The sequence below is a fragment of the Neltuma alba genome, unplaced genomic scaffold (genome assembly GCF_004799145.2).
Source record: "Neltuma alba isolate B1F8T4 unplaced genomic scaffold, ASM479914v2 tig00002863_pilon, whole genome shotgun sequence".
In the NCBI taxonomy this organism is placed as follows: domain Eukaryota; kingdom Viridiplantae; phylum Streptophyta; class Magnoliopsida; order Fabales; family Fabaceae; genus Neltuma; species Neltuma alba.
Window position 1 is genome coordinate 225,960 of NW_021633048.1, and position 70,399 is coordinate 296,358.

General features: G+C 34.6%; 8 protein-coding genes, 2 non-coding genes and 1 pseudogene across 13 annotated transcripts in view; 6 read left to right on the plus strand and 5 right to left on the minus strand.

Moving 5' to 3' along the window:
* Positions 1-517: 517 nt before the first annotated feature.
* On the minus strand, positions 518-20,994 carry LOC114739630 (exosome complex component RRP42). 4 transcript variants are annotated; one of them, XM_028927712.1, is made up of 9 exons: positions 20,984-20,994; positions 4,093-4,368; positions 2,790-2,969; positions 2,604-2,660; positions 2,385-2,477; positions 2,081-2,159; positions 1,861-1,985; positions 1,322-1,465; positions 518-1,023 (listed from the first exon to the last, which is right to left on the minus strand). In XM_028927712.1, the coding sequence occupies exons 3-9, from the start codon at positions 2,913-2,915 to the stop codon at positions 787-789; spliced, it is 861 nt and encodes a 286-aa protein (XP_028783545.1). In that variant the 5' UTR covers positions 2,916-2,969; positions 4,093-4,368; positions 20,984-20,994; the 3' UTR covers positions 518-786. The 4 variants fall into 4 exon arrangements, with proteins under 4 accessions (XP_028783545.1, XP_028783544.1, XP_028783546.1 ...); XM_028927711.1 differs by lacking the exon at positions 20,984-20,994 and having other exon boundaries at positions 4,093-4,390; XM_028927713.1 differs by lacking the exon at positions 20,984-20,994 and having other exon boundaries at positions 4,059-4,390.
* Positions 9,103-11,227, minus strand: LOC114739585 (uncharacterized; annotated as a pseudogene).
* An 8,238-nt stretch (positions 20,995-29,232) lies between the features above and the next one.
* On the plus strand, positions 29,233-30,352 carry LOC114739635 (universal stress protein PHOS32). Its single transcript, XM_028927719.1, has 4 exons — positions 29,233-29,495; positions 29,632-29,741; positions 29,847-29,965; positions 30,111-30,352. Exons 1-4 carry the CDS (start codon positions 29,321-29,323, stop codon positions 30,199-30,201), a joined length of 495 nt encoding a protein of 164 aa, XP_028783552.1. The 5' UTR covers positions 29,233-29,320; the 3' UTR covers positions 30,202-30,352.
* A 791-nt stretch (positions 30,353-31,143) lies between these two features.
* On the minus strand, positions 31,144-32,636 carry LOC114739653 (probable glutathione S-transferase). The gene is made up of 3 exons (XM_028927736.1): positions 32,595-32,636; positions 32,002-32,333; positions 31,144-31,908 (listed from the first exon to the last, which is right to left on the minus strand). Exons 2-3 carry the CDS (start codon positions 32,317-32,319, stop codon positions 31,555-31,557), a joined length of 672 nt encoding a protein of 223 aa, XP_028783569.1. The 5' UTR covers positions 32,320-32,333; positions 32,595-32,636; the 3' UTR covers positions 31,144-31,554.
* A 5,701-nt stretch (positions 32,637-38,337) lies between these two features.
* LOC114739655 (uncharacterized) lies at positions 38,338-45,187 on the plus strand. The gene is made up of 4 exons (XM_028927738.1): positions 38,338-38,712; positions 38,826-39,170; positions 44,393-44,722; positions 44,818-45,187. Exons 1-4 carry the CDS (start codon positions 38,395-38,397, stop codon positions 45,169-45,171), a joined length of 1,347 nt encoding a protein of 448 aa, XP_028783571.1. The 5' UTR covers positions 38,338-38,394; the 3' UTR covers positions 45,172-45,187.
* Positions 45,188-48,937: 3,750 nt separating this feature from the next.
* Positions 48,938-55,002, plus strand: LOC114739654 (probable glutathione S-transferase). The gene is made up of 5 exons (XM_028927737.1): positions 48,938-49,270; positions 49,366-49,715; positions 51,683-51,693; positions 54,122-54,420; positions 54,515-55,002. The coding sequence occupies exons 1-5, from the start codon at positions 48,953-48,955 to the stop codon at positions 54,866-54,868; spliced, it is 1,332 nt and encodes a 443-aa protein (XP_028783570.1). The 5' UTR covers positions 48,938-48,952; the 3' UTR covers positions 54,869-55,002.
* Positions 55,003-56,658: 1,656 nt separating this feature from the next.
* Positions 56,659-57,832, plus strand: LOC114739652 (probable glutathione S-transferase). The gene is made up of 2 exons (XM_028927735.1): positions 56,659-57,035; positions 57,280-57,832. Exons 1-2 carry the CDS (start codon positions 56,718-56,720, stop codon positions 57,631-57,633), a joined length of 672 nt encoding a protein of 223 aa, XP_028783568.1. The 5' UTR covers positions 56,659-56,717; the 3' UTR covers positions 57,634-57,832.
* Positions 57,833-61,044: 3,212 nt separating this feature from the next.
* Positions 61,045-64,971, plus strand: LOC114739515 (rop guanine nucleotide exchange factor 7-like). Its single transcript, XM_028927576.1, has 7 exons — positions 61,045-61,707; positions 61,802-61,918; positions 62,023-62,177; positions 63,112-63,186; positions 63,274-63,567; positions 63,649-63,996; positions 64,288-64,971. Exons 1-7 carry the CDS (start codon positions 61,428-61,430, stop codon positions 64,807-64,809), a joined length of 1,791 nt encoding a protein of 596 aa, XP_028783409.1. The 5' UTR covers positions 61,045-61,427; the 3' UTR covers positions 64,810-64,971.
* Positions 64,972-65,061: 90 nt separating this feature from the next.
* TRNAP-AGG (transfer RNA proline (anticodon AGG)) lies at positions 65,062-65,133 on the minus strand. The gene has a single exon. It is a non-coding gene; the product is annotated as a tRNA-Pro (tRNA).
* Positions 65,134-65,608: 475 nt separating this feature from the next.
* TRNAD-GUC (transfer RNA aspartic acid (anticodon GUC)) lies at positions 65,609-65,680 on the plus strand. Its single transcript has one exon. It is a non-coding gene; the product is annotated as a tRNA-Asp (tRNA).
* A 2,793-nt stretch (positions 65,681-68,473) lies between these two features.
* LOC114739587 (uncharacterized) overlaps positions 68,474-70,399 on the minus strand; it is a 2,945-nt gene continuing 1,019 nt past the window's right edge. Inside the window, exons 3-7 of the mRNA XM_028927668.1 lie at positions 70,394-70,395; positions 69,658-69,833; positions 69,189-69,249; positions 69,040-69,088; positions 68,474-68,860 (exon numbers count right to left, since the gene is read on the minus strand). Of these exons, the coding sequence (XP_028783501.1) occupies positions 69,072-69,088; positions 69,189-69,249; positions 69,658-69,833; positions 70,394-70,395 (256 nt within the window). The 3' untranslated portion in view covers positions 68,474-68,860; positions 69,040-69,071. The remainder of the gene's footprint in view (positions 68,861-69,039; positions 69,089-69,188; positions 69,250-69,657; positions 69,834-70,393; positions 70,396-70,399) is intronic.

A 70,399-nucleotide genomic window follows, 5' to 3' on the forward strand; every position in this document is an offset into this window, starting at 1 on the left:
AAATAGTATGAAGGTTCAAATAATCGAAACGCATACGTTTCAGCTTGAGCAATTATATTTAAATAACATACATTTGAGGGGCATCGTGTGCAGCTTCATGTGAATCCTCTGATGAGTTCGTCCCATCTGAACCTTCTTGTCTTTTATCTTCCTTCTTGCTTACGCAATTGTTTTATGGTATTATTTTTCTTCATACTTTTATATGTACTACATTGATTTTATAATTATCATGGACATTTTTCACAATTTCAATTTTTTAAATTAAGTTCATATTAAGTAAAAATAATAGATCATCGACTGGGGTTGCAGTAAAGAATAACTAAATCCCCCTCAATGAAATGGGAATTATGAGGCGACGGATCTACGCATTCATTACTTTCACGGTTCTGCACTTTACACCCGTCCTGAGTTGCAAAAAGAGACTTGGAACACAATGCGCCCATACAACATGTTGAATCCAAATCTAGTATACATTTTAACCTTTCGAATGACGGTATTTCAGACATAAACGGGGGGATACATAAACTGAAGTCGATCGCTTAAAGATTAATGCCAGCTATCTAAGTATATAGCTTACACAAGATTGAAGACTCCATGGTATGTAATAACCGGTCTTCAGCTTCTTTAGTTGCTATCTTGTAACTACTAACAACATTGACTTTTTGTTGAGCTATGTAACCAAGAGAAATCTTTTGCTCAGCTATGAAATACACTTAACCTTGTGAATGGCTTAGGCTAAAGGAACGGAGGGAAGTTAATCACTTAAAAATTAATGTTCCAAGGATGTCAGGACTCGTCTTCAGCTTCAGCAGCAGCTATTTCCGAATCCAACTTGTTAATTAGCTGCTCGCTCACATGCTTGGCCACAGATATCATATCAAGAATGATGCTAGGATCCAACCCTGCACCTCCTCGTTTAGTTATACCACAGATGTTCCCTTTCCTATTAACAGAAATGGATACAGCAGAACTCATTTGTGATTCCTCTTCTGAAGTGGCGTCAACAATATAGTGCCTACCTACCTACAATCAAGTGCCAATGTAAGAATTCTTGTCAAAATATACGGTAAATATAGGATGGGAGAGCTATCTAACATGGACATGGTACGGACCACTAACACTGGACCTAACATGATATGTATGTTTACAATGTAATTTTTTTTGTTTTTGGTCAAAAATGTTTACAATGTAATTTAAAGCTTCGTGATATGTCCAATATGAAGGTGAGAATATATATGCAAAAAAAAAAAAAAAACAGACACAAAAAAAAATACTGTAAGTGATCGTACTTCATCCTAGTAGATGAGGAGAAGAATATGACCTTAGTCAGGGTAACTATAACAGGGACTGCAGATGTGTCAAACTGCAGAAACTCTTCATCGCTAATGTCAACTTCTGGTTGCTCATCACTTGATGCACCTGCAGCGACCTGGACTTTTGGGATGCCCGTATTGCTCAAAGCAGCCTGAAAGAATAACAGGAATAAACAGGCATCACGTCCTCCATAAATGCCTCTAGCAATGACAATGTATTCTTTAAACCATAAAAAGGAAAATAAATGTGGAAAAATACAAGTCCAATAACTGTTTTCGGTATTGTATTTGTTTTGGAAACTTCTGAGCATTGCCAGATGCTACTACAAACAAAAGGTTATTACATTCCACAACTTTTCCGCTGTCAAGATACGCGTCCTATCATCAACAGCTCAAAATTGATGCACGGAAAAAATTTGATAATTAACAAGCATCGATTTTATCAGCGTAACGGGACAATAAGAAATACTAATTTGCAGTTGTGTGCCAAAAACTGAACATCGTCGCCTTCCAGGCTCACAATAGCTTGAACAGTAAAGACTGCTACCTTAATGGAAGCTCCTAGAGCATCCAACAAATTTCCATCTGAGCTGACAACGAGCCCGTCAATGTAAAGATCCCAACAAATTTTTCCCTCCACAACCACCAGCGAGGAGAGATCAATTCCAGCACCTAAGAAAATAGCCTAGCAGTTAAGAGCAAGAATTCAAATTTCAATAGAAAGAAATAATACAGGAGGGAAAGCATATGGTAAAATGAATACAGACCTGCTCCACTTTTACCACCCAAGAGACACCGTTGAAGAGCATTTGACAGTTCTGTTGACAATTCCTCACCTCCTCTACCCTATATTGAAGTATAAAGGGATAAACAGGTTACAGGTGTAGCCCCAAAAAAAAAAAAAAAAAAAACAAAGATGCTTATATTAACTGAATAATGACAAATAATGTCCCCTAGTTCGTGCGAACCTGAACCCTACTCCCCTGGTAAATTTTCAGCGATGGTTGCTTTGTTAAAATGCTCATGGGAATTGAAGTTAAATTATATGATTAGCAGAGTTGAATATAAAACCTCAAAAGCTGGTGCTGCAGTGGGGCTGCAATCGATATGTATAGAGACTTTCCCTATGTTAGGTTGCAATGAGCTTGGCTTTCCTAATTCAGCCTGCACTTAGGCCAATACATATCATGGTTTAGTAAAATGGCTAAAAACAAGCTTAAGTGGCTAATACAGTGATACAAAAGGAAGCTGAGTCCTAAAGCAAAAATCTGTCCTAAAACCATAAAATACCTTCACACTGGCAATGACATTGGTGGCACCCATTCTGACTCTTGCTGAACCATTTGCCTGCCATGAAGTCCATCAAATGTAGAAATTAATACAACATAGAGCATGCAAAATCCACATGGTCAGGCAGCCATGAAAAACCCTAGGGTGAAAAAGTCAGATTACTCTTTCAATTCATTCATGCACCACCTGAGGAATAACACCGGTTTCAACATAGATGGGTCGATACGTCAGCCTCTTTCTACCATCAGAGCGGATGTCCTGAGCAATACCACCTTGTATGAATTGCTTTTCTCCAAGGGATAGACCCACCATTCTTGCACATACAAAAGTTGTGCGAAACCTTTGACACTAGTACAGACTGGAAATCTTCACACATCAAGAAACAACAGCTTCCCTTAATATTAGATCATCAGGGTCATATGGGAGGGGTTCAAAATTTCAAATCCCCTACTCATATTCCCACTCAAACTTATTAGAGAACTTGAACCCACATAACTACAAAGAATGTATTTCCATGAAAACACAATAATAATAAACTTAAAATGCCTCGTAATAGAGAAAGTAGAGAAAACATTTACAACGAACCCAAATATTCATTCCCAGTAGTTACGTAACGACTAATTAAAGATTTGTTATGATAAAACCGATATAGGTAGCATCAGCAAAATTGTCATTTATACTACAATAAGATCATCTTATAGTAGTATAAGCCAACAAAAAGGAAGACAATTGCATCAGTATTTGATACAAAAATACGGATACAGAGCACAATTCATAACAGACCAGCTGATACAATTGATGCATAAGAAAATCTGCCTAAGACAAAAAAGAAATTAAAAAAGAAGACACAACAAATCAGCAGCTAGGATTGATTTCATCTATTCACAAGCCAAAAAGGGTCAAAGCAGAATTTTATAGTTACTTTGTTCACTTTATTCATTGTCTGTCTTCCCCAACATATTCAATTTTGAAAATGACTTCTCCATCCGTCCCTTTTTTTTAAAGCCAGACATCCTTAAAGATGACTTCCATATATGTGTATATGCGCGCTAAACAACTTGAACTCAAGCTTCATATATAATATATAAAAGAAATATCAATCAATTAATGTCTTAATGAACCATCAGTTACAATGAAGAGAGTAGTTCCAGCAAACAACAATCTTGATATAAACAATTAAACACGAAAGTTCCTAACTTCGACTCAAAATAGAAAAGTATAGCATCAGTTACGGCGGAGGCCCATAGTATCAGCTGTAATTCACAAGCCTTATTCAACTTATTCATAAGAAAAGTTCCTGGCTTTGACTCAAAACAAAATTTTACGCTCACCCCAACGATTTCTATCCACTAACTTCCCATTTTTACCTCAAGCTTCAAAGCTATTTTATTATTGTCGTCCATATAATTAACTATCAGCATCCACACTTATTAAAAAAATAGAAAGAAATACAACCTGAGATGAAATCGACGAGAGACAGAGAGAGCACCTGAAACGAGTGGCGCGGGGAGACTGAGAAAGAATTAAGGAGGACAGACGGACGAGGTAGACGAGAGTTAGTGTGCACTCGCGTTGATGTGTTCCCGTCTGAGATAGATGACGGACGTGAGACGGAGTGAGCAATCGAAAGCTTGAACTGAAATGAGAGATGGAGATTGCAGAGAGATGGGGAGAGAGGAGGGAGTCGCTGCTATCGCTAGACAGTGGAGACTTCGAGTGAGCGGGCAGAGCGGCGAACAAAAGAACCAGGGACGCGGCTTCTTTTCTTTTCCCTAACCATCCGCTGCCCTCCTCCCTCTACCCTCAAAGTTGCAGCATTTTGAGTGAAAAACAAAAATTCACTATCATAAAATAACATGGCACTTCGAATTCGATACGCGAAAATCTTTCAAAACAATTCGATTATGTATCGAAAGAGTGGTACGAGAAAATGGGTATATCCGATTGAGTATTGTAAATGAATTTTTAATACACTTACTACTTTAAAATATTTTTCTAACAGTACTCAATGTCTAACTCTCTGTGTCTTTTAATAGCCTCCAATATCCTAAAAAATTTTCAGTAATACCCATTATATTAAAGTATTTTTCTAATAACACCTAATATCATAAATTAATATTTAGTGTATCCAACACCTTAAAGTAATTTTTTAATAGCATTTAGTATCTTAAAGTAATTTTTCATAAAATTTAGCTCAAGATACTTAATAGTTAATGCTACTAAAAAAAATACCGCAGTATGTTAGATATTGCATAGAAGATGTTACTAAAAAATATTTTAACCTGCTAAGTGAACCAAAAATTATGTTACAGTACTGAGTGCTACTAAGAAATATCTTAGAATGCTGGGTGTTAAATATTGAGTGCTACCAAAAAAATATTTTACCTTGCTGAGTGTATTAACAACTAATTTAGGATAGGAAATGACACTGAAAAAATATTTTTAAGGTATTAGATTTTTTTTTAAATTAAAAAAAAAGCACCCTCCTCCAAGGAGGGCAGCGGATAGCAAGAGAAAAGGAGTCCACTAACAAGAAGGAGTGGCTAGGGCAAATGGGAAAAATAATAGTTAAAATATATTATATATTTATATATTACGGGCAAAACCAAACAAGCAGGGCTCTATACTGTGCCCACAACCTAGTCCTGCCCATGATATGCCCAGCCCAAAAGTACCTCTTTTGTTTTTGCCGAGTTGGGTGAATTTTTTTCAGTTTCGGGTTGCTTGAACGACCGGGCATCATGAACACCCCTAATAAGATGTGCATGTATTAGTATATAATATATTAATTATAACATAATCTTACACTAGCCCAAAGTGATTAATTGAAAATTCTAACCAGAGTTCAACTCTCAAGTCCCATCCTTCAGCACGCCGGTGACAAAGGAGAAGTTGCAGGGTATGAGACACTTTTATCTTCAGTGTTCTCTAGCAGTCAATGAGCTATGGCATAACACAAGGAATGTTTGTTATTTCATCTACTCCCACACAGGAATTAACACAGGGGATAACATAAATAAAGCAAGTTAACAGCATCTAAATTTACCCGTCAAAAAAAAAATAACAAAGAAAATGAAAAGGGAGGAAACTAGTAAACAGGGGAAGACTTCAAAATAGAAACAAGTTACGAATATGAATGATTACAAAGATTCGGATAATCAAGAAGGTCAAACTTAATTTGAGTAGATTAAAAAAATAAATAAATTAAATTAATTATTTGTAATAAATATGTATTATCTTTTTTAAAATATCATTGATAATCAAGTTTATTACTAGAACTGTCATTATTATAAGGACTATCTAGGGAAAAAAAATAAATATGAAAGATAAAATGGATTAGAATTTTAAAATTATGACCAAAATAAAAATGAAACAAAATTTTATATTAAAGATTGGAGGTAGTAATTAAATAAGGGAGATACAAGCCCTATTTGGTAGAGCGTTAGAAATCACTTATAAACACATTTCACATAAACTATAACAAAACTCTTCTTATATATTTATCTCAGTATTTCGTAAATCATGATTTAAAAAGTTACTTATAAACTAATTTAAATTGGACCTCGGTTTTTGTCAATTTCAGGTCTGCAAATAAGGCGGACGCGCGTCCAAAAAGGAGGAAGAAGATAACCAATCCTTAGCTAGAATATCGGCCACGAAGTTCTGAATTTGCATGTTCACCAGACCGCTCGCCAACCTTCCATCTGACTCCGGGACTACCTTTCTCTAACCTATAATCGCAAGCTAGATGGGGTTTTGCCATTTAAAACGAATATTTTAAACAAAAATGCTGATAAGCTAGCCCGTTTTCAAGCCCATTCTTTAGGGTTTTAAAGCCCAAGCCCAAAGTACAGTTTTTTATAAACCCCTCATTCTTGGAAATCAGGCCGACCCATATTCGCCGCTCCAACTGAAAAGTTCATATATACTACCTCTGGTTCTCATTATAGACTTTTTGTTTATACAAATCCTTCAAACCCTGCACTCGTCTATGGATGAAATTCTGGGAAATTTGCAGCTTTGGCGGCAATGAATCTGTAGGCTTTATCTTTTGGATTAAGTTAATTTGATGAATGATTGGAAGCTTTCATTTAATCAGTAGCTAACTGGAGACTCTACATCGCGAATCTGGTTATATGCCCTCTGTTTTTTTTCCCCCTTTTTACTCATAAATTTATCGCAATTCACCATCTCCGGCAATTATTTCCAGGTTCACGACAAAGCCTGTTTGATGGATTTCGTTATAATTGGATAATGATTATTGGGTTTTTTCCCGTTGCCATGAATTCGGCTTAGTCCAAGGATTGTTTCATGAAAATATTACGTACTACTCCAAAAGATAAAGCCTACAGATGAATGTAGCATGGGGTTTTCGTATGATTTGGTTACTGTTCTTTTCAGAATTTTAGCGCTGACTCCTGTGTCTTTTTTATTCTGAATCAAACGCAAAGCCAGGTTAGTAAACGCAGATTCTCTCTTTCGATTACTAATGGCTGTTTTTGCATCATCTTATCCTTTGTGAAATTAGTTTAATACTAATCCTTAATATAAAATCTCATTTAATTTTTATTTTGTTCTTATATATAAGACTCCAATTTAATTTATCTCTCATATTTATGTATTTTTTTAAGATAGCCCTTCTAATAATGATAATTCTAGTTAATATATTTAATTAGCAAAGATATTTTTTAAAAAAATTTATTTATTATAATAACTAATTTAATTTCTTTTCTTAATCTATTCAAATTAATCAACTAGGACCAGAGGTAATATGCTATAGCAGCGCATCCCTAGAATTTTAAGACATCCAAAAACTCTAGAATATCTAGCTTTTTTTGGACTGACTAGAATATCTAATTTTACTTGATCTTCAATTAATTCGTGTTTGTTGAGGAAAAGAATATCATGAGCCAATCAAACTATAATATTCATGAATTATGAAAAGTCGCGCGGCTTATAAATTGTGGTAAATAGTGCGCTTCATTAAAAACAGAGCTGTAATTATGAAAGTCATTTGTTTTTTTGGCTCAAAGGAAAATTTAGAAGTTAATCAAACCAAAATATAGTTAATCTAATTAAAGTGGTGTTTGGAATAACTTATTGGAAATAATTTACAAGAATTTTGTTTTAATAAAAGACTGCCAAATTCCCTGAGCTGGTCGTTTAGGTTATCTTTTTTTTTTAAAGGGGGTGCCGTCAGCAGTGGACAGAGGAGCCGCCAGCGTGAGAGAGAGGGAGAGAGGTGAGTTTTGGACAGAGATACGATATCTGCTGCCTTTGCAAAATGTGAAGATATGAAAACGACTTATTAGCACACTTTATTTTGTGACACGTGTAAAGCTCCCAATGGTGGCCGAACCCAAGCCCAATTGCAGAGGAGACTTGCCTCACAAGTAAAGTCTGCCCCAGACACTTCTTCCCTCAGGAAATCTATCCTTCCCATGAGCCTTCCCCCCTCTTTCCTTTTCCTACCCCTTTCATTTAATGGGTTCTTCGATCAATAAGAGTGGTACTCATTTCATTATAAAAATATAGAGATGTCGTTTAGCCAAAAAAAAAAGCCAAAAAAAAAGGCAAACCATAAATACTGCGTACAGTTAAAGGGAGGCTCATAATTGAAGCCCTAACCCTAAGGGGTTCAGTCAGTTGAGTAGACATTACACCAGATATCAGTCTGAGTAGACATTACACCAGATATCCAGCTGCCACCGTCTTGGGCGGAGCAAAAGGGCCATATTTTAATGCCCATTTTTTAAAAATAACAGAGGGCTCCTTCTCCCCCAAGTTATTTTTTGGCCTTTTGAGTTGTTCCTTGTTCATTGCTCGCATAATCACTGAGAATTACACCAGCACCTCCAGTGGGCAGTGGGAAAACACTTTTAACAGTTTAAAAGATGAAATTAAATCAAACATTTTTAATCCATTCAAATCTTAAGATTCTCGTTGGGAAAAGGAAGAGACAGAGACAAAAACTCACCCGATGACCCAGTGAGAAATGAATCAAAAGGAAATTGGAGGACCGAAAATTGATAAAATTCCATATATTATTAATATAACTAATGGGTGAAACAGGAACGAAATCAGAAATTGGTGACATAATTTTTGTGCCACCGATTCCATTGTGACGCAACAATAGAAAAGGGAGCGTATTTTGATGAGACAAATAAATCTCCCTGTCACAAAATGCTGAAGCTTTCCCTTAATCCTAACTGGCTTATCTTCAGATCAAAAAAAAAAAAAACTGGCTTTATCTGCTTCGTTAGCTTGGCTTGCCAGTTGCTTATTATCCGCACAACAAAACAAGGCAGAAGTCATATTATACCATCCACTGCTTTTGTCCTCGCCTTTGACTACCCCGAGCCCATAAAAAAGAACAAAAGTTACTGCTATCACTGCAGCTACTGCTGTGCTCTTCAGCTTTAACCAGACACCCTTCTGAACCCTTTATTTTATGCTATTTCTTCTTCTTCTCTATAACACTATCTGTTCTCTAAACACCTAATTCCTAATGACGCTTTCCTAACCCAAAATTAATTAGTTCCTACAGCAAACCACTAAAGCCAGTTCAGTTCAGATTAGTAAGACCATTCTGGGGGAAGTCGGATCTCGTTGCTCGCTGACCGCTGCTGTGGCCGAAGGTAGCCACTCTGTTGAGGAAGGTTATGGTTATTACGAACCTTCGGGACATGCGCATCTGCAAAAGGCACAGATATTTCAATCCCAACAACCAACTAATCGTTGGAAAAAAAACAAAAAAACAATTAGGGTACATCAATTTTGAGTTTAGGAAAAGAATGCCAAGATCTGATTACCACTGTCCATGGGGGAACAACCATTAAAACGAGCTTGATATGGAGGCTGGCCTCCAATCACCTCGTCGAACTTCAGATTCAGGGCCTGCATAACTCTAGCCGGACAAGCACAGTCGAACAAGCTGCAGAGAGAAAAAAACACACTCAATGAATACAAAACACAACTAGAATTCATACTAACAATCATTACCATCAAAGAAAATTAAATGCCCACCACCCATGCGACAGAGATTAACGACAAACAAAGCCATAAAACAGGGCTTCAATGCGACCAATTGCAAGAACTTTGATGATATTCATTGAAGCTAGTTGAGAAAGCAAAACTTCCCTGGCTTCCTTCGTGATTCCGCAGGATTGTCAACACGACGAGGCAAGAAGACACCGGTTCCAGCACTTTCCCTTTTACCGGCAGGGTTCTCAAGAAAAACGGCTCTCATTCCAGACCCAATCTGCTGCTGCTTCGCCGGCAGCAGCGAAGGCCATACCGATGAAGACAAACCAACAGGCCGACCGGTGTTTCTGCCGCCACCAACAACCTCGCTACTCCTCACTTCTCTGTTTGAGAACGCTTGCTTACTCTGCCTCTGTTGGTTAAGCACACTTTCAGAAGCCACTTTTGCCATCTGTTGCTGCCTCAGCATCTGAAACTGTGACAGGTAAAACACAAATTAGGCACACGCATAAGCAAAAAATGCGAAACAAGGCTATTAACTCATAGAACTACGGCTGTTCGTACTTGAGCTATCTGCAATTGCTGGTGAGAAAGCCCTGTTTGGTTGTAAAATCCAACATCAGGATTGGAGTTCTTCACAGGTAAGTTCACGGGAGAGGGCTTTCTGGAAGGAGGTCCCAAGAGCCCTCTTTGATGGTTAAAATCATAGCCAGCTTCATTCATCTTCATCTTCTCCACTTCCCCAACGGCTGCGCGTAGTAGATCCCACGTTGCCCCTGGAGACGATACCTGATAAGCACTAGTGGGGCTACCATGGCTAGAAGAACCTTTTCGGCATCCGCTCTCACTCCCGAATGTGCACAGAGTGGATTTAGGCGAACCAGATACAAACATACCCTAAAGCAAAGAAAAACTTATTAGCGCGCAATATATAGCGAAAGGCAATCAAATAGAGACTAATAAACTGCTTCATACCTTGGATTTGTCAAGACCGGGGCCGAACTCCGACTCCAAATCGAGGGTGGAATAAGCCATACGCCGAGTTAACGCCACCATATGTTCTTCCTCATCGCTCTCCGTTTCGCTTGAGCCTACCACAGACTCCACCGGAGAACTGAAGTTAGAAGGAACTCCACGGGACACATATCCGTACGGGAACTCGGAAGGGAACAGAGTCTGAAAAGGTTCGGCGTCGTTGTTCTTTGGCTTGCCGAAACAGCCATGCTTCTCCATAACTAAGTCATCGTCGGCGAGGATCTGCGGGGGCAGCCAGAACTCACCGTCGTCCAATTCTCGGCCATGATCAAACAGTAGAGGATTAGCAGGAATCAGAATACTCGAAGCGACTAGAGAGAGGAAGACAGTTTGAGAAAAGAGAAAAATCAAGGAGGAAATTTCGAGCGCGCAAATGGAACGCGGAAAATGATGAAGGAGGATTGCTGCTTGGTGAAGATTTAATAATAACAAGGAGCAGAGGCCTGGCATGCAGGATATGCAGAGTCACAGGGCCCCATCACAGCCAAAAAGCAAAAGACGCAGAGAAGAGAGAGGGAGGGATGGATCCGAGAGGGGATCTGAAACTTTTCAACGAAACAGAGCCTCTTTTCAACACAGCACAAAACGGTGAAACCGTTTTCCATATTGAAAAAAAATAAAGAAAAAGAAAACTAAATAAAACAGAGTGAGAGAGTGACTGTGTGAGCGACTGAGCGTTGAGCCGTAAACTGTAGAGGGTATTTGCAGAGAGAGAAAGGACAGTGATATGAAAACGACGCTCTTGTATGAACGTGTCTACCACGCTCCACCATGCAAGGAGGGGGGAAGAAAAAGAGCAACGGTTTTTTAAATGAGAACAAATAAAATTTTAATTATTTACAATTTTTAAATATGTTTTCGTTGTGTTGTTGTGTGAGAAAATATATATAACAGGGAAAAATTATAAGTATCTTTTACTTCTATAACTTAAATGATGATGATTGTATTCTTATTTGAAATAATTTATAAATAGATTTTTAATTATAATTTATAGAACATGACACAAGTATGTGAGAAAAATTTTCCTTTCAGTTTATTCACACGCTTATAAGCACTTTTTGACGTAATTTCAAATATGCTTATTTTTCTACGAGTAGTCTTAACGATTTATAATACATTCGTCTAACATAAAAAGAATAAAATTTAAAAATTATTAGATAATTTTAATTTAAACTTTTGCAATTAGAGTGTGTGTTTATTAGATTTTTACTAGAATACAATAAAGTTATTTTAGAAATTTTACGACATGATATAAGAATTACCTTCAAATTAGTACTAGTATTTCACAAAATTGGTATTGGTGATAGTAGAAAACCAAAAGTCATGAAAATAAAAATTTAAGAAAAAACTATTTCAGTTTCTTAAATTTATTTGAGTCTCAAATCGGATCTGAGAAAAAAACATCTTTTGGAGTGGGCTAAGCCACGAACCCCAAAACAAAAATAATAGGATTAGAAAAAATATCAGGTACTGGATGATGATTTTATATATATATATATATATATATACACACACACAAACACACAAAGCTCTCACAGGTAACTACAAATGACATTCCCTTGCATCCCTATTCAGAGGATGACAAGAATTGCGGAATGCAAGAAATCACAGTAGAGTGGAGAATATGCCCATATTTTCTGCAATGCATCAATTTACTTGTATTATTTGCTTCTGATAAATAGTACTAATTCCAGTTCACTAATTTGAGTAAATTAAAAAAATTAGTTAAATTAATTATTTGTAATAAATAAATATTATCTTTTCTAAAAAATATTATTACTTTCCGGTTCTTAATATATGACATATTTAACTAAATTAATTAGATTAAAGAAGTTAGGTAACTTAGTTAACTATAAGAAATATGACATGTTTTTTCCTAAAACACTATAATTATCTTTCTTAATATCCTCCCTCCGTCACTTATTTAATTATGATTGAAGAAATATCTATAAGGGTAGTATAAAAAATAGGTTTATATTTAGGACCAAAATTAACTTAACAGTTAGGTCCTATATTAAGGACAGGAAAAGTATTACAAAGACTATCTTGAAAAAAAATACAAGAGACACAAAATAGATTAGAATCTTATATTTAAAATCAAAAAAAAGTCAAATGAGATCTTATAATTAAGACAGAAGATAGTAAAAAAAATAGTGGTGGCAAAAAAAAAACTAATTTTTGTTTTATTTACAAATTTAATATTGTCAAAAAGCCACTAAAATGTTGTTACTAGACTTTGTTCAGGATTTAGTAATTTAAAGATTTTTTTTTAAGAATCTCCTGTATAAAATCTAGCTTATAATTCAAATTAAAAGAAAAGCTCCATATGATACTGAGAGCCGGGGCAGCAATAATTTTTTACGCATTCAGCAATAGTTTCCCCCAACTTTGTACCTGGGAGCCGTGTTCTACTTGAATGACACTCTTAGGCATCTAAATGGGGAGCATCTATTGAAAATTAGCCCCAAAAAGTATTATTGTAGATGTAGATTACTTTATATATGCACGCAATTAAATTAAAATTTAATTAAAGTCATTCGCGTCTTCAGATATGGCCACGAAAAATCAATTGTGATTTTGTTGTGGTCGTATAATTGAATGGGGTTTAAATAGAAATATAATAATTCGTATTATCCTTGTTTGTTTGCCTTAATTAGATTGCATATTCCCAGCAGGGCATGAAGTCTAAAATAAATGTCATTCAAAGTTTATATATAATGAGTGTGACTTCTAATAAATTTCTGTACATGATATATGCCTTATTGATTTTTTATGTAAAACAAGTTTACCTGTGGAATAAAGAGAACATCTAACCTACAACATACTATTCCAGTTGTTAATATAAAAATAATTAAAATTTTGATTAGAAATAATTAGATTGCATATTCCCAGCAGGGCATGAAGTCTAAAATAAATGTCATTAAAAGTTATATATAATGAGTGTGACTTCTAATAAATTTCTGTACATGATATATGCCTTATTGATTTTTTATGTAAAACAAGTTTACCTGTGGAACTAAAGAGAACATCTAACCTACAACATACTATTCCAGTTGTTAATATAAAAATTAATTAAAATTTTGATTAGAAATTATACGTTAGAAAAATCAACTCGTATTTATGATAAATAATTAATTTAATTAATTTTTTAATCTATTTTAATTATTTAATTAGTTTTTATTTTAAGATTTGAACAAAATACTAATATGAAATTGACATTTTTTCTGGGCCTGAAATTGAGATTAATTATAATGATGATGTGGGAGGGAAAAAAAAAAAAAGAGTCAGGGGGAAGGATGCATGTGAGCGGGAGGCGGTGGCGTTCCCTTTTCGGGAGGTGCCATGCTGATTGCCGTCACTGTTCTCCACGACGTGGGAGTCGCGCTGCTTTGTCCCTATTTTTTTAATGCTTTTATTAAAATATCTGAGAATAAAATTAATAACATTCCCGAATTTTCTCGTTGACGAATTTTGGATCGTGATTTGCCCGCTTCTCTTCCCTCTCCACTGTCTCCACTTGGCACTGTGCCCTTAATCCCTTGCTCCCAAATTTTGTCCCTCCATTTCCTTAATAATAATATTATTATTATTTTTGGCCTTTTGTGATGCAGTATGCTTTTTTTAAAGTATCCTGTTAGAGATTATTCTATTTGAAACACTATCAAATACTAAATATAAATATATTTCTCAGTAAGAATTCAAATTTTAATTCGTCATGTTGTAAGAGACTAACTCTTTTATTAGACCTAACTCTTATTAATAACACAGTATGCTTTTTCTTCCTCAACCTTTCGATATTTTGGAATTTTCTTTCATCTTTTGGCCCATCACCGGGCATCCTTTGCTTCCAAGTTCTCTCTCACACATCTGGCCAAAAAAATTAAAAAAAAAGTCCTCTCACACACCCACACACATGACCTTATTAATTTGCGGCGTAAATACGTGCTTGGAGGGATTGGATAGTCTGATTATCAGACGATGAAAAGGAGCGCAAAAGGCTTATAAGTTTTTTTTTTTTTTGGGTAAATGTAAAATGGAAGGTGGTGGGTTTAATTTTATTTATAGTTTTAAATTATTGACGTTTGCCTTTTAATTTTTTTTTTTTAAAAAAGAATGATGAAAAAGAGGTTTGGGTGGTGTGAGGGGAGGGAGTGAGGCGCCACTCACGCGGGGATCTACTGACTGTTGCTTCCGTGTGAAGGTTTTTGGAGGGAAGAGGCCGGTGGGAATGGCGCCAATTATCTCAGTGATGACGTGGCCTGCTCATCCGACGCTGTCGTTTTCGGCCTGCTCCCATGTACTCCGCCTCTGGTTGGACCGTTTCCTACTTTATTCTTTTCCTTCTGCCAAAATTATTTTTATTCACATTAACTATTGACTCCCCACGTCAAAACATCATAATTCTATTTTAACCCCTTCATATACTAATTTGGACAGCAATTTTAAATTGAATCTGTATTATTTTTCAACAGCCTTGTTTATATATACATAAATTACGCCCGCCGCTTATTTAAATTTAGCATTATTAATTAAAAAAAATGCAATTCGACCCCAGTAATCCTTGTGTTGGTGGGGGAGCATGTGTATCAAAATAACTAGAAGACAAAAAGAATATGATGATTTTTTTTTTATACACTAGTTTAGGTGAGTTGGTTCCGGAACTCACCAAGACCAGGACATGTCTTCTGATTCAAAGAGCGTTTAAGAGATACTTATAAATCACTTACCAACAATATCCTCATATCAGTAGCGAATTCAAACTTATGGGTTGTGAGCCGACTCCTTACTAACTAACCAATCTTATTGGTAAAAGAATATGATTATTGAAAACCATAAAATGTAGTCATATATTTATATTTCATTTTTTTAATTATAAAACAGATGTGGATTGACGAATAGCGAAACAAGAAACTGACAAAGAAGCTACGCCAAAACAAAGCGCCTAGAAAAGTTGCAAGGCGGAAGATATAATTAGAATCATCATTTAAACTTGTAAAAGTAATGAAAGATCAAACATTGCTTCATAATCGAGTGTCAGATCATATTTGAAACTTGGGCACCGAAAGAATGGCATCCTTCTCATTCTCGTTTTGACCCTTGCACCTCCCATTTGTTCTTATATGTGGTGCTTCCCACCAATTTCACTAAAATTAATTTTTTAATCAAGAGGAGCCTGTACTAATAACATGAGGCTCTCAGCGTTACGAAACCCGCAACTTTCTATTCACAAGAGAGTTTTCATCCCGCTAAATAAATTACTCATTCTATTTTTAATATAAGACCTATTTAACAAATTTAATTATATTAAAAAATTAGATAAGTTGGTTAATTATAAGAAATCTGACATATTTTTCTTAAAGGCTAGCTAAAATATACTTTTGGTTCTTTAATTTTATATAAAGTTTTTTTTGATCCCTTAACTTTAAAAAGTGAACGTTTACTCCTCTAACTCCAGAACCGTTAACAAAAATGATGACATTGAGCTTTTAAATGTTGATAAAACATTACTAAATACTGTAATATTAAATTTAATTTTCAAAATAATCATGATTATTATAAAAAGTTATCATTTAAGACTAATAATTTTAGGATTAAATGATTAAAAATTTTTTTTAAATTTAGGAACCAAACTGAAACCTTACATAAAGTTAAAAGACCAAATATTTACTTTAGCATTTCTTAAAACATCACAATCATCTTTCTTAATATCTTCATAGGGATAATTTAAATTTTTTTAATAATATGATAAATAGGTCTTATATTTAGAAACTAAATAACTCAATAATTAGGTTATATATTAATGACCGGAAGAGTATAAGAATAGCAGCATTTCATTAGAAGTAATTGATATCATTGTTCTCGCCATTATACTCCACATTTTGAACAGGATGCTCCGTCATCTATATGGTACGATGTTTTAAAGGGTCAAAGTGTGTCTGTGATTCCATAATTCTCAGATATTCATAAAGAATCAGGTAGTATTACTTTAAAATAGTCTCGTAAAATTGCAGATTCATGTTCAAAATAGTTTCGAAACGTTCAACCAATTCGGGCAGATTGTTATGGCAGTGCCAAAAGTCGAGTCTTCAAATCTGTCTCTTTCTCCTTCCTGAGAACCAAAGCATACGAAAAAGGAGTCAAATCTTCAAACCCAAGCATGGTCATGTTATATTTGTCCGGCCATTTTATAAAAGTGAGGGGGAAAAACAAACAGCCCATGGATGTACGTATCATATGAAACCAATTCTGGCATACTTTGAGTGATTTTAAACAAATATTTTTATATAATGAGTTGTTTTATTTGATAATATTCCTCCGATTCTAAATATAAACTTATTTTATAGTGTATGTCTTATATTTAGGATGAGAGATACTATTAGATTAGATCACAAACCTTACACGACGCCGTGGGAAAAAAGTAAGGGGTGTGGAAATACTTTTCATAAATAGACAACTTCTTATATATTTACTTTGTACACCTAAAAATATTTTTAAAACATGATTTTGATTCTATTAAACCAATTTTGTTCTAAAACAAAAAAAAGTGACATCACATGGGGGAAAGATAGGATTAAAGGCCTTTTTTTTTTGATGTCCCCGAACGGGCTAAAGATTGAATTTAAAATCCAGAAAACAGGGAAAAAAAAAAAATGGTGAGATTAAATAAGAGTACGCATGGGGTTTTTTTTTTTGATAACTTGTAAGTGAAATCTAGCACGCTTGTTGAAATTAAAAAAGAAGGAATCAATTTGCTCAAAATAAACAATAGAAGGAAACGTGCGGTTGAAGGAGAAATTGTGCGGCGCGTGACATATGAACCCTAGTTATGTATTTGTTTGCCACTTCTCACACGTTATCACATACAATTCATCATTCATTAGCATCAAAATATGTCTTCCCCCTTGTGCTATCCCAGCTTGATGTATATGGTAAAAGTTCCAGTTTCTTTTTTCTCATGTTGAAGTTTATTGAACTTTGAAATTTCAGCCAATTTGTATGTATGAATTCTGGCAAAACTCACGTGTGTTGAATAAAAAAGATCATGCATTAATAGAAGTTTTTGTCTGTAGTATAAAGAGTTAGTTCTCACATAGTGATAAATCAATGTTCGAATCCCTGATAAGAGAAAGTGTTCATATTTAGTATCGGACACTGCTTGAAATATGATTGTCTATAATAGAAAGATACTTATAAGTAGTTAAAGAAAAAAAAACGAACAAAGTCATCAGTCTGAAAGAAGTTAAATTGGTCTGAGTACCAGTTAAACCAGGTAGCTAGTATCATAAAACGAATATTAATTAACCACTATAGTCATTCATACCAATAATCATTTGCTAAAAAGGATTTTTATTATTTTGGTCATCCATACTATAATATGATTAAACGGCTAGTGCTGTGAAGATATATGAGAAGGGGCATGTGAGGGGGAAGACGGTAACATGGAGGCATGCAGGTGGGGCACTGAGGATGGGGCCCAGGTGAGGCCGACCAACAGACCAAGTGGCCCAATCACTGTCTTCATGTTCCATCTTCCTTAACATTCCCCTATCCAATGCCGCCTGCTTTCCCCTCTTCCTTTCATTCCCTCTTTGCATTTAGCCTAGTAAAAACATATTCCAATAGGAGATAAATATATAAGAAAAATTTTATCTTGATTTAGATGCTCATAAGTATTTAAATAAGTCAATTCAAATGAGCAACAATTAGCTAGCTTCCTTTATGAGGAATGTGGAAGGGTTATATTCTCATTTCTCACACGACTAGTTTGACATCTTTTTTAATTTAAAAGGAGAAGAATCAGTTTGTAGTTTCCCCCTTGAAAAGCATGTTAAGAGTTTTAATTAGATACATGAATGATTAGATTTTGATTTTTTCAGAATTAATTATGATTTTTCAAAAGCGATATACATTAAAATTAAGATGGTTGCTAAAGATGTTTAGAATTGGAGTGGTGAAAATGTAGCGATGGAGTGGAGGGTTGTGGAGTGGTGATTGAAGGCGTGAGTAGTGGGATTGGAATCTAGTTGGGTTTGTTGAAGTGGCTGTTCACCCGACCCGTCAACCTGCTCCCCGCCCCTTCTTTCAAACCCGCCACGTATGTATTATTAATATCGCTTAGCTAACCAACAGGAGTTAGGTCTAGTGGAAGGGACTAGTTCCTCATAGCATGGCGAATCAAGATTCGAATTCCTACTGAGAGAGGTACCCACATTTAATACCTAACAGTGCCTGAAATAAGATTGCCTCTAATAAGATACCTATACTTTAGGGAAAAAAATATATCACTCAGCTTTGTTTTTTTTTTTAATAAAAATAACGGGTTTGAAAATTAGAATAATCATACGATATCATTCCACGTATTTACTATGTGTCTAACCCAAAATACCACAACATATTTATGCCTTCGCATGTGTTTTCTGCAGAAGAATAAGAATATGTTGTCTCTCCTTTGTCTATCTAAATACATCAGGAATATCTTTCTTTTTAGTCACAATCTCCTTGAAACTAGATACAAAATTTTTATGCATCAAATCAGAGTCTCAAACCTTTGTCGTGATTACGAAGTAATCGGTCAATAACGTTGTGACTTTGAAAAAACAAACAGTTGAATGAATGGCATGCTCTTCTTATTTGATTGGGGGGTAATTAATCCGTCAAGATAGGGAGTGATTATGAAGCCTGCTCCAATTATACTATTAGGATAGCTTTTATTTGGGAGATCATACTATGATAACTCTTTGATCTGTTTAGATTTGGTAATTAATTAACCTTGCTTTGTTAGGGCTTTGGGTGAAGACGGCATAATCTGATGATAGGGTTTAGCATTAAGATTGTTGGATCGGGGACATCATGATTGGGTTGTGTTGGAATCGGTTATGATAACACTCTAAACTCATCATATCTAGATTGTCTATATCTCATTTGAATGGTCTGAATTTTATTTTTATTTTTATCTGTTCAAAACAGTTATTTTAATATGTATATATAGAATTTAAAATAAAGTTTATTTTTCAAAATATTCTTGTTAATCAAGTATATTGGTTGAAACTACTATTATTACAAGGACTATTTAAAAATATATATAAATATAAGAAATAAAATGGATTGAGATTTTATATTTAAGACTAAAATAAAAATCAAATAAACTCCTATATTAAAAATCAGATATACGATATCTAATTATATTGAGTAAATGAATGTGAAGTACTTATAATGGAACAGAATGCATAACTTACTTGGGTTATCAGCCGTATTAATTAATTAGAATATTACTCCCTGCTGTCAACACTTGTTCGCGGCTGAGGAAATGCACTGTGACACGTGATTTGATAACGCATAGCCAGCTGGCATAGATATACAGCTTGGAAGTTCCATACACACGGAGAATAGTAAGGTGAGATGAAAGACATTTAAGACCGGCGTGTTTGGGTACATATTAAAGTTGATAAAATAAAACAGATTTCTCTATATATTTATTTTATATATTATAAAAATACTTTTAAAATTATAGTTTAGTTTTTATTCAAGCACTCTCTAGTAGATCTTAAGGGACGAAAGTGGGAACTGCACATGTATGACAGAGAAGAATGGAGAGAAATAAAATGAAAAATTTATGATAAAATCTCAAGAAATAGATATTAGTGGAAGGACATGGAACTTGGTATTGTATAACAACTTGGAACCGTTTTGATACTCATCATCAACCATAAATTTATCAGATCTGGATCGTCTATATTTGATTTGAATGATTTAAATTTAAAATATTTAATTAATTATTTTTAAATAAAAAATTATTTTTTGAAAGAATAATAATTGAAAGATTGTTAACTAATAACTAACTTAACTAATTTTTTTAATATACTCAACTTAGTTAATTATTTTTTATGTTAAAGAACGGAGGTAATAGTAAATGCAACCCTAGCTAGTAAACACAATATAACTAGATAAACTAAATACAGTATAACACTGACGCTTTAATGGAACACAAAATACATATATAGGCACTCACATGTAAGATGTACCTCTACATGAGCAAAATTCCAAAACATCAGTGATATTTATAGGTTTTAGTTTTGAACAATAACGAAGAACTTGAATGTGAGATACACATGTCCCATGCTACATAAATAATGACTACTATTTCCAATTCTTAATATAAAAACTAGATATCTAATTTACAGATATTAAAAAAGTAAATTAAATTAGTTATTTGTTATGAATATAATTAATGTTACTCCTCCGGTCCTTAATATAAGACTCATTTAACTAATTTGATTAGATTAAAGAAGTTAGGTAAATTAGTTAATTATAAGAAAAGTGACACATTTTTCCTAAAATACCATAATCATCTTTTTTAATACCCCATCTCCCTCTTCTATTTGATTATGGTTGAGAGAGTATCTATAGGGATAATTTAGAGAAAATTAATAAATATGAGAAATTGGTCTTATATTTAGAACCAAAACCAACTTAAGAATCGGATTCTCTATTAAGGACCGGAGGAGTATCTTTATAAAATACTCTTGTCAATTATATATATTAAAATCACCTTTTAACATGTACAATTATTATCGAGATTAATTACTTGGAGGCAAATTTGATAAATATTGGAAACAAAGTGATTGGGATGTTATATTTAGAATCAAATTGAATCTCTAACTAACTTTTATGCTGGAGATAGATCTGAGCTAGTATTAATTATTATGTGCAATTAACAACAATTAATACTATATTATTAAATGAGGATGGGGATGAGAAATGTCTGAAGAATTATGAATTGAATGATGCGTGCCACAAAAAAGATTAGTGTGAGTATGACTGATTGGTGAGGGTATGGAGGATGAGGCAACATTATTATTGTGGATCAAATTAAATCATAAAGCAAAATGGCCAATAATCATTAGGGCGTGGCCAGCAAGCTTATTTTTCTTTCCGCAACAAAAAAGAAGGGTTTTGATAATTAGCGTAATAATAATAATATGTGCACCGTCACGACCATACTCATTATAAAGATGCTTCACTGTTGGGATCGGAATCTTTTATCATTAAAAAAATCAAACCGGCATTCCATGCAGTACCCCACTCCCTCCATGTTCTTTTGGGTTCGTTTTCTTTGGGGAAAAAAGTTGATGAAGAAGAGAACAGAAAATTGGCATATAAATGTGAGAACTGAGTTAAAGTATTGGGAGAGAGCGATGAGCATAAAAATGGCAACTTTAGTTAGTACTACCTGCAATCGTTAATATTAGATCTCATTTGATTTTTATTTTGATCATAAATATAAGATTCTAATTCACTTTGTCTCTCATATTTGTCTTTTTTTTTAAGATAGTCATTCAAATAATAGTAATTCTAACCAATAAACTTAATTAGTAAGGATATCTTATGAAAGACATACTCATCCGGTCCTAAATATAATACCCCTTTCGTGGTGTAATTACACTACAAAATGAGTCATATATTTAGGACTGGAGGAATACATATTTATAACTAATTTCACTTTTTTTTATCTACTTAAATTAGTTAACTGGCTCTTATATTTAAGATCGGAAGTAGTATAATATAGGTAGGTAAGGAAGGATCTATATATGAAGAAGGAGACGAAGGAGCATGTGACCTTGATTAGCGGTGAAGTATGGGGTTTGGTGGCATGGAGGCTTTTGTCGTTTGCAGCGTTTAGATTCTAATTTTATGCGCTTATTACTGACAACCTGGCTGTCCATGGAACACTCTCTAACTCAAAAACAAGAAGATTCTTCTTTTCCTTTTAATTTATGGGACAACATTTCTTTGACTATATGTTCCCAATGCCATGTTATGCACCTAGTACCAACTTCAATATATTTAACCCTCTTCCTTTGACCAACATACCACCTTTCAATCTGGGTCACACTTACCTTTTTACCCCCATTATAATATGTCTTTAGTTTGTTTTCAAATCTATCTATCAGCTATATATATTATCCATGACTAATAAACAATATAATCTTTTTTATAAATTTTGATATATGCATATATATATATGTATCAGTTTTAAAAACTTTTTTTTTCATATGATTGAAGATGCATAGTTTGATTTAAAATAAAAAGATGTGATAAGTAAATGCAACTTTAAAATTTTAAGAAATTATAAACAGAACAGATCAATAGGAGTTATATGTATTTAGCGAAAGCAACTAATTTTTTTCCACAATATGATAAATCAAGGCTTAAACTCTATTTAAAGACGTGGTTATATTTAGTGTCAAATCATGTTTCAAATAAAATTATTATCATAAATATAAAACTCATTTTATAATGTAATTTACACTACAAAATGGTTCTTATATTTAGGACCAGAGGAAGTACTCTCAATTAAAAAAACACTTGTGAGCAATAAAAAGCAAATCTGATAACAGAGATACATGAGTAAATTTACGGTTGAAGAGGGTCATAGGTTACTTTTACTTTAATAATTATGGACAAAATAAAGATGAATGCGGTGGGATTGTCTTATTTTGTTTTTTTAATGAATAATATAATAATTAGAAAGTGATGGGGTATGTATGGTGGAAGACAGACGATAACAGATGTAAAATAATGGTTTTTCTTCTTCTTCTTACACTTCTTTGGAGAAAAGGCAAGGCCTGAACCCTTGTTGTGTTGGCATTAGGGTTAGATGTGTAGGTGGGTCATTCATGGGATTAAATTAAATATAAAGGGCAAAAAGTGGATTAACAATGCCCAGGCGGGAGGCAATATCCTTTGTGTAGGTACCCGACGTGGGGACTCCGTATCCCAGTTCGTTACCAAACCATAGTCCCCTCATTATTGCTTTATGTAACCCACTTTTGATTCTTCATCACTAATGTCTACACCTAAATTACATCAATCTCCCTTCAACCCATACTAAATTACACTTGATTTTTTTTCGTTTTAATTTGTATTTATTTTCTTTGACACCCTGCTAATACGTTTCTTTTTTTGGTGTACCCTACGTATTCTGAGACTATGTACCCTATTTAGTAAAAGAAATTCTTATTATCCAGACTAATTCAGATTACAAAGATAGTATATTTTTAGATGGCAAGCTCTTCCATTAAATATTTAATGTGATTGTATTTTTAAGATCCAAGCTCTACATTTCTAGTGAAACTAATACAACCCTTTTAATTATTAATGAACCAAACACTATTTAGGATGTTTAAAGTCGGCCCATCTGGCTGGCCCGTCCCAGTCCTGGTTGTCATATTGGGACGAGACTAGTTCATCTTGAAAGTTTTCGGGATGAGACAAACCGATAGAACCGAATGCGGGATAGGGTCATCCCATCTTGGTAGTAATATTTTTTTTTTTTTTTATCATATTATAATTATTAAATGTTTAAAATATGTGTAATACAAAATATTTATATTTGTCGCTTTTAACATATATGTAGTTGACTGGTTATTATTTATTTAGAGCTTTTATAGTTGATGATTTTTGGAATAGTAAAAATAAATTTTAGAGTTATTATGTTATTGATTATTATTTATTTGAGTTTTTGTTTAAGAGGGCTAAGCCTAGAGAACTAAAAAATAAAATAAAATAAAAAACAAAACCCATTATAATAATCCCACTCACAATGCCAAAAAACAAACTTTTTTTTTTTAAAAAAAAAGGGGACGTGCCAGTTCTGTCCCAGTCCCATCTCATCTTGACCGGCACCAGGATGGCACCCGGATGGGATAGGGCACAAGAGAGAATTCCTGTCTCATTTTTGGTCATCGAGACTAGATCGGGACGGTCTCGTCTCATCTCGTGAACAGCCCTAACTCTACGAATACTGCAATACATGTAATCCAGTTATTTAATACTCTTTTGATCCTAGGTATACGACCTGTTTTGTAGCATAATTTACATTACGAAATGAGTTTTAGTTTTAGGACCAGAGGAGTACTATACACATAGTACAAATCTCCATTCTTGATTCTTATCTATATATCTTAAGCACAATTCATTATATGCTTCTTCATAAGCTTCTCAGAGGTATAATTCTTAGCATGTTAGTCACTTGTTTAAATTACGTCAAAAGTAAGCTGTGACAAAATCTGAAATGATTGGGAGAATTTTCTTTATAGTTATCTTTGTTGAGATTTGATTCATATTCCTCAACGTCCAAACTGCCTTTTAGTTGAAGCTGGAAGCATGTATTCATATTGATCTTAAGTTGACAGTTGTAATATTAAAAAAGATAATACATTAATTAACAGTCCTATATCAAAATCTAATCTCCTCACAGATTCATTCAAGTTGTTCCGATGCGTGAAGGGTTCTGAAGAATATTATGCCATTCATTAAGAATTAATATATGTCCAATCAACCCAAATCACGGGACCGAATGCTAAATTCACTGAACAACGAACATTCCGTTTTCTTAATTAGTGTTTTAAAACAATGTCCGGCCAAATTTTTTTTTTTTTAACAATGAGTGGGTCCTTTTTTATATTTATGGAAGAAATTTCTCTAAAAATTTGTTTGTGTGCGTATATAGCTAGACTGTAAAAATCCATGCGCTTCTTTGTATTCTCTTCACTGTTTTTTTAATAGCATTGCTTCATATGAATTTTACAAATAAATATTTACTTAGAGCATATTATTACTCAAGAAATGCCACACATAAGGAGAAATTAAATTCTAATCATATATATATGTATAGAATATAAACAATATGTGATTGCCATATACGGTGTACTCCTCCAGTCATAAACTAAAGGTTTTATATTTAAGACCAGACGAGTATTATCTTAAGATTGCGAGGAATGAAGAATGATATGGGATTGTTAGTTGTTAGATGTTTTATGCTTCAAATTCACCCATAATTCAACTGTTATCTTAAAATGGAACTGGAATTTCAACTGTTAAAACACGCACGTAACAAAAGAGAACTCTACATATTACGATTATTTCACGGGAAAAATGTATAACTTGAGTAAAAATTTAATAACTTTGGCCATTATGATTTTCAACAAAACCGAGACAAACAGGCAATATTTTTTTAAGATAACAAATGCGGCAAAATTGAGTGAAATAGTTCATGTACAGTAATTACGAATTTATTTTAGGTCTGTGATCATAAATCCACCCATAATTCTTTTTTAATAATTATTAGTCTGCTCCAATGGATAACTAAACTTGGGTTGTCAAAAACAACCACACCTCAAAGTTAAAAAGGAGAATCACAATTAAGTCAATTATTAAAAAGTCCTAATAATAATTTGAACAATCTGTAATGATAAATTCTAAAACAAAAAATAACAACTTTTAAGACTTTTTTTTTTTTTTAAATATCTTACTTTAGTGGGGCATGTGAGACAAACATGGAAATAACTTTAGAATGGAATGGAGGTTCGTAGGCCAAATTCAAAAGGGATGAAGGTGGGCGGCCCAAAGAAGATTGAAGAATATCATTCAAATGTCCCAGAATCGTGTCCTAATCACAGCCTCATAAATTATAAAGTGCATATTAATTTAATAATAATGATGTTTGTGACAACTTGCTCCAACCTTAATCTTTCTCTTCTGGTCTCAAAAAAAAAAACTTAATATTTCTCTCTCTCTCTAGCCTGGACATGTCATCTGAGCAGCGAATAAAAGGGACCAAAGTAGATTGCATCAGAATGTGAGAATAAATTCCAGCTGACCAATTAATGGTAATCCCCCAGATCTTATTAATTGAGGTGACGTCTTACTGACCCCATATGCCCCATCTCTCATTGGATCTTCTTTTTATCCCTTAATTAAAGCTCCATAACTATCCCAATATCCTCTCTCTCATTCTTTCATTCATTTGTGTTCTATTCATGCCCACTTCCCTTCTCGGTTAATAGATTTTTGGATGAAAGTATAAGATGCCATTTGGCCATCTAATCAAACTTACAGATAGAATTAAAAGCATGATTTTAAAAGTATTTTTACAGCGTATGAAGTAAATATGTAAAAGAATTTGTTTTGTTTTACAAAAAAATCCTTCTAAGAAGCATTTTTGGGCGCTTCCAAACACCTCCTAAGTGCAGGTTTATTTCATCTTTTTCCCTTTAAAGGATGTACTCCCATATCCTGCTCAAGACATTATAAAACACTAAACATAAGAATCTCTTGAAGTGAGATTCAAATTTTAGTTTATCATATTTTGAAAAACTAACTCGTTTTGTTAGACCCAACTTTTGTTTATGGTTGATGAGTGATTTGTATAAACATTTTTTTTTCTTAACAACTAGAAAGGAACAAGCCCATTTAATGTGAAGGCCCATGGCGGAAGGTGCGGGTTCAAAAGGCCTTCATCTTCATAGCAAAGTTGAGAGATCAACCTTGGGCCAACTTTGAATGTTCGGGTCAACAATGGGACCATGACCACATTTATCACTAGAGCTGCTATTTTCTTCAGCCCAAGGAAGCTCAGTTAAAGAAGTTGAACAAGTGAACATAATGGAGATAGATCCATCATTGCAGTTGTATATTGGATGATAATCTCTATGGCTAATGTTTCATAAAACCAAAGATATCAGGGCCGCTATGAGCAGGCAAGGAAACTTCACAGCACCTTCCTGAGATATTTCTCAGTAAACATCTGACTTTAGCAAATAATTTTAATTCCACCACAAAAATGAGCTAGCGTGCGAGGAAACTTCTCAGCAACTTCCTCCACCCCCGCACGCATCGTCTTAGAATAATACATGTTAATATATAAATAAAGTCTTATAATTAAGATCGAAAATAATATTAAATGTTAAATCTACGTCATGAGGAGTAACGCGAGGGGTCATGGATCCACTGGATTTTCAATTTTGACCAACCAAACCGCGGTTGATTATTGAATCCATATGTGGATAGGGGTAAGGATGTCAGTTTACGATATCGGTATTAATCAGGTGTGGCGTTTCTTTTTCCTTCTTAACAAAAATAAAAGTATTATATCCTATTCTTAATATAAAATCCTATTTAATTTTTATTTTGGTTCTCAATATAAGACTCAAATATATTTCTCTCTTATATTCATCCATTTTCTTTTAAAACAATCCTTTTAATAATGGTAGTTTTAACCAATAAACTTAATTAGTAAGAATATTTTAGAAAAGACAATACTTATTTATTACAAATAACTGATTTAACTTATTTCTTTAATCTATTCAAATTAATTAATTACCTCTTATATTTAAGACCAGTTTAAGACGAAAGAGGTCAAAGAAATATTTGCATGGGAAGCCAACATGTTCTCTCTAAAATTGATATTTCCAATCAGGTCATGTGTCGTGCTTGTTTCCATTGAATTTATATGATAAAATCTTGAGTTAGCTGTAAACTAGTCAAAGAAATTTCTGATAATTAATTGTCCCAAATCAATCAAATAAGCAAGTCATTATTTAAGAAAATATATTCTATAACAGTATAAATCAATTTTATTCAGATTTATTTTTCCCACTGTTAATTCAAATTATATCAATGGCGGCCCCATAGACGCATGCGGATACAGAAAAAGGCTCGCGCAATCAAAGAGGTTATGGCCATTCAAACACCAGAACGTGAGTTTAATCTTGCATAAATTTAATTAAAAAATATTCTTGAAAAGGTTATTCTCAATGAGATTTCTCGATTTACATCCAGATTAGTTTTTTTTTTAATAATTGCCAGCTTAAATCTTAAGTTGGAATTTAATATCATTTTCTTTTTAAAAGAAAGGCAATCGGAGGAGACAGGGCACATGGAGCGGCATCAGCGGCGTACTATGCTTATACCCATACGGACAAAGCCAGACGAGTAGCCAGCAAAGCTCCCTTCTTTTCACCGTAAAAAAGGACAAAGCTCCCTTCTACCCGTGTGGGGCCCACAGTCACAATGGCTTTCCCCACATTTTTTTTTTATTTTAACAAAAAAATTTGGTCAGTTTGATCCTGACTTAACAGATCAGGACATGCCTTATGATTTTAAAAAATGTTTATAAATGTACTATCAACAAAATTCTAGTATTGGTAGCAAAAATTACTGAATAATCTACCATTTGTCAGGCTCTTTGATTCAGAAGCGGTGGGAAAGTCAAAGCACTTGACAATGGTTAACCATATCCGATTGCGTATGAAAAAGGTTGTTTCCCTTATTTGTGAAAAGTAAAAAGCACCCCATCCTAAGAACCAATTTCGTGCTAATTTATCACTTTGCACCACACAAATGTGATTTTGATAATACAGGTTTAATTTTCTTATTTTTATTTTTTTAGAAATAATTATTTTAATAGATATATAATCTAAAATAAAGGTAATTTCTTAACCATCATGTTTTTAAAAAATAAATTTTTGTTTAAAATAAAAAAATAAATCTAGTCCATTCAAATTCGATTTGTATAGTCTAGATATGATTTTGATAAGCATCAAAACTCGTTTCTCTGTTCTAATATCTTCGCCGTTTATTGTCATTAATAAAGCTTAATAAATAGTATTTTTATGATTATAAATATAAGATTTATTTTATAATATAATTTATATTATAAAATAAGTCTTCCACAGACAATTTCATTTTACTTGTCACGTGGCCAATGATGCATAACCTGATCTGAGATAGCGTCCAAGCTAAATCCAAATCCCGCGTTTGCTTTTTTCTTTAATCATCTCTGCTTCTTCTTATAACAAACACAGAGAAGCACATCCAGACGAGTGTGTGTTTACTGAGATAGAGAGAGAGAAACGATGGTTAAGGATCGGAAAGTTGGTGTGGCGATGGACTTCTCAAACAGCAGCAAGAATGCTCTGAAATGGTCCCTTGAAAATTTGGCTGATAAAGGCGACACTTTTTACATCATCCATGTCACCCACAACTCCCTTGACGACTCTCACAAACATCTCTACGCCAAATCTGGTGCTCGTAAGTTTTCTTTTCTGTTGCTTTATATTTTGGATATCTGTGAAACGCAATCTGATTTCCCTTTTCAAGTCTTCCTGCTTCATGCTCTGTTTTTTTCGCGCTCGATCTGATTCGTTTTGGTTCCATCTTTTTTCAGCTCTGATCCCATTGGCACAGTTCAGAGAGCCGGAGATCATGAAGAAGTACGATGTTCCAATTGATACCCAAGTTCTTGATTTGCTTGATACTGCTTCCAGACAGAAAGAGGTTCTTCTTTTCTTTCGTTCATTTCCACAAAGATAAGTTCACTCTCTGTTTTCCGTTTGATTTCTGAAAGAACAATTTCAAGCCGTGAGAGAAATGATGGTGCAGGTGAACATTGTGGCGAAATTGTACTGGGGTGATGCGAGGGAGAAACTTCTGGATGCGATTGAAGATCTGAAGCTGGACTCTCTGGTTATGGGAAGCAGAGGTCTTAGCACAATCCAAAGGTCAGAAATTTCTCCAATCCCCTGTTTTCACTCTTTTGATCATGTTATAATTTATGTTTGATTCCTTAGAGCTGTTACCAGAATTTTCTTATAACGTATGGGTCAAATGCATTTTTATCTTTATTTTTCTTATTTGGGAGAACAGGATCCTACTGGGAAGCGTGAGCAACTTTGTGACGACACATGCGTCTTGCCCTGTGACTGTTGTGAAGGATTTGGCGAGCAGCAGCAAGTAGCAGAGACATCATTGTTCATTAAATTAGGACTTGGCTGCCACTTTGAATGTTCCTTTTTGTTGTATTTGATCTCATCTCTTTGTTGGTCATATCCTGAGATTATTCTATGTATAACGTTGCAAGTTTCCACCCTTTGAAATTTTCCTGTTTTTCCTTCTTTCAATGAAGAATGCAGCTGAAACTCCTCCATCTTATAAGCTGGCCAGATTGAAACTAAATGTGCTAGATTTTTTATTTTATTTATTTTCACATTACTAATTATTTTTTATTTTGGTAGATCCAAATTCTAAAATAAATATCTCAAATGCTCAAAACATAAAGAAACTAGTGGAAATGACCCCAGATGGTAAGAGTTGCTTATGTCTTAAATGAAACAAACGCACGATCGAGATTTTATTGCAAAAGAAAGTTACATATTTTTATTTTTGCATGAAATTACAACATGCGATAATTAACCCAAAGATGAATCCATTTATCTATTTGGAAGCAGAGGTCTGAGCACAATCCAAAGGTGCTGCAAATTTCCACCTTTTGAAGTTGTCCTGTTTGCCCTTCTTTTCAAAGAATAATGCAACTGGAGCTCCATCATCAGATAAGCTGTCCAAATGCATTAGAAAATAATCGCAACTTGTTCATGAGGCCCAACCGCCCAAAGAAAAACAAACAGCGTATGAACACTAATGGTGCGTATGAAAGGAAAGGGATAGGAGAAAAAAATTTAATAAATTTGATTTAAAAAATTGAAGAAGTTGGTTTAAAGGTTTTTAATTAAATTTTCTTCCTCTTTTATCTTGTAAATTTTTTTATCAAAATTTCAAAATCCCATTTCTTCAGATTTTCAAATCAAGCTTATTAAAATTTTCTTTCCCCTTATTTTCACTCCAATTTCCTCATATCAAACATAGAATAAATCGTATGAAAATATAAAACAAGCAACAAAACTGAACCAAGGCGAAAATGATTGCTGGAGAAGAGGATAGCCAGAAGCTACATTTGCACTACAAATGGTGGGTACGAGGCAAAGACTATCAAGAGGAAACACTAGGGACTCAGAATATCCCATAAATACACTGAAAAGGCAATTAAAAAAAAAGAAGATTGCACAAAAAAAAAGCACAAGAAGAAGATTCAAAAGCAAAAAGTCTAACTTAAGAGCTGCTAAAAGATTCCAATAACGAACTTTTATCAGACAACGTCCTAAAGGGAGTTGTAAAGAGGCAGAAAATAACAACCCGACCAAAACAAAAAAACCAAACACATGATCGAGATTTTGTTGCAAAAGAAAGTTGCATATTTTTATTTTGGCATGAAATCACAACATGCGGTAATGAACACAAAGATGAATCCATTTATCTATTTGGAAGCAGCAATGCTCTGAAAGCGGGTTTTGTAGTAGCCAATGAGAACATCCTTTGGAGGCAAAGCTTCTTTCACAATGGGATGTTTCAGAATTTCGTGACTCCATTTCTTAAGCTTTGGAAATTTCTCACCACTGAACAACTCAAGCGCACCAGCTTCTTCAATTAAAGGCAGCCAAAAAGCCAAGAACAATGCAGTAATATCCACATATCCCATTGAATCTCCATTAAAGAACTTTCCTTTCAGCTCATTCTCCAGAGTCTTGAGAGCCTCCGAGGATTCTTCACCACCTTTCTCTCTCTCCCTCGCATCAGGATTCCAAGCTGCTTTAGATATAGCAGGCAAGACCTAAACTCAAAGCAATGAAAAACCTGTTCAGTAACTCATCATATCTGGGGCAAAAAAAATACAAAATACTAGAAAGCCTTGTTTATGTATTACCTTGTCGTCGATGAACTTGGACCAGAAACGAGCCAAGGCTCTGTGGTGAGGATCAGAAGGCAAGATGGGATAACCTGTAAAAGTCTCGTCGACATATTCAACAATGACAAGCGACTCACAGATTGGCTTGTCGTTGTGAAGAAGCACAGGGACCATCTTGTGAACGGGATTGTACCTGAGAAGAAGATCACTTTTGTCGGTCAATGATTCATGAACATATTCATATTCCGCTCCCTTGAGCTTCAGAGCAATCTCTGCTCTCGTCACAAATGGGCTTCCTACAATTCCAAAAAGCTTCACTTGTTGATTTGAAGCCATGACAATTTAATATACTCCTCCGGTCCTTATTATAAGACCCCATTTGACTTTTTATTTGGTCCTAATTATAAGACCCCAATCCATTTTGTCTCTTATATTTATGCATTTTTTTTCAAGATAATCCTTCTAATAATGGTAGTTTTAGCCAATATACTTAATTAGCAAGGATATTTTAGGAATGACAACACTTATTTATTATAAATAACTAACTTAACTTACTTCCTTAATCTCCTCAAATAAATCAATTGGGTCTTATAATTAGGACCGGAGGAGTATATGCTTTTTCTGGGGACTTATATCGGAGACCTGCGCTTGAGGGTTGTATGGTGTCTGGGTTTGCGATTCCCTTTCTTATATAGCTATGGGTAGGGATGGGTCGGTCAACAAAGTTGGATTTCTGGAAGAGAAAGTCAAATTTGCTTCTGAAGGCAAGGAGGGATGTAAGAGATTACATCACCAATGAAATGCTTCGTTGACGACACTGTTTCACGCGTCGAGGACGTGGCAATCCTGTTCTTTTATTTCAGTCGCACACGGGTCAATGACTTGGGATTTTTTTTTTAAAATTAGACACATGTATTTTTTATTGGAAGCAATTTTATTGGGGATTTTGTCAAACACTACTTTTAACAAGAATTCAAATCTTAATTGGTCACACCCACATTGTGAGGAAAAATCTCATTTATCTTTTCACACATGTAGGCCCATTTGTTTTGACAAGAAGGAGAATAAAATTAAAATGCATATGTATGTTCAGTCATAAAGCATAAATTAATGTATATGGAATGAAAGCCTTGGAGGATAAATATTCTAGACACAGTTTTATCAGGAGTAAGTTAATAATCATAATTAATTATATCAGTTGGACTGTAAAAGTTGCTTGCTCAAAATAAGCTCTTGTATATCACAATTTAAGGTGCACTTACTCCAAATAAACAGAGTAGCCCACTTATCGTTTTATCAATTTACCGCTCTATTTTTAATTATAAATCATTTGTACCTTATTCTGGCATATAAAAATGCATTAAATTAATAATTTTTTTGCCCTTTTCCCATCAAAATAAGCATATTGATAAAGAAAAAAATATGTTGTTTATTCTCTTTCACCTATTTTTTGTTATATTCAGTAAGGATAAAATTAGGAGAGAATACTACGATGTATCCTATGAAGGCAGACCTTCGAGGCCTCCTCAATAGCTGCATTCTCTCTTTTGTCATGGAGTTACTCTATGAAACTTAAAATAAGAACTAATTAGTTTATTTAAATAAATTAAAAATATTAATTAAATTAGTTAATATGATATATTTTTTTAATATACTCTCAGCATCTTCTTTAATTCCCATCTTTTTTCTCGTACTTGATTATTGTTAGAAAAATATTAATAGGGTTAATTTAAAAAAAATTTGATAAATATGTGAAATAGGTCTTGTATATATAACTAATATTAATTTCTTCATTAGCTCCTATATTAGAGATCAGAAGAGTATTAAAATCCTTACTCCTTTTCCCCCCAAATATTTCAGTTCTCATTGGATCGCTTACCATGGCTCACGTTGTTTTAAAATATATCATTTTCTTTGCTCTAATAATTTAACTATAACAATTTTTGCTAATCTCAGTATATAACATAAGCCATAGTAAGCGATTCAAATATACATGCCAAAACAGATTACAACCCCAAAAACACAGCTATATCATAAGTTACTAAATATTCTTATACATGCCAAAATCAATTATAAATTAAAGAAAATGATTTTCTCACAAGCTATACTATTATTTAGCTTTTCAATTTTATAATTGGCTTCAGTATGCATAGGAGTATTTGACAACTCTTATGAAATGATCATGATTTTGGGTTCATAATTGATTTTGGCATATATGAATATGTTTGGTTTTAGGTTTGTATAATTAATTAATTTTGGTATATATGTGCTTGCATACTTTTCAAGAAAACCTTATTCTTATAATTAATTATGATCTTGATTCAAACAGGGCCTATAAATTAGTGCTGAAGTGCATTTCTCACAAAAGAAAAGCACTGAAATAAACTATTTGGACTATTTTCCTTTATGCAAAGCCTGGTAAGAAATCAGTAATAATTCCTCAATTAAATTTATTTAGGGTCGACTTGAATCAATGGTGGATGAAGCTGATATGGTATAAAATTGATTTATAAAAACGATAATGAATAAAAGCTTGTATGAATAATTTATAATAAAACCATGATTTTAATTAATGTCTAGAGGAAGCAAATGGATTTAGAAGACTTCTATTGTGCGATTAGTTGATCATCATTTTGACAATATTTTTCCAACATGAAGGGGAAAAATTGAATAGTTGGAAAGGATAACATATAAAATGCATTATTATTAAATATAGATCCTCAAATATATCAGTATGGACCAGGAGTTCATCGAACATTACATCCATGAAATGCTACAAAATATCTTACTCACCTAAATAAAATTTTTTAAATATCTTATTCCAGTTGAAAATACTCTAATCAGTATAAATAAAAATGAAACAAGCCGGAAGCATGAGAGGTTAATTGGTTTCAATATAAATATATTGAATAAGGAGGAGCATATAATTTAAAAGTTATATTGAGGAGGCATATACTTTAAAGCATGTCAAGAGATAACTAATTATAAAACCTCATAAGATGTTCATGTATTTGAAAAGTAAGAAAGAAATCTCAATAAATTATGTCACAAAAAAAAAACCGAAAATATAAAGTTATCGACAACAATTTTGATAATAATATCACGTGATAAAAAGAGGATTTTACATGTAAATATGTCGATAAAATAGATAGAAAATTGGCTAAAAATTAAAAAGAAAAAAACGCAATAAAAATATTATTTCAATTTGTCAAAACTATAGACCAACAATCTTAACACATGGAATATAAAACTCTTATGGAATATATGGACGTTTATGCGGAAATAAATATTTTTACAAAAGTCTGATGATGATTATGATGAGACATATTATTTTGTAGTGGATATAATTTTGCATATTTGAATAGTCTGACAATTATGAAATGCATTTGTTAGATATTATTATAACCCATGCATGAGGATCATTAATTTACATGATAATTTTTGAAAGATCCAAAATAAGCCAGGAGCATATATAAAGAAAATCACTATATATGAAATGTTATGAAGATTAAAATAACAGGAGTACTACCATCTATTTTGTAGTTCTAGATCAAAATACATGAAATTCTCTGAAAGATTTAAGTTGTCAGAAGCATACAATTCAAGTTTTCAAGAACAATACTTATTTAAGTTGAATAAGTCTTTATAAGAATTGAAGCAATCGGGACGTGTGTGGTATAACCGACCAAGTAAATATTAGTTGAAGGAGTAATATAAAAATGATTCAGTTCGCCCATGTATTTTTACGAAACAACATGAAAATGAGTTTGACATAAATGTAGTTTTTGTTGATGATATAAATATCATTAGAACTCTTGAAGAGCTTATAAAAACTATAAATTGCTTACAAGAAAAAATTTGAAATAAAAGACTTAAAAAGAACAAAGTTTTGTCTCGGATTGCTAATTAAATACTTAAGAAATGACATTTCTCTAAAGGTCTTAAAATGTTTTTTTATAGATAAATCACATCTATTATGTACTTTGATAGCTGTGAGATTCGTTAAGGTGAATAAAGAACTTGTTAGATTCCAAGAAGGTGATGAAGAACTACGTGGTCCAAAAGTATCGTATCATATCTTGTCAGTCATGTATGACTTGGCATATCATTTACTGTTAACTTACTATTAAGATATAGTTCTTTGCCAACACAAAAATATTGGAATAGAATTCTAGATTATTTTATAATCCACATGCTAGTAATTCCAGATAGAATATTTGTCTCATAATATTCAAAAGATGGTAAAATTTATGTCTAATAAGTCACTTCCTGCTACAATATTTAACAAGCTTGTTCATGATATTAGGTATTACGAGCTCAAGGATATCAATTGATGTTATCAAGAGGGAGAGTTAATACATGTTGTACTCTTTTTTTCCTTATTTATGATTTTTTTTATTGGATTTTCCTAACAAGGTTTTTAATGACACAACATCAAGTAGTGTATCAGTGAATGTGTACTCTTTTTCTTGCACTTGGTTTTTGTCCCACAGGGCTTTTTCTAGTTGATGTCCATCTCCTCTTTCTCTTTAACTTCATCAACTTTCACTAGATATTAATCTTTCATTACTCCACTACTCCTTTATCATGTCTTTAATCTTATAACTCACCCTCCACTCATATTCATATGGTTTATTACCCACTATCTATCATTTAAGTCGAAGTGTAATATATATGTGAGATTATCGTTATAAATAGAATATATCATTGTGTTGTAATGCAAATGAAAGAAAGTGTAGTGAAGGAATACAATATAATTTGCTTATTTTGTTGTCTCCATTTCTCATCTTCTCTATTTTTTTTATTGGTTGATTTCATAACAAAAAATAAATGGAGAATTAGTGAATTACAATTAAATCCCATAAAAGAGAAATAATTATTAAAAAATTTCAATAACAACCTGAACAACCTATAATGACAAGTCCTACAGTAGAAATGATAACTTTTGATACTTGTTTTTCAATTGTTTTCCTTGTTTCAGATCTCATTACAATTTTCCCAAAAATAAATCTTGATAATGACAAGGGACATCATGATTATCTAAAAGAAAAACAAAGGTCCTGGGGGTAATAATTATATTAAAATCATTCCAAACCGTCAGTTTGTTTCGATTTCAGCCGTGGATTTCAGAATGCTTGAGACCGATGGAGAGATACAGGCGGTGCATGCTGTTTTCGATGAAAAGACGAAAATCATCGGGTTATATTGTCAAGATTCCTTTCCTTTTTATTTATTTATTATTTTGTGTGGGCCTCATGGCGTTTCCCAAGACCTCCCTGGAGAGAAATATAGGATAAGAGGTAACGGGGAGTCAGATTTTGTAAAAGATATTACTCGCTTGCAGTCAATTAAGGTTTAAATTCTGATAGAAGACGATACTCATTTAACAGTACCTTAGACAAGATGTCATCTAATAGAACTCTAATATATTTTACAAGATTACGGTATGAATTTACATCATTTTATATGTGGATTTGTTTATCTATGAAAGTAAACAAATATGTAACTTTTAATAGTTTTATACTCATATTCCTTAATTTTTAACTTTAATAATGTAATTGGCAATTAATAATGTAATAACTTCATGAAACATCAAAAACTAAACTAATAAAAATAAAATTTTAGAAACTAAAACGATAAGTGAACTAAGCATGCAAGAGATAAACATTCCATGATCAAGATCCTGCCCATGGAGGAGGCCAATGCCGGGAAACTTCTTTTGTTTGTGTTTTAATTACTTTGTTTTTTTGTTGGAACTACTTTTGGTTTTATGCTGTTCAAGTTCTTTTATGTTTCTTGATACTCTGTAGTAACTTCGTTGACTCTGTTTCTGATTTCTTGCTTTTTTTTGGCCCTCTTCTTGCTTTTATATATATATATATATATAGATTATTAATTTTCTTAATATTCTCAGATTAATTATCTTGTGAAGCTAGTATTGCGCATTCATCTTAGTTCTTTACATTTCATGAAATTATCGTATTATGAATCCAGAGCATCAGGTTGTCGACATTTTGAAGAACTTGTCAACAGTTTCGACAGTTTCAGTTTTTCACGTTAATAACCGAGCAGCTGATTCCGGAAAATTTGTCAATGTCACTCAAAAGAAGTAAAGTGATAATAACTTCATGAAACCTAAATGATTAAATTGAGAATAAAATGAAAATTTGAACGATCAAATCAAATCAACAAGATTGATTAAAACTTTCATCATTACATTCATGCATTAATCTTATTACATTCGTGATGCAATCGCTTGCATCACATCCCATTAACACCTGGAGCGACTCATCTACTGTATTCCACCCTTGGACTATATAAGACACTGATCCACAATGTCAGGGACCATAAAACCCATCATCCCCTGATCAAATCCTCAATTCTAAAACAGAAACAAAAGTAAATACAGCCATGGCTTCAAATCAACAAGTGAAGCTTTTCGGATTCTTGGGAAGCCCATTTGTGGCGAGAGCAGAGCTTGCTCTGAAACTCAAGGGAGTGGAATATGAGTACATTCAGGAACCGTTGCCGAACAAAAGTGATCTTCTTCTCAAGTACAACCCAGTTCACAAGAAGGTCCCTGTGCTTCTTCACAACGAGAAACCAATCTGTGAGTCGCTTTTGATTGTTGAATACGTCGATGAGGCCTGGACTGGCTCCCCCATCTTGCCTTCTGATCCTTATGACAGGGCCATGTCTCGTTTCTGGTCTAGGTTCATCGATGACAAGGTGATCATATCATCAAACACTTGCGTGCTTTGTCTTCGTTTTGTTTTCTCAGTATATGAACTTTGAATTGAACGATCAGTGACTGAACAAGTGCTTTTGTTGGTTGATTTCAGTTGTTACCTGCAGCATTCAAAGCAGCCTGGGATTCAGACGTGAAGGAGAGGGAAAAAGGTGCTGAAGAATCGAGAGAGGCTCTGAATGTTCTGGACAAGGAGCTGAAAGTGAAAGGGAAGTTCTTCACTGGAGATTCATTTGGGTATTTGGAAATCGCTGCTCTGATCATCACTTACTGGCTGCCCATAATCCAAGAAGCTAGTGAGGTCGACCTGTACAGTGCTGAGAGATATCCAAATTTAGAGAAATGGGGTCAAGAGATTTTGAAAGAGCCCGCTGTGCAAGCAGTTTTGCCTCCCAGGGATGTTCTGCTTACCTTCTTCAAGAATCGCTATCAGAGCATCGTTGCTCCTTCAAAATAGAGATGATCACAAGGATGACCGATAATATCCATCCTTGAGATGGCGAACGATCCAGTGGTGTGACTGTGTGAGGACGATCGAGTGGAAATAAGATATGTATAATAGTAATAATAATTATGCAGTGCTGTGATTGAGAGTGGGAATAAAATAATGTACAGGTGGTGTGTTTTCTCTTGCATGGGAGCCTGACGATCCGCTTGATTTGGATCATTATATCATAAATAAAGTTTCACTGTTTGTGGTCTTTTCTTATATCTTATTTTTGTCGTTTTATTTTGTTGCTTGTGTGGCTTATAATTTATTAAAGCAAAAGGTCTCTTGGTAGTTGAAAAATGTGGGTAGTGTCCGGGTCAATTGCCTATATAATTTTATCTTTTCGCATGCGTAGACTCCTTTTAACAAAAAGACAAACAAAGTTAAATGGGATATGCGCAAAGTGCAATCACATGTTTTCATTGGACACAAAAATGTTCGTTGTCAGATTATTTTTATTTTGAATTATGTATTTATTAAAAATCATTTAAAATATAAAGACTATTTAAATTATTAACTACTATACTGAACTTGTTAACAGCATTACAAAAGTTATTAACTGTTTTACTGAAACTATAAAAATTTTCAAAAAAATTGTTGTCAGAGCTGGCTTCGGAGCTCTGGCAGCCATTGCCAGTGCTGAAACTCTGACGACCGGCTGTTTAGTGGGGGGTTTTTGGTTTTTTAAAAAATAATAAATAAAATAAAGGGTAATATGGTTATTTCAGTAAATTTAAAAATCCCAAATTAGTCACTTATGTCTAAATTAGTATTCTGTAAATTCAAGTGACTATTTTAATATGTCTAAGTTGAAATATCATTTGTTTATGTGTCGTTTTTCCCAAGTTGTTCACCGAGAGAAAGTCATATTTAGGAACCAAAACGTTAAATTAATTCAATACTTTGATCCAATCCTCTCTCTTTTTTGTTTTTTGTTTTTTTTGCTAGCTTGACCCCATCATCTCATCCATCCTGCATTCATACCTTTCCATGCTATATGCGCACGTCAAACTCATCTTTCCTTTTGGTTCCTCCCAGCAATCCGTTTTATTGAATACAATTATTTCTTTTTTTTTTAATAGTTGAGTATGATTAATTCTGTCACAGGGGAAATTCTAAAAATGAAATATTCAAAATACTATTTCTAGTTCTAATTATAAAATCTAATTACAAACTATACCTTATAATTGGGGCTGGAGGTAATATAAATTACTTCATAAAATTAAAACCACATCAAATCACTTTTAACAACATTTTTCCTCTTCATAATATTCGACAGTTAAAATAAACATACAATTCAATGAAAATAATCTTATATATTTTTATTATTTTATAAAAAAATAAAATTCCAATTAAAGCCAACAACTTTTGTTTTTTTCCCTTAGATAAATCAATTAAAAATGACCTCCGCATATATGTAACACCCAGTGTTTCTTAAGGGTGTTTGGATAGAAACCAAACAATGGTTTCAGAAGTACTTTTAAAGTTTATAAAGTAAATATAAAGGAGTTTGTCTCGTTTTGCGGAAAAATATTTCTGAAACCATAGTTTGGAGGTTGCCAAACACCCCCTTAATTTTTAACTTTGACACAATCTCCTCTTTCATTTTGCATTTATAACTTTCCCCACTGTAGAATTCAGATTCATCATTCCTTTTGGTTCCTCCCTCCAATCCGTTTTATTGAATACAATTACTCTTTTTTTTTTTGGACTGAGAATACAATTACTCTCCTAGTTTTATTTATAAAGTGCTTCTGATGTATTTTATACAGATTAAGAAAAATCTTAAATTTTATTAATTTTCAGCTTCACTCTCCTCAGTAGCCACATGAACCATACACCTCTCTTATGAATTCTCATTGAGTTGAAGCATCCCCTGACTTATTTTTATTGCCCACAATACATAACATGATGGGAAGATGAAACCACGGCACGTGGGAGACTCCACAGTACATCCGTTTGATTTGGATCATCATATCATAACTAAAGTTTTATTATTTGTCGTTTCTCAGATCTTACTTTTGTCGTTTTAGTCTGCGAGATTTTTCTTATTTTATTTATGTGGCTTATGAAAGTAGGAGGGTGTCTTTGTATTATTAGTCTTCGGCTTGCTGGTTAAAAAAAAAAAAGGCCTTTTTCTTTTCATTTTTTGGGTATATCTTATGTATTATTAATTATGTTGGTAAAAAACATATTATTAATAATTTTATTCCTCAAATTAAAATATATCATAAAATCTATTTTTTAGTAATTTTATATATAAAAAGTGCTTCTGATAACAACTATCCAAACACTCTCACTTCTCAGAATCACTTTTTACAAAATCTATTCTTCACAGAATCTATTTTCCCCAGAATCTATTCTCCAGAATCACTTTTCCAAACCACGGTTTGGTTTCATCCAAACACACCCTTAGTCTGCTGCTAGATTTTTCTTATTTTATTTATGTGCTTATGAAAGTAGGAGGGTGTCTTTGTATTATTAGTCTTCGGCTTGCTGGTTTTAAAAAAAAAAACAGTCTTTTTCTTTTCATTTTTTGGGTACCCAGGTTAATCAACTATGTAACTTTTATGTTTTCCCATATGGAGACGCCTCTTAACAAAACAAGAAGGCACGTGTTCAATAATAAAACATGAAGATGAAAATATACGTTTGGTTTTCTGAATTTATATCAAATTTTAGTTAAATTTTCTGATTTAACATTTTTGTAAATCAATGGTTACAATTAAAAACTAAAAATATAGCATTTCATAACAATCCGTTGGATATTATAAATGAAAGTGCACTTATTCCAAATAATTAGAGTATCCCCAGACAAGAAAAATTCTTGCAAATAAAAGTGGTACAAAAGCCGAAGGAGGCTTAGGCCCAATAACAAAAAAATGATATCACGCTCAAGCAGAAAGGGTGGCCTTAGCGCCCATTATTTTAAAATAATTTTTTTAATAGATTTAGAAATATTTTTTTTAAGTATTTAACATCTCAGTTTGAAAATTTTTTTTAAGTATTTAATAGTTTAGCTTTGAAATATTTAAATAAATTGCACAAAATTTACTTGATATGCTAAATGTAACATGACCAAAAAGATTACTAGTATTTCTTTTGATATTCTTTCATCTGTACATTTCATCCCAAACAAGTATTTCATTTTTCACTGGAGTGTTACTACGACTTACCTGGTCTTAGTTATGCGGTCAACTTGGATTTTTTTTTTTTAATATAATCATCATTTTGTCTTTTAAATTTGATCGTCGTGTTGAATAAACTACCTGTCACTCCCCGCATAAAAACTCCCCAAAAGAGGGAACCTGACATGATGCCACTGCCACTTTAAAATTACTGCTCCGGACCTAAATATAAGACCGGAGGAGTATTATAATAAATGTACAATTCTTACTCTTGTTTTTGGTAAGGCCATGCCATTCGGGCGTACGATAGGTCTTTTGAGCACCTTAAATTATTAATTCACTATAAATACGTACACATTTAAACTTGAATAAAATCACATAGATCTTTCATCAATTATTTTAAAGAAAATATCCTCCCTACTTTTTTGAAATATACTCTCATTCTCTCTGTTCTGATATTTTGGGCAAACAAAAAAGCGACATGTGTCGTTTATCAGATCATATGAAGATCAGATGCCGGTAATACGGATCTGTTAAAATGATCTGGCAAAAACTTGTTTATGGTGCTAGATCTTAGTACTGAAATTCATTTCTCACAAAGAACAATGCTGGAAACAGATTATTTGGATGCTTCCATTAAATAAAATCGTGATTTTGAATTAAAAATAGGTTTTTTTTACATAAAGGGTGTTTGGATTATTTGAAGTTAAAAAAGATTAATATTTTGCCAGAAATTTTAAATCAATGAAACCAGTCCCTTATTTTTAAATTGGAAAAATTACAAATAAAGACTCTTAAATATGTAAAATTATAATTGGGACCTAAATTTGAAATAGTAAATAAGGACCCAATATCACTTTTGTAAATATGAATGTAAGTGAAATGTCTGAAATACCCCTCAGCCAAATGACAAGTTGATTATAAGAAATACAAGTTCACTTTAACGAATGACAATTTCAGTAGATCAAATCACAACTTGACTGAGGGTATGTTAAAGGACAAGTTGCTATGGGAAATGACAAGTTTACTCTAGTTAAACCAAATCACAATTTGATCGAGAAATATTTCAAATATTTCACCCATATTTCATATTTGTAAATTGAGACCGGGGTCTTTCTTTGCTATTTTCAAATATAGAGTTTCAAAGCATAATTACATATTAAGGGGTCTTTATTTGTAAATTTTTTCTTTTAATTTCTAATGGAAGAGTTGAGAACAGTCTAGAAGGGAGAGTAGAGATGGGCGGCGCAGATGCTATGAGCTGAAAGACAAAAATCATCGCACTATCACTATGCATTTATATTTATTTTTTGCGCTAAAGTTGTTCACCAAGAAGCCGAGAACCGCCAGAGCAGGTAGGAGTAGGGTCGGAGTGTCAGATACAGAACCCCCCAAAAAAAAAAAGGACCATAACGTAATCAAATGATTTTTTTTATTAATACATATAGTTTTTTTGTTGGAAGAAATTTTCTTTAAAATATTGCAGTGACTAAATACAGCCCACAGGAATCAAATGAATTTGAATACTTTCCTTTTTCTTAATTCATAGCTTTGACCCAATCTTGTCATTCATTTTGCATTTACACCTTTCCATACAATAAATTTCAAATTCATCTTTCCTTTTGCTCTCCCTCCAATCCGTTTACTGAATTCAATTATTTCTTTTTTTTAAAAAGGTCGAATATGATTAATCCTATTATAAGGCACATTCTTTGGCCAAAAAAAAACATAAGGCACATTATATTCTAAAAATTAAATATTTAAAATATAAGTTACTTTATAAAATTAATTAAAAAATGACCGACACATATGTAACAACCATTTTCTCAGCGTTCGCATTGGTGATGTAATCTCTTGCATCACTACTTCTTGCCCATCAAGCTATAGACTTTAAAATCACCGTTTACTTCAAAAAAACCTCCTTCGTGACCGACTCACCTCCAGTCTCCCGCCCTTTCGCTATATAAGAAACCGATCCGCTATCTCAGGGTGCTATAAACCCATCCATTCCCCCCAGATCGGATCCTCAATTCTCAAACAAAGCCAAGTCCAGCCATGGCTTCAAATCAACAAGTGAAGCTTTTCGGAATCGTGGGAAGCCCATTTGTGACGAGAGCAGAGATTGCTCTGAAACTCAAGGGAGTGGAATATGAGTACATTCATGAATCCTTAACGAACAAAAGCGATCTTCTTCTCAAGTACAACCCAGTTCACAAGAAGGTCCCTGTGCTTCTTCACAACGAGAAGCCCGTCTGTGAGTCTCTTGTGGTCGTTGAATACGTCGATGAGGCTTGGACTGGCTACCCCATCCTGCCTTCTGATCCTTATCAAAGAGCCCTGGCTCGTTTCTGGTCTAAGTTCATCGATGACAAGGTGATTAAACACTTATGCTTCGTCTTCTCTTTGTTTTCTTGTTAGGATTTGAATGATCGGTCACTAAAAACAAGTGTTTTCTTGCTTGGTTTTAGTTGTTGCCCGCGGTATTTAAAGCAGCGTGGAACCCAGATGTGAAGGAGAGGGAAACGGGAGCAGAAGAAGCAAGAGAGGCTCTGAAAATTCTGGACAACGAGCTGAAAGGAAAGTTCTTTAATGGAGATTCAATTGGGTTTCTGGACATCGCTGCTCTGTTCATCGCTTTCTGGATGCAGCTAATTCAAGAAGCCGGGGGGCTTGATCTGTACAGTGCTGAGAGATATCCAAAGCTAGAGAAGTGGGGTCAAGAGATTTTGAACCACCCAGTTGTGAAAGGAGTTTTGCCTCCCAGAGAACATCTCCTCGCCTTCTTCAAAACTCGCTTTCAGAGCATCGCTGCTTCAAAGTAGATGATCACATAATTACCCATAGTCCATCTTCGATTTACTTAATCATCCGTGTGTGTGATTGAGACAGGGAAAAAATACGTGTAACTAGGCTCTTCTCTTGCAAGGGAACCCGACTGTTCTTCGCTTTGGTTATCATGTCATAAATCAAACTTTATTGCTTGTTGTCCTTTCTTAAATCTCATTTTTGTCGTTTTGGTCTGCTAGATTTTTCTTACCTTGTGTGTTTCATGAAAGCACGAGGATCTCTTTTCTATTTGATGCGACTATCACTATCCCGTGTTGCCTTAAAATTGCTGAATATGTCGCGATTGAGAAGGTTCTTAAAATAGACAAGTGAGAAAAAGATATTAGGGCCTGTTTAGGTATCCCCAACCGTGGTTTCAGAAGCACTTTTTCGCAAACGAGATAATCTCCTCCACATATTTACTTCGTAATCCGTAAAAGCACTTCTGAAACCATGGTTTGGTTTCTATCCAAACACACCCTTAGATGCTTTGAAAACTTGAGCAGAGTGAATGAAACTAGAACATGCCCTACATAACTGACCAAAGAGAGTAGATCAGAAACCGAACCTCAAACCGAGAAACCATAAAACTATCAAACACAGATATTAGAATCTCCGGCAAAAAGCAATGCCATGGCTTCAAATCCACAAACGAGGCTTTGCTCTCCGAAACTGAAGTGGGAGATACGGACATATGTTTATGAATGGCTGAAGAGTAAAATTGATCTTCTGATCCAAACTCCAATACAAATCCAATTCATGGGGAGATTTCTGTGCTTCTTCACAATGAGAAACCAATATGCGAGTCGCTTCTGTTCATGAACTGCCACTCAGTTGAACTTGCTAGACTTCAGAAACTCGGTGCCAAAGAGGACTATTTTTTTTGCCCTAGAGGCAATCCTATTCAATATACTGTCGGGCACTTTTCTTAACAGAAATTTGAACATTAATTTGTCACGTTGTGAGAGACTAGTATTTTTCGTTAGACTTAATTTGTTTTGGTCAAAGAGGATTATTAGTCAAGAAGATTGGGATTCCTCTTGCTATTGGGCTTGGTCTTTCACGCCCTTAAGATGAGGGCTGTACAGGGGCGCTGTTTTCAGCATATGCAGTACAGGCCCGGTCATTGCCACTGCCCAACTTAGTTTCCATTCTCTCTATTATGATATCTGTACGACAAATTTAGTCTCAAATTTCCCACCTGTGATGTAAGGAAAAAGATAGTTCGAATTTATAAAATTTTGTTTTTATCTGATCAGATGCATATTCAATGCTTATTAGTTTACGTAAATGATAATAAAAACATTTTAGTAAAAATGAACATAGTTATAGTTCATAATTTTAAAAGGACAGCGTGATTTAATCATCTCTTAGAAAATGACAGTAATATACAATTACGAAAAATTGATATCTAATTGCATGTACTTATAATGAGATTATGTAAGGTAAACATGTGGTTTTTGAATGATTCAACCACCAGGTCAAGTAAATTTTTTCATATATTTAATTTTGATATTTTAAAGTCATTTTTAAAAATATGGTTCATCTCAGATAATTTAAAAGCTTATGAGTTTGTTTGGAATGACTTATAAGTAACTTTTCAAACGTAATTTATAAAATACAAAATAAGTATTTAATGAGAGTTTTATTTTGACTCACGTGAACTTATTTAAAAGTATTTTCTGAACGGACCTCCAAACCAGTCCTGCATTGCACCAAGCCATCAAGCTGGCCGGTCCCACAAACTCTAGCAGGGCGTCTTCACCCTTCGGTTTCTCTCTTCTCCTCCAACTCCCCTAACTTTCGACTTCTCTCTCCTCAGTAACCACATGAACTGTACAGCTTTCTTATGAATTCTCATTGAGTTGAAGCATACCCTGAATTATTTTTATTGCCCTACGTAACATGACGGGAAGATGAAACCACGGCATGTGGGGGACTCTACAGTACATCCGTTTAATTTGGATCATCATATCATAAACAAAGTTTTATCGTTTGTTGTCGTTTCTCAAATCTCACTTTTGTCGTTTTAGTCTGCTAGATTTTTCTTATTTTAATTGCGTGGTTTATGAAAGTACGAGGGTGTCTTTGTATTATTAGCCTTCGGCTTCCTGGTAAAAAGGAAAAAAAGTCTTCGGCTTTACATGCCTGAAGAGGTGGGGCGTGTGATGTCTTATTATTTTCTTGTTTTGAGTGCCCAGGTTAATTACCTATGTAACTTTTATATTTTCAAATAAGAAGGCGCGTGTTCAATAATAAAACAGGAAGATAAAAATATACGTTTGGTTTTCTGGATTTTTTTTTTTTACAATAAAATCATCTTTTTATCTTTTAAGTTTGATCGTCGTGTTGAAAAAAGAAGTAAACTTGTCACTCCCACTCATAAAAACACTCCAAAAGAGGGAACCTCACATAATAGCCACTGCCACTTTAAAATTATTATCATAAATGTATAATTCTTAGTCTTGATTTTTGTAAGGCCATGCCATTCGTGCAGTATGATAGTTCCTCTTGAGCACCTTAATATTAATTAATTCACTATAAATACGTACACATTTTAAACTCAATAAAATGACATAGATCTTGCATCCATTATTTTAAAGAAAACATCCTCCCTATTTTTTAAAACATACTCTCATTCTCTCTGTTCTAATATTTTGGGCAAACAAAAAGCTGACACGTGTCATAGGAACAAGTTTTAGTGCTCGTCATCTTGATGAACACTATAAACTCATTATAGTTAGACTGCTTATATCTGATTTAAATAGTTTAGATTTAAAATCTTTAATTAATTATTTTTAGTAGAAAAGTATTTTTTAAAAGAATGATGATTAAGAGATTATCTCTATTTTAAATTCTATACATACTAAAATAATTATTTTAAATAAATAAAAATACAAAAAATTAAATACAGACCATCTAAATGAGATATGAATATTTCAGATCTGATGAGTTTAGAATATACTGGTCATGTGTGGTTTATGAGATGCCGGTAATAACGATCTGTTAAAATTATTCTGGAAACTTGTTCATGGTGCTAGGTCTTAGCATTGAAATCGTGATTTTGAATTAAAAAAATAGTTTTTTTTAACATAAAGGGTGTTTGGATTATTTTGAAGTTAAAAAAAGATTAATATTTTGCCAGAAATTTTAAAATCAATAAAGGGCCTGTTTATAGAACAATTTATAAGCAACTGTTCAATCGCCAATTATAAGGAATTTTCATTACTATCCCAAACAGTCTGAAACCAGTCCCTTGTTTGCAATTTCAGCGGCAGAGCTGAGAACAGTCTAGGAGGATGTAGAGAGACAGGCGGCGCAAGATGCTACGAGCTGAAAGGCAAAAATCATCGGACTGTCACTATGCATTTATATTTATTCTGCATGCGCCTCAAGTTGTCCACTAAGAAGCCGAGAACCGCCAGAGTAGGTAGGATCGGAGCGTAATGGAGGACCAAAACATTTGACCTTGTTAACGTAATCAAGTGATTTTTTTATTAATACATATAATTTTTTATTGGAAGAAAATTTCTTTGAAATATTGCAGTGACTACAGCTCACAGTAATCAAATGAATTTGAAGACTTTCCTGTTTTCTTAAGTAATAGCTTTGACCCAATCTTCTCGTTCATTTTGCCTTTACACCTTTCCATACAATAAATTTCAAATTCATCTTTCCTTTCGCTACATAAGAAGCCGATCCGCAGGCCCAGGGACCATAAACCCATCCATGCTCCCCAGATCAGATCCTCGATTCTCAAACAAACCAAGTCCAGCCATGGCTTCGAATCAACAAGTGAAGCTTTTCGGAATCGTAGGAAGCCCAGTTGTGACGAGAGCAGAGATTGCTCTGAAACTCAAGGGAGTGCAATATGAGTACGTTCATGAATCCTTGACTAACAAGAGCGATCTTCTTCTCAAGTACAACCCAGTTCACAAGAAGGTCCCTGTGCTTCTTCACAACGAGAAGCCCGTCTGTGAGTCTCTTGTGGTCGTTGAATACGTCGATGAGGCTTGGACTGGCTACCCCATCTTGCCTTCTGATCCTTATCAAAGAGCCCTGGCTCGTTTCTGGTCGAAGTTCATCGATGACAAGGTGATTAAACACTTACTGCTTCGTCTTCTCTTTGTTTTCTTATTAGGAATTTGAATGATCGGTCACTAAACAGGTGTTATGTTGCTTGGTTTTAGTTGTTGCCCGCGGTATTTAAAGCAGCGTTCAACCCAGACGTGAAGGAGAGGGAAAAGGGAGCTGAAGAAGCAAGAGAGGCTCTGAAAATTCTGGACAACGAGCTGAAAGGGAAGTTCTTTAATGGAGATTCAATTGGGTTTCTGGACATCGCTGCTCTGTTCATCGCTTTCTGGATGCCGATAATTCAAGAAGCTGGTGGGCTTGATCTGTCCAGTGCTGAGAGATATCCAAAGCTAGAGAAGTGGGGTCAAGAGATTTTGAATCACCCAGTTGTGAAAGGAGCTTTGCCTCCCAGAGAACATCTCCTCGCCTCCTTCAAAACTCGCTTTCAGAGCATCGCTGCTTCAAAGTAGATGATCACATAAATTACCCATGGTCCATCTTCGACTTACTTAATCATCCAGTGTTGTGATTGAGACTGGGAATAAAATGTGTAACTAGGCTTCGCTCTTGCAAGGGAAACTGACTGTTCTTCGGTTTGGGCTATCATGTCATAAGTCAAGCCTTATTGTTTGTTGTCCTTTCTTAAATCTCATTTTTGTCGTTTTAGTCTGCTAGAGTTTTCTTTAACTTTTGTGTTTCCATGAAAGGACGAGGATCTCTTTTCTATTTGGTGCCAAAACTTCGAAATTCAATCATTTGTTTAATTTTGATGCGACTATCATTATCCCCTCTTGCCTTAAAATTGCTGAATGTGTCGCGATTGAGAAGGTTCTTAAAATCAGGTAAGTTTCTTATTCTGAGAAGAAAAAAATATTAAATGCTTTCAAAACTTGAGCAGAGTGAATGACACTCTATCATATGCCCTCGATAAATGACTAAAGAAAGTAGATCAGAACAGAAACTGAACCTCAGACCGAGAAGCCATAAAACTGCTAAACACAGATATTAGAATCTCCAGGAAAAGCAATGCCATGGCTTCAAATCCACAAACGAGGCTTTACTCTCTGAAACTGAAGTGGAACATGAGGAGGATGTATATTTTTTTAAAGGGGGGCTGAAGAACAAAATTGATCTTCTGATCCATACTCCAATACAAATCCAATTCATGGGGAGATTTCTGTTTTTCTTCACAATGAGAAACCTATATGCGAGCCACTTCTGTTCATGAACTGCTAAACCACTAATTATACTACCTTGATAGTAATTATAAGGCCTCATTTGTAGTTTACAAATGAGGTCGTATACTGGAGGTTGTACAAAGATATTGGGACAGTTCCAGTCAGTTGAACTTGCTAGACTACAGAAACTCGGTGCCCAAGAGGATTATTAGTCAAGAGGATTTGGATCCCTCTTAGTATTGGGCTTGGTCTTTCACGCCCTTAAGATGAGGGCTGTACAAGGGCGCTTCTTTTACAATGTGCAATACAGGCCCGGTCATTCCCGCTGCCCAACTTAGTATCTATTCTCTCTATTTGGGCATCTGTACAATAAATTTAGTCTCAATTTTCCCACGTGTGATTTTGGGGGGGGGGGATAGTTCGAATTTATAAAATTTTGTTTTTTTCTGGTCAGATGCATATTCAATGCTTATTAATTTACATAAATGATAATAAAAACATTTTAGTAAAAATGAACATAATTGTAGTTCAGAATTTTAAAAGGACAGTGTGATTTGATAATCTCCTGGAAAATGACAGTCGTGTGCAACTGCAAAAATTAATACCTAATTGCATGTACTTATAATGAGATTATGTAAGGTAAACACGTGGTTTTTGAATGATTCAACCACCAAGTCAAGTAAATTATCAGCCTTCTGTTTTTTTTTTTTTTTTGAGTCACCAAAGGAAATATCACACGCAAAATCACACGGACAAAGCAGCATGCCCATGAGTGTGTTCCAGGAGATGAGCTTTCCTATAAAAATGTGTCGCTTTTCCACCTGTCAGTTTCCACTGAAGAGTCTTTTTTAGCAGCATTAACGTTGCCTGTCTAGCTAATCTCGGATCGGATCGGGTCCTCCTAAACTAATCTTCTTCAACTACTCATCTCATAGATGTATCTACTACTACATCACACTGATGAATCGGCTGTATTCACCCTTAGCGCATCTTTACCCTCCTCGCGGCTATATAAGAAACTACCGAAGGACCCATCACATGCAGATCAGATCTTGAATGTCAAGCTCTGCGGCAAAAGAATAAGAAGCAGCAAACAGGCATATGGCTGAAAAGCAAGAGGTGAGGCTTTTCGGAATCGTGGGAAGCCCAGAGACGACGAGGGTAGAGATTGCCCTGAAGCTTAAGGGAGTGGCATATGAGTACGTTCACGAGTCTCCCACGAACAAAAGTGATCTTCTTCTCAAGTATAACCCAGTTTACAAGAAGGTTCCTGTGCTTGCCCACCACGGAAAGCCAGTATATGTGACTCTCTTGTGATTCTTGAATACGTTGATGAGACGTGGAAAGCTTGTCCCATCTTGCCTTCTGATCCTTACCACGGAGCCTTGGCTCGTTTCTGGTCCAAGTACATCGACGACAAGGTTAGAAAACTCAAGTTGTATTTTTTCTCTGTTTTCTAATTAGTAGGAATTTGGGCTGAGTTCTGAAATGCAAAATCATTAAACCTCTCTTAACATTTTCTATGATCATTTAGCTTATAAACAAGCTTTCTGCTTAGGGAAAAAAGTTTGTCTCTCTCCCTGAAATATTTGTTCAAAACAGGATTTTTTGTGCTAAATTGGATCGTCGTGCTTAAAAAAGAAGTAAACTTGTCTCTCCCACGCATAAAAACTCCCCAAAAGAGGGAACCTGACATAATAGCCACTACCACTTTAAAATTATTATCATAAATGTCTAATTCTTGTTCTTGTTTTTTGCAAGGCCATGCCATTCGTGCAACATGATAGTTCCTTTTGAGCACCTTAAAATTAATTAATTCACCGTAAATACGTACACGTTTTAAACTTCAATTAAAAGGAAAATTTTTTTTGAAGGAATGATGGTTAAAAGATTATCTCTATTTTAGATTATATATATATTAAAATAATTATTTTAAATAAATAAAAAAAGTCAAATAATGACCATTTAAATGAGATATAGATGTTTCAGATATGCTGAATTTAAGTGCACTGGTTCCATGCCCTTTATTAAGTCATATGAAGATCAGATGCGGGTAATAACAGATTTGTTAAAACTAATCCGGCAAAAACTTGTTTATGGTGCAGATCTTAGGGTGTGTTTGGATGAAACCAAACTATGGTTTGGAGAATAGCTTTTGGAGAATAGATTCTAAAAAAAATAGATTTTGGGAAGAATAGATTTTGTGAAAAAGTGATTTTGAGAAGTGTGAGTATTTGGATAGTTGTTATTAAAAGTACTTTTTATATATACAAATTGGCATAAATTAATATGATAATTATAGAAAAAATATATTTATATGATATTTTTAATTTGAAGGAATAAAATTGTTAATAATATATTTTTTATTAACATATATTAATAAGATATAAGATAATATAATTAATAAATAATTAATATGTATATATATTTATAAGATATAAGATTAAATATATTTATAAAAAATATGTTTATAAAAAAAACAACAAGATACATATCCTATAGGCTCTCACACTCTTCCTTTTTCCTCCAAAAATAAAAAATTTCTGCTTTTCTCAAAACCATGGTTTTGAACCCAAATCATGGTTTTGATTTTTTTAAGGTTGTTTGGCTAACATTTTTCTCAAATCATGGTTTGGGTCTTAAAATCATGATTTGGAGTGCTTGCCAAATACACCGTGCTGAAATTCATTTCTCACAGGAGAACAATGCTGGCATAAATTATTTGGACGATTCCATTACAATAAAATTGTGATTTTGAATTAAAAAAATAGTTTTTTTTGTTGAAGTTAAAAAAGATTAATATCTTGCCAGGAATTTTAAAATCAATGAAAACAGTCCCTTATTTTCAATTTCAGCGGTAGGGTGGAGAATAGTCTAGAAGGATGTAGAGAGATAGGCGGCGCAAGATGCCGTGAGCTGAAAGGCAAAAATCATCGAACTGTCACTATCCATTTATATTGGGCTCGTTTGGTTGTCACCTGAACAATATCAATTTTGAGTTAATAATTTGAAATCATGGTTTTAGAGTCTAAAATCATAATTTTAAGAGAAGTGAATATATTTTGCTTCTAATTCAAATTAAAGAGTATAATTGTATCTGTTAGAGTAGTTCTCAACAATAATATGACTTTAACATCCCTCAATTATTTTTTTATAAACATATTTAATCTTATATCTTACAAATATATATACACATATTAATTATTTATTAATTATATTATCTTATGTATTATTAATTATATTGGTAAAAAAATATATTATTAACAATTTTATTCTTTCAAATTAAAATATATCATAAAATCTATCTTTTACGTAGAAAATGTATTAACAACTATCCAAACATTTGGCGGCTAATACATATAATTTAACGTAATCAAGTGATTTTTTTATTAATACATATAATTTTTTATTGGAAGAAAATTTCTTTGAAATATTGCATTGACTAAAGACAGCTCACAGTAATCAAATCAATTTGAAGACTTTCCTGTTTTCTTCAAGTTATAGCTTTGACCCAATCGTCTCATTCATTTTTCCTTCACACCTTTCCATGCAATAAATTTCAAATTCATCTTTCCTTTTGCCATATAAGAAACCGATCCGCAGGCCCAGGGACCATAAATCCATCCGTTCCCCCCAGATCAGATCCTCGATTCTCAAACAAAACCAAGTGCAGGCATGGCTTCAAATCAACAAGTGAAGCTTTTCGGAACCGTAGGAAGCCTATTTGTGACGAGAGCAGAGATTGCTCTGAAACTCAAGGGAGTGGAATATGAGTACATTCATGAGTCCTTGACCAACAAAAGCGATCTTCTTCTCAAGTACAACCCAGTTCACAAGAAGGTCCCTGTGCTTCTTCACAACGAGAAGCCCATCTGTGAGTCTCTTGTGGTCGTTGAATACGTCGATGAGGCTTGGACTGGCTACCCTATCCTGCCTTCTGATCCTTATCAAAGAGCCCTGGCTCGTTTCTGGTCTAGGTTCATCGATGACAAGGTGATTAAACACTTGGAGCTTTGTCTTCTCTTTGTTTCTTATTACGAATTTGAATGATCGGTCACTCAACAAGTGTTTTCTTGCTTGGTTTTAGTTGTTGCCCGCGGGATTTAAAGCAGCGTGGAACCCGGACGTGAAGGAGAGGGAAAAGGGAGCTGAAGAAGCAACAGAGGCTCTGAAAATTCTGGAAAACGAGCTGAAAGGGAAGTTCTTTAATGGGGATTCAATTGGGTTAGTGGATATCGCCGCTCTGTTCATCGCTTTCTGGATGCCGATAATTCAAGAAGCTGGTGGGCTTGATCTGTACCGTGCTGAGACATATCCCAAGCTAGAGAAGTGGGGTCAAGAGATTTTGAATCACCCAGTGGTGAAAGGAGTTTTGCCTCCCAGAGAACATCTCCTCGCCTTCTTCAAAACTCGCTTTCAGAGCATCGCTGCTTCAAAGTAGATGATCCCAAAAATTACCCATAATCCAGCTTCGATTTACTTAATCATCCGGTGTAGTGATTGAGACTTGGAATAAAACACGTGTAACTAGGCTTTTCTCTTGCAAGGGAACCTGACTGTTCTTCGGTTTGGGTTATCACGTCATAAATCAAGCCTTATTGGCTGTCGTCCTTTCTTAAATCTCATTTTTGTCGTTTTGGTCTGCTAGATTTTTCTTTAACTTGTGTGTTTCATGAAAGCACGAGGATCTCTTTTCTATTTGGTGCCAAAACTTCGAAGTTCAATCATTTGTTTAATTTTGATGCGACTATCACTATCCCGTGTTGCCTTAAAATTGCTGAATGTGTCGCGATTGAGAAGGTTCTTAAAATTAGATAAGTTTTAGTCTGAGTAAAAATATTAGATGCTTTGAAGACTTGAGCAGAGTGAATGACGCTACAATGTGCCCTCCATAACTGACCAAAGAGAGTAGATCAGAAACCGAACCTCAAACCGAGAAACACGGATATTAGAATCTCCGGCAAAAGCAATGCCATGGCTTCAAATCCCCAAACGAGGCTTTACTCTTCGAAACTGAAGTGGGAGATAGGGACATATATTTATGAATGGCTGAAGAGTAAAATTGATCTTCTGGTCCAAACTCCAATACAAATCCAATTCATGGGGAGATTTTCGTGCTTCTTCACAATGAGAAACCAATATGCGAGTCGCTTCTGTTCATGAACTGCTAAGCCAATAATTATACAAAATATTGGGACATTCAGCTGAACTTGCTAGACTGCAGAAACTAGGTGCCGAAGAGATTTTTTTTTTTGGCCTGAAAGGTAATTCTATTCAAGATACTGTCGGGTTCTAATATGGGCTCCTCTTTCGGGTGTGTTTCGAACTTTGATTTGCTATGTTATGAGGGATTAGCCCCTTCTGCTAAACTCAACCGTCTATTGGTCAAAGAGGATTATTGGTGAAGAAGATTTGGATTCCTCTTGCTACTGGGCTTGGTCTTTCACGCCCTTAAGATGAGGGCTGTACAGGGGCTCTGTTTTCAGAATATGCAATACAGGCCCAGTCATTGCCACTGCCCAACTTAGTATCTATTCTCTCTATTATGACGTCTGTACAATAAATTTAGTCTCAATTTTCCTCCCTGTGATTTAAGGGGAAAAAGGTAGTTCGAATTTTTAAAATTTTGTTTTTATCTGATCAGATGAATATTCAATGCTTATTAATTTACATAAATGATAATAAAAACATTTTAGTCAAAATGAACATGGTTGTAGTTCATAAGGTTAAAAGGACCGCGTGATTTGGTTATCTCTTGGAAAATGATAGTAATATGCAATTGAGAAAAATTGATATCTAATTGCATGTATTTTATAATGAGACGATGTAAGGTAAACATGTGGTTTTTGAATGACTCAACCACCAAGTCATGTAAATTATCAACCTCCCGTTTTTTCTTTTCTTTTGTTTTTTTTTTTGGGGGTCGCAAAAGGAGATATCACACACAGAAAGCAGCATGCCCATGAGTGTGCTTCAGGAGATGAGCTTTCCTATAAAAATGTGTCGCTTTTCCACCTGTCAGTCTCCACTGAAGAGTCTTTTTGAGCAGCACTAACGTTGCGCGTCTAGCTAACCTCGGATTAGATCCTCCTAAACTAATTTTCTTCAACAACTCTTCTCATAAATGTACCTACCACCATATCACATTGATGAATCAATTTTATTCACCCTTAGCGTGTCTTTACCCTCCTCATGGCTATATAAGAAACCACCGAAGGACCCATCACATGCAGATCAGATCTTGAATGTCAAGTTCTGCAGCAAAAGAATAAGAAGCAGCAAAGAGGCATATGGCTGAAAAGCAAGAGGTGAGGCTTTTTGGAATCGTGGGAAGCCCAGAGACGACGAGAGTAGAGATTGCCCTGAAGCTTAAGGGAGTGGCATATGAGTACGTTCATGAGTCTCCCACCAACAAAAGCGATCTTCTTCTCAAGTATAACCCAGTTTACAAGAAGGTTCCTGTGCTTGCCCACCACGAAAAGCCAGTATGTGACTCTCTTGTGATTCTTGAATACGTTGATGAGACGTGGAAAGCTTGTCCCATCTTGCCTTCTGATCCTTACCAGAGAGCCTTGGCTCGTTTCTGGTCCAAGTTCATCGACGACAAGGTTAGAGAACTCAAGTTGCATCTTTTCTCTGTTTTATAATTAGCAGGAATTTGGGCTGAGTTCTGAAATGCAAGGTCATTAAACCTCTATTAACCTTTTCTATGATCATTTAGCTTATAAACAACCTTTCTGCTTAGGAACAAAATTTTGTCTCTCTCCCTGAAATATTTTTTCAAAAAAGGATTTTTTGTGTTGAAGTTTTTATTATGGAGCATAGGCGATTAATTAGCTGAGCATTGTGCAGGTGATACCAGCAATATTCAAAGCATCCCTGAACCCAAACGAGAAGGAGAGAGAAAAAGGGAAGGAAGAAGTATCGGAGGCTCTGCAAATAATGGAAAATGAGCTGAGAGGGAAGTTCTTCCATGGAGATTCAATTGGGATTGTGGACATTGCTGCCGTGTACGTTGCTTTCTGGCTTCCAATAATTCAAGAAGCCGGCGGCCTTCAACTCTTTACTGCTGACAAATTCCCAAAGCTTGAGAAATGGACTCATGAATTTCTGAATCTCCCTTATGTGAAGCCAACTTTACCTCCAAGAGAAAAGCCCCTTGCCTACTACAAAAATCTCTTTCACAGCCTTGCTTCTTCCAAGTAGACGAACCAAGCATGTGCTATTATCAGTGGTGCATCTTTCATGAGTTTTGTAGTTTCATGTCAAAATAAAATATAAACATCTCAGGTTGACTCAGATGCTATTAAAAAAAAATGCAGTGGATCGTAGGGATTTATCTTGATGGTTATGTGCTTGGATTAATGTGTCATGTGCAAAATTTATGATATGATGCCGTTCATTACACCGTCTTTGGTTCTTATTAGGTATGGGGCTCCAATACTGAAGGGTGGGCTTGCAAAAACTCAAACCCACTCTTCCAAACTACAAATGACAACATTATGGGAAATGGGCTCCATTGTTTTACCTTTCAATTCCGAAGGGTAGCCCAACTTGTAGTCCATATTCCATTACCCTTTTACTTTTTAGTCTGTACCCAAAAAAAAAAAACCTTTTTAGTTTGATGTATCAAATGTACCAAAAGAAAAACCAACAGGGTTCGGTCTAGAAGGGCTTAGTCTTCCACAACGTGGTGAATCAAGGTTTGAATCCTTGCTGGGAGAGATATCCGCATTTAGTGTCCGACAGTGCATCGAATATGATTGCTTCCAATAAAAGGGTATCCATGCTTTAGCAAAAAAAATCTAATTAAGCATCAGGTCTAATAAACCGATTTGTGGGAACAAGTTAAAAACTTGGGATTAGCTTGGTTAAATATTTCTTCTTTGTTTTTTTTTCTTTTAATGTTGTCATTGAGTATATTTCGTGTGTCGTTCATCAGATAAATTAAATTATCCTTTTTGTGCGTGTTCTCCCCTTTCCTCCCTTCTGCTTTGCACGCGCACAGATGAGTAAAATTGATATATATATATATATAAGTGTATATATCTCTGTATTTAAACTTTATAGCATTTTTATTATGTTTATGACTAGGTGATTCAATTAAAATAGAACAAACATTAAGTTTAACAATTTAATTCAAACAAGGAATGCGCTTGAATATTTATAGCTCTTGGACAAAATGTGAAAGGAGAGGAGAGTTAGACAGAACAGATGCAAAAGCAGCTTTGGATTAAATGAAAGTAGAAATTATATATATATATATATATATATATCTCTCTCTCTCTCTCCCCACAAGTCATTATGTGAAAAGGCAAAGGAGAAGTGGAGACCAACTTTAGTTGTTAGGAGTTATAGCCGTTGGTAGAATGAGCCTTTCACATAACTCTTTCTTTTTTTGTTGTTTTCATCTGCAAATTCTGTTGGAACAACTTTCTTCATCATTGTCATTGCTATGATCAAATAGAAAGTGTGTGTTAGTTTTGGTTTGGAGTAGGCTAAGCCTTGTAAGGAAAGTTATTAACTAACTTCTCATCACCCCACTAATCATATTTCTGCTTAACACAAGCCCCCCCTTATTTTTTGTAGGCTCATTTTCATTAAAGTTAAACACATTAAAGGGCACCTAAAAAGGATAGAAATGTAATTATGAACACAGTCTACCTTTTCGTTAATTATCTTTGTTGTATATATTGTTACTGGTACTTAGGCTTGGTTGTATATATAAAGACTTAGTTGTTGATAGAAGACAATGACATCGTGCGATTCATATTAGCTGACCTTACCTAATGGGATAAGACTTGTTTTGTTGTATTATATTATAATATTGTTGCTGGTCCTTAGGATACCCTTCATGGGGTGCTTCATCCAAAAATATCCTGACAATAAAATCGTCTAAACACCTTATGTGGGTTTGTTAATAAACTAAATTAGAAAAGGAATGTAAGTACATGGAATGAAATTTGGATGAGATAAATTTAGATGTAACTTGCTAGTTTTTTTTTTTTTAAAAAGATGCAACTTTTAAATAGTTAGTTGTTATTTTTCTTTTTCACACATGAAAATTTATATAAATTAGGTTCTAATAACTTATCAAGATTAGGATATACCTCAAGACTTGAGGAACATTTACGAAGTATTTATAGATTGCCCTCCTATTGACTCATCCAAATTCTAATATTACTGAGCTTAGAAAAAAAAATTCTCTCCTTATCTAACTTCAGTGTGAATCTACCATCAGAGACAATCTACTGTCACAAAGTTATAATTTTTAAGAAAAAGGTCACTTTAGTGAGTTCAGGACATATCAGAGCTTGATGTTGGATTTTATCAAGAAAGAAGAAAAAAAGAGAAAAATGGAAAGGACAAATCAGAGCGGAGGCAAAGCAAAAGAGATTAGGAATAATAATAATAGTTAATTGCTAAGGGCTCCCGCAGGGTAATTGCTTAGTAATTTGAGAAATGAGGATGTCTTCTCTCCCACACTCAAATCATCAAAGTTAAAACCTTTTTTTAAAATAATGTTAGATATGATTTCTTTTCTCTCACTGAATAAAAAACGATGCACTAATTTTTGTAGGAAAATTAATTTGTAATCAGTATTTTAAACATTATATTATCATTAATCTTTAAATTGGAATTAAAAAAGTTCACAGTTTACCAGTCTAAACATTACTAAATAATTAAGTTATTTTGTACGAAAATAAAAAGTGTTTGGAAATGAATATTTAAAAGATAAAAAAGTGGATCAAAATGTTTTGCAGTAAACCTTCATGAAATGATTCGGACAAAATCTAATAATTATATTAAATTTATAACCAGAATATCAAAATTTTAATTTAGAGAAATAATTAAAATACAAGTTTTTAAACTGTTTTGCCCAACTAATTTGTTAACAATTAATTATTTGCATGTGTATGGATAAATTTAGAACATCTTATGGCCAAAAAAATAGGGGACAAAATTTAACCAGATACACTTATTTCAACACCACGAGTGAAGTACTGTGATAAAAGACAATACCGGTTTTATAATATACATTAATTTTTTATATTTTTGCTAACAACTATGATTATACTTGTAATTTTTTAGGCAAATCATATTTATATTATTTTGTTATTTGACAAAAATAAATGTAAATTTCATGAAATACAAAATATTTTTTTTGAAAATTAATATAAAATAAATTTCTACATTTTTAAATTGTATGAAATATATATTTCAATAATTTATATATTTAATAACAAATTAATTTAAAAGCAACCACCTTTTTATGATAAACATGAGTAGGGGATGTTTTTTATAACAGAGTAGTGTATAACTTGACCGGAAATTGGGTATACATTATGGGACAGATCCGTGGTTTACACGATTCCCATGACATTTCTTTATTATAATTTAAACAAATCTCACATTGATCAATACCCTTATCGTTTTGCTTAAGCAAAAAAGCTCGAAAAGTAAACATTAGAGGGAGGAAATTTTACAGTGTACTTACAATAATGAAGAAACAGTTTTTTGGCCAAAAAAAAAAGAGAAGAAGTAAAAAGTGGTGAACAGAGCATTCTATTCAGGCATAAGCGAATCTGGGAGGTCTGAAAGTGGTTTTTCTCTCATCCCATCTTTCTTCCTGCCCATCACACAATAGGCTTTCGCTAGCTTCAGTAATCATCACCACTTCGTCCTTTGCGTATAAGTAACAATCAAAGGGCTCTCGCAAAATGGTCCATAGGTTTCTCCACATTGTCCAATCTTCTTCTCCTACCCTTCACTGTTGAGTGTTGACAGTGCTTTCACCTACAGGAAGAAAACAGACCCATTGGTGAGGGTTGTAAACATCAAACCCCAAACCCATAAAGTCCATTTTGAACTTCGGGGATTCTGTGTGTCTCAATGTCTTCGATTTTTGCATTACAGAGCTCGATTCTCACATGGGTTTTGCTCGAGAGGGGTTCAGGATAATTTTTTCTTAAAGAAGAATAGTTACAACGGAGGGTTTCATGGAGAAGAATGAAGCTATGGAAGGAAAGAAAAAGGAGGGAAATGGGGGAAAAATTGATGCTTGTGCTGACTTCGTGGAGGAAAAGGGTCGCCAGAGCTGTTCCAGTTCTGAATTTCTATCATCTGAGACGACAGGGCATGAAGAGCAAAATCAGAGCAGTACTGAGGAATCACCTTCTCCACCTTCAACAATGGGATGGCCTGTTAAGGAAATTGATGATGGAGAGAAAAAGAACTTGGATGATAAGAAAATGGAGAAGCAAGTTTCAGTGTTATCAGGTATGCCCACTCTGCTCTAAGTATCTAGGATTATTTTAATTATTCTCGCTGAACAAAATATCGGTACTAATCTGATTCTGATTCTCGCCACTAGAGATTGAGATGATGAAAGAGAGGTTTGCAAAATTGTTACTCGGAGAAGATATGTCTGGTTGTGGAAATGGAGTCCCTACTGCCTTGGCTATATCAAATGCCATAACTAATCTATGTGGTATGAAAATTCCGATGTTCTCGTGTTGTTCGTGTGCTTTCCCCGTCAATTAAAGGTTGTTATTCTGTTTCTTAGTTATTAAACATAGCTTTACTGCTTTGCAGCCACCCTCTTTGGGCAAGTATGGAGATTAGAACCATTGCCTCCTGAGAAAAAAGCAATGTGGAGAAGAGAGATTGAGTGGCTTCTTTGTGTCAGCGATCACATTGTTGAGTTGACACCTACTTGGCAGACTTTTCCAGATGGTAGCAAGCTTGAGGTAAACTGTACGCACATTTTCAGAATGGATATATGCATCTGTAAATTTTGCTGGTAAAAATGGCAATGAAGATAGTCTAGTACTGATGGTAATGACCAATATTACTCTTTTTTTCTTTTTTCCCCCCCTTCAGCGTCACACCCACATTTGCCAAAACTTATGGCATCCAAGTCCACCAATTTGACATAGGAATTAGCATAAAGGCGAGTCCTAAAGAGTTGTGGCAGACTTGCGTATTTGCTTGATGTCACTGTCGTGGCATTTGAAATGCAGGATTTACATAGAAAAAGATTGCACTGACTCTCCTTTCTCAATTAGTTCTTGCTTGCTAAATTTTCTGGCATAGGAAAAAGGAAAAAAAATTTACGTGGTCATCTTTGCGTTACCCTTAAGAAGTGTAACTTCATGCTTTATGGTCGATTAATTTTTAGGATTATTCTTGATTCGACACTTCCCCTTCATTTTCCCATTTGTTTGGTTGGGAGTCAAGCCAGGGGAAATACCCTGAAAATTTCACATTAGTAATGGCCCAAAGAGAAATTTAATCTTGGGTTTCTTCCCCCTCCCAAAGATCTTGGTCATGAAAGAATTTCCTTCCTTTTACTTGTTTGCTTGTGTCTATTGGCCCCCCTTCCAAGTATGGCCTGGCTTCACCCATGAGCCATGTTTGTGCCCTGCGTAATCTTGAATGTAGCGCCATGGTATCGTCAAGGTCTGCTTTGTGTGATTTGAGTCGATTTAATTTCGTTAATCATATAAATTTTATTTTGTTTCTCTTAACTTTTTTTGATGCATTGCATATGTTGATTTTATTGCTCCAACTGTAACGTGGAATTTTTCTTAACTGACGTTGCCACCATGTTTGTCCATATTTTATCTATCATTTCATCCGGTCATTTGGGGTTAATTTTGTTTGCTCTTAAATATGAATCAGGTCATGACTTGTAGACCCCGCTCGGATCTTTATGTCAATCTGCCAGCACTACGTAAATTAGATAACATGCTTCTTGTAAGTTTTTGCAGCTTCAGTGCATATTAATTCTATTTCCAAAAGGTAGCCATTGAGTGTCTTTCTAAACTGAGGTCTTTTCTGCAGGAAATATTAGATAGTTTTGTCAAGACAGAATTTTGGTATGTTGACCAGGGGGTTCTAGCCTCAGATGCAGATGATGGTTCTTCTTCTTTTCAGAGGGCCGTTCAGCGCCAAGAGGAAAAATGGTGGCTCCCAGTACCCCGAGTCCCTCCATGTGGCCTCCATGAAAATTCAAGAAAGCAGTTGCAGCACAAGCGGGATTGTACCAACCAAATATTAAAAGCTGCAATGGCCATCAACAGTATCACTTTGGCTGAAATGGAAATTCCAGAGGCATATTTGGAATCCCTTCCTAAGGTATAAATGAGCCATATTCTTTCCTTATAAGCTGATTAAATTACATAATTTGCTAAAACAACTGATACGGCCTTCTTTCAGAATGCAAGAGCCAGCCTGGGGGATCTTATTCATCGGTATATTTCATCAGAGCAATTCTCTCCAGATTGCCTGCTTGCCTGCCTGGATTTATCCTCCGAACATCAAGCTATAGAGATCACCAACCGAGTGGAGGCTTCTATCTACATATGGCGTAAAAAGACCAATTCCAAACCTGCTTCCAGATCCAGTTCTAGATCATCTTGGGGCATGGTCAAAGATCTGGTCGGTGATGCTGAAAAAAGGGAACTGCTTGCTGATAGAGCAGAAAGCCTTCTGCTATCTTTGAAGCAACGCTTCCCTGGCCTTCCTCAAACAACCTTAGACATGAGCAAAATCCAATACAACAAGGTTGGTATTCATTGTGTTCCAGGTTGAACTCCATTTCCTTGATGACAAAACTGAAGTGCAGTATTTCCACTTTTGTTATGAATTATTTTTAATAAAAATATGGCAAGTACATATCGTCTACAGTTTAAGACCACATAATTAGATCTTTCTTTCAACAAAAGAACTTTTCCACATTTAATGTTTAGATTGGAAATCTAATAGTAAACAGCCAAGTAACCTCACTTATGGTTGCCTGTTCCTTAGTAACAAATTTCTTCATTTACTTAAGTTCCTTCAAATTATTTTGTCTAGGATGTTGGGAAATCAATTCTGGAGAGCTACTCTCGGGTACTAGAAAGTTTGGCTTTTAACATCATAGCACGGATCGATGATGTGTTTTATGTGGATGAGCTGACCAAACATTCTGATCACTTCTCATCATTATCAAAAGTTGGAGTAGTTGCTCACAAGAGTATTACAGTGCCATTCACTGTTCCTGTCCCAAGCAGTCCATATAAAACAGCTTTTGCCACGCCGAGCTTTTCACCAGCACAAGGCATCAGCCCAGTGAAGGGAGAAAAATCCCAATTTATGAATGGCAGCAGAAACCTTCCCCATCATGGCGGGGTAGGTGTGAAGAAAGTTTTGACAGATTTTCTTAGCATTGATATGAAAGGGAAGGGCTATAGCAGCAGGAACCCAATTGAGAAACTAGTGCAAACACCAGAGAGGTCTGAAGAAAAGGCAGCATATGAAACAGACTTGGATTCTAGTGAGTGCACTGAAGAAGCTACTAGCCCCGAGAAGATAAAGGACCAAGCATGGAAAGAGTAGGAGAGGTCCTTCGACCTCATTTCTAAGACCCGTCGTACTGGGCCTTCTGTTTCTTTTTTAGATGTATATGTAATGCATAGAGGGATTCCCATTTCGAGTGGATAAGAGCATCTTCCGTTGTTGTTTATATATTATCTACATGTGGTTATTATATTGTCTATATATTACCTGACGTCGCGGTGGAAGTTGATGTTTCGATGGCATTTTGCAAAAATATTTGGACTGGCGGAAAAAATTAGCATTATCATCAAAGGGGCATTCCGAGAATTGAACTCGGGACCTCTCGCACCCTAAGCGAGAATCATACCACTAGACCAAATGCCCGATGTTGATTGCAGCCTCTGGGAGAAAATATCTAGATCCAACATACAAACCACACGATGTGAAGACTTTAAACGCGCCCAAACGACGAAGACTCTTGGATCTCTTTCCTGCCTGTTGACTAATTGGCTGTTTTCCAGTTTTCTTTCTTTTAATTTCTTGTTGCCATTAAAATTGTCATTCGAGATGTCATTAGTATCATTACCATTCTCCTGATGTGATTTTAAAATTCTTAAAAAAAAAAAGTGTGCAAAGGATCAACAGTTTTCAACACTATTTCTTCCGTGATCCCCTGCTCTCTGTTCATGCGTCAAAATGACTCGATATTAGACGCCACAACAGTTGTAAGTTAAAAATAATAACGCAAAAGACCTCCCCTTACCCGCTCGGCGGGTTCCCTTTGCGTGCGCGTAGTCTAAATCCAACTGACAAACTTTTAATATTCCTAGAAATACCTAATGCCCACCCTATCATCGAAGTCGTTGTAGTATAGTGGTAAGTATTTCCGCCTGTCACGCGGACGACCCGGGTTCGATCCCCGGCAACGGCGATTTTTACCTTTTTCCGCCCTTTCTTGAAGTGCCAGTTAGAAGAAGCGAAGTATCGTGCAGAAAGGACCAGCCACATATCGCAAATACTCGGATTCAATATTTTGCCACGAAACGGGAGAGCGCGATATTTTAGTGGTTTTATATAAGATTAGTAATATAGACCAACCCGCAAGTTAAATCTACATGGGTTGGGCTGAAACAACCCATTTGAAGGCAGGTTGGCTTTTAGCCAATTCTAACCCGTCAAGGTAGGTTGGTGGGTTGGCCAGCCAACCAGCCAACACTTTTTTTTTTTGTGAATTTTTTTGCCACGAAACGGGAGAGCGCGATATTTTAGTGGTTTTATATAAGATTGGTAATATGGACCAACCCGCGAGTTAAATCTACATGGGTTGGCCTGAAACAACCCATTTGAAGGCAGGTTGGCTTTTAGCCAATTCTAACCCGTCAAGGTAGGTTGGTGGGTTGGCCGGCCAATCAGGCAACACTTTTTTTTTGTGAATTTTTTAAATTTTTTTAATATTTTTTCTTATATGATATCTAAAAATAATAATAAAATTTTTTTCTTTAAAATATTTGATTAAAAACACCAAATAAATTATATAGGTATTTTTTAAATTTTTTAAATAGGATATAATATATAATAATATAATTATAATAATTTAAACTTTTGAAGAAAAAAAATGCGGGTTAACCCGCGGGTTGGGAGCCTGACAGGACATGTTCAAAAGGCTCGTTTACTAGTGGGTTGGCTTTTACTCAACCCTAACCCATTATTTTTTAGGGGTTAGACTCTAAATTTAACCCATATTACTAACTCTAGTTTTATAATTCTGGAGCAAAGAGTTCGCTCAGCCTTCTGGTGGTAATCGATGCTGCAACGTGACGGTATATATGTGAACACTGAACTTGGTGGATGCAAACCCAGCGAGAGGCCTGTCCAGTGCGAAAGTTTTACTATGAATGACGCTGAAACAGAAAAATTTAGAAACGGAGGGTCCGATGAACTTGCTGGAACTGAAGGATTTGATTCAGTGGTTGAGGGTGCAGGAAGATGTGTAAGTTCTGCACCTGGAATCTCAGCTCTTCTGCTCTCCCGCTGCTCACACTAATTTTTCAAACCTAGGGAATGATCGTTTATTGTTTGAAATTTTAAAAGTTACTCCAACAAATGAGAAAAAAAATGTGATGGAATCCAGTATTATACAAAAGCTCTTTTTTTTTTTTTGGAAAAGATAATGTTATTTTCTTATATACGGGAATAAAATTATGATATTCTCCCAGCAGCCTTTCCAGAAAGTGATGAATGAATTCCCATACATTGTAACTATACGTTAACATGGTAAAGACAACCTTGGGAAGAACAGTTTCTTTTTGACATTGAACTCCAAACCACGTTTGGAGACAAGGAGAGGTAAATTGGTGTTGTCCCTCTCCCACCATTGATGGACATGGGCAAAGGTTGGAGATGTGGATGAGAAGTAACATAACACCATAGATTTATCATTTTCGTTACAAGGGGTATTGCAACAATTTGAATGGACTCATCGGTTCGTTACCACACCTTCGGACATATTTTCTAAAAGTATATGCTTGTTGGGCAACATTACCAACCCACGCGCGTCAATTATTCAAATATAATATGAATGATTTCGTTGATTTGCGTCTTATTGTTTCTTGTTCTTGTGCTGTTTATTTTCCAATCTCAAGGGAAATATAAGCATCATGCACAGCTGCACAAGATTCAAATTATCACAATACCCCTTTGGAGGGTTTTCTTACTTTTAGCTGTGCAAGGCAATTCTTCGACTTCATTCTTCTGTTCAAACATGGTTCATGGACCCTCTAGCCTATATATTGCTTTCGATTCATTTTCTTGGAGAAAAAGATACTTGGCACTCTAAAATTATTAGATAAATTTCAGTTTGCGAGTCTACGGTCAATTATAATCAAATTTTATCTCTTGCGTGTGTGAGAAAAGAATTAACATCTTAGGTCGTCCAGTTCAATTCCGCAACTCCCCCCCCCATCAACGTCTGCAATAATGGCGAAGGAATCTAGAGGGACAAGGGTATCAGTTTCTCTGAAAAAGATATATGCATGTACATCAGTATATCAGTGAGAAATTGGATTAGGGCATCCACTTTTCAAGACCAAGTTCGTCACGATGTTCCAATCACGCATAAACATTCTTGCATGAATCCCTCTACTTGTCACGTACCGATTCAGTAAACTTGTTACAATTGTCAAAAATAACTTGATCCTGTCAAATTAAGGCGTTCAGTTATTCTCTATCATTCTCCTGATCTTATTAAAAGTACTAATACCCTGTGTAGAATGCGATGCACAAGAATCTTCTTGGGTCTCATAACCTACACAAATTATCCCTTAACTCTCAAATCACTAATCTTGTGTCTCATAACGTACACAGAATCAGTAGCTTGCAGCTATCAAGAGGGAACTGGACACATAGATCTGGAGAAAAGCTGAACTTTCAGATTACTCTGCTCCCTCAGACTTCATCATACTAAAGCTGCTTGCTTTTAGTCGTTTACTTAGTCTGAGAATCAATCAGTCAACTCCATACATTGCGTGGTCCAGACCAAACCTACAAAAAAAATCCCCACTTACTAGCTTTATGGGTCAGAGCAAGAAGACAATTACGCAGGGAATATGTTTACGTGGTTAGGGATAGCATCAAATGCTCCCATTTTCTCGCTCAAAAGCCATGTGATTTTCTCATTTTCATCCCCACACAACGTAAAAGGCGACAAATTCACCAGCACAGAGGGTTTCTCACAATCTATTAGCTTCAGGCACAGTTTCAGCCACAATATGAGTTGCTAATAAAAGATGCATATTCTTCATTCTAAAATACATAGAGAACCATTAAGAGTTTTTTTTTCCACACTATAATTCTGAAGTTTCAGCTGCATCAAGAGTAGTTTGACAATCAATCGGGTTTCGCAGGCAATACAACCTTTACATTCTACAATACAAAGAGCAAGGAAAACATTCTTTACAGTAAAGCAGAAGGAATTACACAATTAGAGGTTCATGTTATGGTTCTGCTGTTTGGACAGAGAAATGAACTAGCTCGCCCACAACTATCTCGCTACCGTATAACTCTCCCATATAATACAAGGAAGAATTATCCTGCACTAAGACTTCCTATTTACCTGAAAGGCAAGCAATTGACAAACAAATTGATACAGCAACAACAAATTAGTACAACTTCTGCCTCGGTTTACTGAATTTCTTTTTCTTCTAAAATGAAATAAATAAAGAAATTTGAAGAAGTAAAAACAATGATTCCTCAAATCCAAAGCTAATTAAATGTTATAGAATCTGGAGTTACCTTGATGAGCTTATTCGATCGAAAGTATGCTATTAATAATAAAGAGACCCTGCATGAAGTAAGCGACAAGAGAGAAACTGAATGAGAAAACAACGAAAATGATACTACAAACCATACTCAAAATGTTATGCCCCAACGAAGTAACATACCTTGCCACCAGTTTCCTCTAGGGGCACTTCCTGAATCATCTTCTCCCCCATCTTTCTTGTACTGATAAATTAGAAGTCATGTCAGGGATTCCAAATACCAGAAAAATATCAACTGAGTTTGTGTGAGTGTGTGTGTAAACCCTGCTTGTGTTAAACTCTATTCAGGGCTCAACAAAGTGACTTTATCAAGCTTTAAGCTTTTGATTTGATCTCTCTTGATTTCTATCTAGTATTTTATGATTTATTATCTTCATTCACAAGTTCTTTATTTCGCAGTAGTTGGCATGCCTTAATATTATTTTCAGCTCATGTATTGGACTTCTACTAATACAGTGCATTTTCTCAGAGCAGTGCATTTAAGATGTTACTCCAGAAGAAATGCGCTTTGTTTATAAGGGATACAATACACCCTTGAATTAATATCTTGGGATGTCCTTATAACTGACTAGCATTAAACAAATGGGCTCACCAAAGGGTTTAGTCCAGCATTCTCTGTCTTCTGAGGATGAGAATATATGTCCTGTCCACCGTAATAGATTGATGAACTAAGGTGGCAAGGTTGAACTCTTTGTTCCTGATAAATGGAACTCATATCCTTATATGAAGTACTCTGACTTTCATTCTCATCTCCCTTGATGTTTCTATCTGTACGGTCATCAGGTATAAGGCAAAGATGTTAAAAAAAAAAAAGAAATTACAGACTGATCCATGGTTAATAAAAGGTTAGATGCTATAGATTATAATACTTCAGAAAACATAAGAAATTAGAGTATAAGTCAAACCAAATTGTGTTTCACCAAATATGACCACAACACTAATTGGCTCCCATAGAGATTATCTGTATCGCTTTTTTTTTGGGGGGGGGGGGTGTTCCGTTCGACAATTAACTCATTTCTCTTCTTGATACCTTGATATTATTTTATTACTAGGGGAAATGAAATTGATCCGACACCAAATTTTCAAGTAATAAAATGGCACATAAATCTTCAATCAAGCTAGCCGATATAGGGATCTTTCTTTCGCTAATCAAAACTCTCAACTATTGATATGACTTTCAAACATAATCAGCAGCCGCCAGGGTAATATAGATGAGATAATTAAATGAAGAACGTAGAAAGAATACAGATGATAACTAGGACACCAAGCCACATGCCAGAATTTCAGAGATCAAAGAAGCAGAAGCATATAGGAGTGATCTATAGTACAACTTT

Coding starts and splice junctions, on each gene's coding strand:
- LOC114739635 (XM_028927719.1), top strand. CDS start 29,321: ATGGTTAAGGATCGGAAAGTTGGTGTGGCGATGGACTTCTCAAACAGC. Junction 29,496..29,631: donor CTACGCCAAATCTGGTGCTC/GTAAGTTTTCTT, acceptor ATCTTTTTTCAG/CTCTGATCCCATTGGCACAG. Junction 29,742..29,846: donor CTGCTTCCAGACAGAAAGAG/GTTCTTCTTTTC, acceptor ATGATGGTGCAG/GTGAACATTGTGGCGAAATT.
- LOC114739652 (XM_028927735.1), top strand. CDS start 56,718: ATGGCTGAAAAGCAAGAGGTGAGGCTTTTTGGAATCGTGGGAAGCCCA. Junction 57,036..57,279: donor CCAAGTTCATCGACGACAAG/GTTAGAGAACTC, acceptor AGCATTGTGCAG/GTGATACCAGCAATATTCAA.
- LOC114739630 (XM_028927712.1), bottom strand. CDS start 2,915: ATGGTGGGTCTATCCCTTGGAGAAAAGCAATTCATACAAGGTGGTATT. Junction 2,478..2,603: donor ATGTCATTGCCAGTGTGAAG/GTATTTTATGGT, acceptor GCCTAAGTGCAG/GCTGAATTAGGAAAGCCAAG. Junction 2,160..2,384: donor CTGCAGCACCAGCTTTTGAG/GTTTTATATTCA, acceptor ACTTCAATATAG/GGTAGAGGAGGTGAGGAATT.
- LOC114739515 (XM_028927576.1), top strand. CDS start 61,428: ATGGAGAAGAATGAAGCTATGGAAGGAAAGAAAAAGGAGGGAAATGGG. Junction 61,919..62,022: donor TGCCATAACTAATCTATGTG/GTATGAAAATTC, acceptor ACTGCTTTGCAG/CCACCCTCTTTGGGCAAGTA. Junction 63,568..63,648: donor ATTTGGAATCCCTTCCTAAG/GTATAAATGAGC, acceptor GCCTTCTTTCAG/AATGCAAGAGCCAGCCTGGG.
- LOC114739653 (XM_028927736.1), bottom strand. CDS start 32,319: ATGGCTTCAAATCAACAAGTGAAGCTTTTTGGAATTGTAGGAAGCCCA. Junction 31,909..32,001: donor CCAAGTTCATCGACGACAAG/GTAATACATAAA, acceptor CTTTGAGTTTAG/GTCTTGCCTGCTATATCTAA.
- LOC114739654 (XM_028927737.1), top strand. CDS start 48,953: ATGGCTTCGAATCAACAAGTGAAGCTTTTCGGAATCGTAGGAAGCCCA. Junction 49,271..49,365: donor CGAAGTTCATCGATGACAAG/GTGATTAAACAC, acceptor GCTTGGTTTTAG/TTGTTGCCCGCGGTATTTAA. Junction 54,421..54,514: donor CTAGGTTCATCGATGACAAG/GTGATTAAACAC, acceptor GCTTGGTTTTAG/TTGTTGCCCGCGGGATTTAA.
- LOC114739655 (XM_028927738.1), top strand. CDS start 38,395: ATGGCTTCAAATCAACAAGTGAAGCTTTTCGGATTCTTGGGAAGCCCA. Junction 39,171..44,392: donor AGAATCGCTATCAGAGCATC/GTTGCTCCTTCA, acceptor TCTCAAACAAAG/CCAAGTCCAGCCATGGCTTC. Junction 44,723..44,817: donor CTAAGTTCATCGATGACAAG/GTGATTAAACAC, acceptor GCTTGGTTTTAG/TTGTTGCCCGCGGTATTTAA.